At 43.9% G+C, this 72,089-nt stretch overlaps 1 protein-coding gene across 1 annotated transcript; it reads left to right on the top strand.

The window, feature by feature from the left end:
• Positions 1 to 14,612: 14,612 nt before the first annotated feature.
• Positions 14,613 to 34,704, top strand: INO80C (INO80 complex subunit C). Its single transcript, XM_045527609.1, has 5 exons — positions 14,613 to 14,887; positions 24,501 to 24,611; positions 25,713 to 25,824; positions 26,791 to 26,858; positions 34,352 to 34,704. The coding sequence occupies exons 1-5, from the start codon at positions 14,732 to 14,734 to the stop codon at positions 34,481 to 34,483; spliced, it is 579 nt and encodes a 192-aa protein (XP_045383565.1). The 5' UTR covers positions 14,613 to 14,731; the 3' UTR covers positions 34,484 to 34,704.
• The last annotated feature ends 37,385 nt before the right edge of the window (positions 34,705 to 72,089 follow it).

The following is a 72,089-nucleotide window of genomic DNA, read 5'->3' as shown; positions in this document are numbered from 1 at the left end:
AATTCAGTGTATAAAATACAGGGTCAAGTTATGAGGAAATAACTGAGTCGTGAGGGGTGGTCTGTGCAGACAACAGACGACCATGTTGAACCTGGCTGAAGTTTATGCAGAGTGCATTCCTAGGTCGGGGAGAGGTTAACATTTCTGACACCCTGGCCTGGCAGGTGCTTGGGCCAGTTGTGGTGGGCAGGGTGGCCCGGGAGAGGCCGAGAGCTGAGCTCGTCACTGAGGCTACTGTGAGGCCACCATGATTATCTATGACACGGGAGTCCAAGACCCACCCCAAAGCCTCTGCGTATGACACACACCAGTATCCAACTACCTGTTTGCTCCCTGAACAAATAACCACCCTGTGAGAGGCGAGAAAGGGAGCACACATTTTGACTGGGACCATTTCCCTCTGCGAGACTGTCCAGATGGGACACTCTGCACTCCGAGGCATATCCCAAAGCGAGCACCCTGGTACCACAGGGAAGTGTGTGGCATCATGAGGCAGGCCTAGGTTCAAACTTGGTGACCTTAGTCAGGTGACGTGACCGAGGGAAAGCCCATGTGAGTTCTTTGTGGTGTCCCTTGAGCATCTCCTTCCAAGAGAGGGGCTGTATTTCTTTGCAGTCTGCATGAACATTACAGAGCTGGGGAGCCCCTGGCACAGCTGGGGTGCAGGTGCCAGTGGGTGGAAGGGACCCATCTGTAACAGCGGACTTTGGGCCCCACCCTAGGACTGATCTGAGGATGAATGTGGCAATGCATGTGACACGCTAGGCACAGAGCCTGGCATGTAGGACGTGCTGAGGACATAGACCTTTGGTTGAGGAATGTAGCTCAGCCAGGGTGCCCAGAAAGACCTAGAAGAATAAATAGCCTGGTCCCACTCTCTCTCACCTATCTCCCGCTGTGGTTCCTCGTTGGTGGAACCCATCTGGGTGCCAGAGGTCAAGAGAGCCCTTGATCTGTTCATCTGGTCAGCCCTTGGGCAGAAAGCAGGGGAAGGGAGAAGAAGAGCAAAGGGTAGATCTGGAAGATCATTCCTCAGATATGCATGTCTGGGATAGAGAACTGAATGAGCTCTCTCAGGTATGTAAACTACAAGGTGTTGACACCTAAAGAAAAACCACAAAATAACCTGAGTATAGGGTAAACTGAAGAGTTTGGTGCAAACTCCAAAGTACACCAATGGACTTTGAAAGCTAAGTATTATTTTATCTTGAAATAGTTTTTAACCTAATAGGAGCAAAATTTTAATCATATAAAATCCACGTGAACGTAATGTCAGTTAATCTGCCCTGTGGTGTGGGTACCCAGCGGGGCTGGAGGTGTGTGTAAAGTGAGTCCTCTTACGCTCAGGGTTGTTCGAGGCACCTGCTGTGTGTGTTCAGACTCGGGCTAACGCTTGGCCTCCAGGGATTAGGGAAGAAGGGGAAAATGATGCAGCCACCTGGTTGAGCTGGCTTTCTCTGGGCTAGAAGTGAAACTGTGATGTCTCCCCAACACCCTCACTAGGGCTGAGCAGAGTTTCCATTTTGCCTTCTCTCTCTGACCACAAGAGTTGCTGTCCTTTCTAACTCTTGATTGTCAAGACCTGGTGTGACCAATGCTGAGCCAGCCCAGGTCACAACAACAATAAAAAGATTTGGAAGGCAACAGAGGAAGGCAGGAAAAGGAAAGGAAAACCCAAATACCCAGGAGACTGGGGCCAAGGCAGGGCGGTGAGCAAATATAAAGACACATTCAAGGATATACACATGAAGAAACAAGGATCAGAAAAAGGAGGAACTGGAAAATAGGGAGGTGATACTTAGGTGATATTTTGGTGGTAAACATGCATATTTTAATAACTGCTGCTAGCTTGAGTTTGGGCCATGAGAATAAATACTCACTTGCCCTTTGAAATAGTGACCAATTCGCCAACAATGAAAATGACTTTCAACTTTAATATTTGTTTTTGAAATAAAGGCATATTTTGTCAATAATGAGTTTTAAAGATTTTTTAAAATAGCATGTCATAAAGCAAATAAAAATGTGCTTTTTTTCAAAATTTATATTCAAGCATGATGAATTCTGCCTAGGCTAGGAGTAGATAGGTGGGGAGAAATATATCTGAATTAGACCCTGGTAGATTTCTAGGCCAAGGGAATGGCTTGAGGCCTGGGCGTGGAACAGCATGGGGTAGTGGGTGTAGTCGGGGCCCAGGGAGTGAGCAGTGAGACCAAGACCAAGCCTAAGCCCAGGGGAAGCCTGGCAGTGCCCAGGCTGGAAAGATGGGCCTTGTAAAGTGTGGACAGGATACTTGCCCTCTCTACCTCATGGTACAGTGTAATGAAATGTAGGCAAAGATGCTTCAGACATTAGGAGATAGTAACTTTTTTCATGTATGCTTTTAAATGTTTCATTAAAAAATCAGGGCAGTCATTTTGCCAATAGGACAGCCAACTAACATTTAAGAGATATGAAGCTCTGACAGATAGTATGCACAATCAGGCTGGGTATGGTGGCACTCGCCTATAGTCCCAGCTACTTGGGAGGCCAAGGCAGGAAGATCATTTGAGGCCAGGAGTCTGAGACCAGCTTGGACAACATAGTCAGACTCCACCTCTACAAAAAATTTAAAAATTAGCTGAGCATAGTGGCGCACACCTGTAATCCCAGCTACTTGGGAAGCTGAGGTGGGAAGGTTGCTTGAGCCCTGGAGTTTGAGGTTGCAATAAGCTATGATAATGCAACTAGGTGACAGAGTGAGACCCTGTCTCTAAAAAAGAAAAAAAAGAAAAAGAACCAAAAAACCAAAACCAAACAAACAAAAAAACCCATGCATTTATGAGAGAAAGTTGTGTATGAAAAGATGTTCTCCCTGGTATTTGCTTTCTAGTTGAGCTGTTGCAGAATGAGTAGATGTTGGGAAATTAGAATTCTTATGTAATTTGCTATAATGACTGCCCTCAAAGCAGTCGGCTGCCTATCAGGTGCTCTCAGGCAATACAAGACAAGCAGCTTATAATCTAGTTAGAAAAATATAGAGGAACCGATGTGAAAAATAGCATAAGGTAGAATTTAACAAGGTTATGTATAGTTCTGGCTGTCAGAGGGACAGAATTTCAGAGAAAAGTCTGTGAGGTGTTGACAGGTTCTCAGGGAAGTCAGGATGAACATCGGCTGGGGCTGGGAGAACGGAGCAAATCTGAAAAGAACAAAAGAGAAAACTTGCTGTTTGACAGGTGGGGGGGAAACGATGGGTGCAGAGGGAGCAATGAGAACCAACTGCACCAAGCACGCCTGCCTGGCTGAGGGTCCTGAGTGAGGGGGCTGCAAACACCACTGAGGCATCTGGAATAGTACCCATTCTCAGAAGCCACTGGTTTCTGAAATATCTGGGTTAAATGAGAAAGAAGCTCTTTGTGAATTCAGCCCACAAGGTACCACCAGAACACTAGTCAGATACCAGCCTCATTCTTCCTTTGAGTTGGTAGGGATGATTAAAAATAATGACAATATCTACTATCAGTAAGGATGTTGATGCTAACTAACAATAGCAGTTGGAATTGTAGTTGTTGACATTTCTGAGATCATCATTATTTTTTTTTAAATAACAACCGGAGAACCTCAAAATAGCCACAAATAGTTTCACTGGTGAATTCAACCAAACACTTATGGAAGAACTAATACACAAAGTCTTAAAATTGAAGAGAAGGGAGTACTTCTGAACTCAATCTATGAGGCTGGCATTACCCTAATACCAAAACCAGACAAAGACATGACAAGAAGTGAAACTACAGACCAATATTTCTCATGAACATAGATGCAAAAATTCTTGACAAAATTATAGCAAATTAGGTTGTCTAACTCTCATGGGTACATCATCAAGTTCAGCATTGTCAATTTCTAGATTCAATTTTAATAAATCTGAATCTTTTGCCTCTGTTGATTACAAAAATTATAGCAAATCAAATCCAATATTACAAGGATAATGTATTATAACCAAGTGGGATTTAACCCAGGAATCCAGAGTTGGTTTAACGTACAAAAACCAATCTAATTTGCCATATTAATAGACTAAAAAGACAATCTACATGATGGCCTTAGCAGATACAGAATAAGCATTTGATGAAAGCCAGCCTCTGTTCCTGATTAAAAACTCTCAGCAAACTACTCCCAGTTTGCCGAGAATTCCCTTCTTCAACTTTATAAAGGACATCTACAAAAAACCCACAGCTAACATCATATTTAGTGGTCACAGGTGAATGCTCTAAGATCAGGAAGAAGATAGGGATATCTGTGCTCATCTCCTCTGTTTGACATTGCACCGGATACTCTGACCAGAGCAGACAGCAACAGAGAAGGAGCAAAGCTTTGACTGGCTCAGGCCTGACCCTGAGAAGAGGGCAGGTCCTCCAGGAACGCCTCCGATGTTCTTCAGCACACAACGGGACACTAGATACACTGCTGATGCTACCAGTATGGCCACAGTATAGCTGTGTGACCTTAAAACATCCTTTAACCTCTTGGAACCTCGGTTTCCTAAGTGACGGGATGGGTGTAATAGCAACTCATGGACAGATTTGTTGTGAAGATTAAATGAAGTAAGTACATGTGTGAAAGTGCTTGCAAACTATGACGGACCATTCCCAGCATCTAGATTTGCTGCACTCGTGTTGAGTGACGAGGGGAGCAATGAAATCCACTGAGGATGCAGCAGTGAGGTTTGGGATTTGATGAGCAAAGTGTACACTAGTTGTTCAGGAGAAGCTGGGGATCGGGCCGGAGATGTGGACTAATACCTGCTAAGGCGCGGCAGGACCAAACCCTAGAGCATGCTGGGCTGCGTCTCTTTTTCCATCAGGTGGGGCAAAGGTGGGTCATGGTAGTTAGTGGGAGGAAGTTTCCGGGGACACAAGAGCCCTGGATCAGTCTGTTAGCAGGTCCCCTCCATACTGTCTGTTCTCTTTGCTGACCATTAGAAGCTCTCTCCATCCTAAAGACTTCTGGTTCAAAGGAATGTGATCTGACAAAAAATAACCCACAGTGGGGCACCGGGGATTGGTGGTGACTCAACACTTGACCTCTTTGAGGAGCAATCTGCCTTTTAAAAGAAGTCCCAGGGTCAAGGCTGTGTCTACAGTGGCTTTCCAGGGGTTTGGAGAGGCGCTGGGGGTCCTACCCAGGAGATATTTCGGGTCATATTCTTCTGCACAGAGTCCCCTCTTCCCAGACTGAGTTGATGAGTTGCTTGCCCTGTAGCAGCGGCTGGGGGAGGGAGAGGAAGAGCCCTCATGAGAGAATGAGGTCTGAGAAGAAGCACCACGTAGGTGCTGAGCATAGGAAGAGGAAGAGCAACTGCAGTGGTTTCACAATCTACCCGTATCTGGCCCCAGGAAGACGACTCAGTGATATAAAAGCCAGCTGGTCTGGACAGCCACAGGGGATTGCCAGGAGGGCCGAGGGCTAAGAAGGATGACAGTGGGTGTGTTTGTGACACATGTGGATTGGTTAGTGTGAGTCTGTGCATTTGGGCGGGGTGGGAGGAAGCAGATTTCCTTTGCTCTCAGAATGAATACCTGATCAGGTCTTTGCTGAAAGGAGCCAGTGAAAGCATTCAAATCTTTAATTGAGGGATCACGGACCATTATGTTCCAGGTCTGGGAACAAACACTTGTCCTGCAGATCTCTGTTTCAGATTATGGGAAACTACAGTGGCTTGTTCTGGCCACCACTTGGTTTGGCAAGTCCTCCTGTTTACCTCGCATGGTTTCGAGAAGCCGTTTCACTTCTGGACATGTGACAGCTGTGTACCTGGGGGGTGGGGTGAGTTTAACTTGTGGATCCTGGGAGCTTTAACTGCAGAAAACAATAAGGGATAAAATAGTGTTTTGATGCTCTTTAGTTGTGATTTTGAAAAAATCCAGGAAAGGTGAACAACTGGCAATCACTTTAGTTCTAGCTATCATCAGTTCCCATAGCCCTAGTGGTCCAATATCTGAACCCATTTTGGGGTTTGGAGACCCCGTCCTTGTAAGAAGCTAAAAATGCCAGATCTGCATTCTCCAAGTCTCCCTTGCCGTCAGGAACTGTGCATAGGCTTGAGCATAGGCCACAAGATCTACCTACCCAATGGTCCACCTGAAACTTTCTTTTGGAGAGCTCTGTGGGAAGGAGGCTGGGAGAGGCAGCAGCATCCCACTCGCCTTGCTGAGGCATGGAGGAGGAGGTGTGTGTCACCCATGCTGGCCATAGCACTGCCTGTGCCATCAGCTCTTTTCAGACTCTGACCATTCTGCCAGCTCAGCCTTACCGTCCAGAAAAAATAACCTCATTCTGGGGCCAAGAACTCTTCTTGCAAATTTCTCTTGCTCACTTCCCATTCTTACTTCATCTGGTCAGTGTCTTTGCACCAATTCAATCTCTGCACTTAAAGCAGTGTGTCTATGGCAAACATGTGTACATCTGTCATTTAGTGTCCACCCAGAGCTGCCCTGGGCCTGTCACAGGAAGACATCAGAAAGTATGTGATGGAGGAAGCACTTCTCATGAAAATCACAAAATGAGCCAAGACTTTTATAGATGGAAGTAGTCTTATAGATCACCACTGCTTCAGAAATGAGGACTTCGTGGTCCCCCAAAATTGCATCCTTCACTTGAGGTTCCACTCATGTGTGATTTCTGCTGTATCCTACTGCCTCTCCTCTTGCTGGGGGCATTTATATTTGGCAAACATAGTTATTTTTGCATTACAAAGTTCAATGAAAAAGTCTTTGATTATATAGAACAATTGGAACTCTGATTTGCTGCTGGTGGGAAGGTAAATTATCAAGACTGTTTGGCAGTATTTACTAAACCATACTCTGTGACCCAGCCCTTCCATTCTCAGTATAACCCAACAGAAATGTGCACACCAAAAGATATGTATGCACAATGCTCAAATCAGCTTAATTCAAAAGAGCCAAAAGATCCTGGAAACAACCTCGATGTCCAGCAGAATGATGCAGTATGTTCCCACAATGGAAAACTGTACAGCAGTGACAATGAAGTACTGCTGCCTGCTACAAATATGAGTCTCACCAAAGATAAACACACAAGCATACATACAGTATGTGTATGATTACATTTCTGTAAAGTTCAGGTATAATCCCTGCTGGTAGAAGCCAGGACAGTGTCAGCCTTTGGGATTGGCAATGAGCATAAAGTCAGGGCTTTAAGGTGTGGATAATGTTCCGTTTCTTAAGCTGAATTATCAGGTGTGTTTACTTTGTAAAAATGCCTTTGGCTCTCCACTTATGATTTGTGTATTTTTTGTTTATGCGTTATGCTTTAATAAAGTGTTTCTTTTAAAAATCTGTTAACTCAGGTAAACAAAATTGGCTAGCTCATTTGGAGATAAGCAAATTGAAGCCAAAAAAAGTTACAAGACTTACCAAAAAAGAAAAAAAAAAAAAAAAAAGAAGTCATTAATCAGCCAAACTAAATCCCCCGGAGTCCACACACCAAAGCTCGAGCTTCTAGTTTCTGAACACCCACCCTGTCCCCACCAGGGCCTCATTCATGGGCATCTGTGATTATTATAGACATATTTCTAACACCTGTGGTGGTTTGTCATGTCAGTCCACAGCATATTAAAAACAGAAAATCTGTTACGTATACGGGTGTGGCATGGGAGATGTCTGAAACCAGTCCTTTAAATGAAGAAATGAAATCAGAAGGCAATAACTCAAACTGTACACTAGTGCAGCACCATTCAGCGTAAGGAAAAACGCCTTGTCTGCCTGCTCATGCTTCCTCGTATTAGAGCAGAGTATAAAAACAGACGTCAGTTCACACTGACAATCCCCAGTCTTTATAAAGAGCTCAGATCCTTAGTGTGAGTAGGTGGGGAACGAACTAGAACCTTTCAGAAAGAGCTTTGCAACAGTGTCAGGGAGTCACAAAAGTGAATGTGAGGTAAGGCAAAAGGCCAGAAGCCACCCCCCCACACACACACAAGTCCAGGGACTGGGCTCAAAAGAGCTGTGGCAGGGGCTGAGCCAGGCTGGGGGTGGGGCTCAGCCCTCCAAGAGCCCCAAGCGAACTGGGATGGAGAGCAGGGCGGCTGGACTGGGGCAGAACCCACTCAATATTCAGGAGCCCCAGTGTGAGAGGCTAAAAAGCAGACATAAAGAGCTAGGTCATAGGGCATCCTAAGTAGTTTGAGTTTTTATGGAATGAATGATTTTTCTAAAAAACTATGAGCATGTTTCATTTCTTGCTCTTCCAAGCAATGGCCAACTAACTTCCTTGGACAAGGTGGGGGATAGGGACTTCTTTGTCCCACTATCGTCTGGGTTCTCTCCAGTGCCATGCTGAGGAAGAGGACTGAGGACAGCCCTGCCTCACACCTGTCCTCAGCCCAGAATAGGTCTCCTTCCCTCGGCCATGCCCTCTGCTGTCCCCAAGGGCAGGTCACACTCTGCGAGTTGGACTGTTTGGCTCACCTACTTTGGGGCAGGAGCAGCAATGTCTTATGAGAGCGGAGGAAGGGATACCGTGGAGGAAGCCTCAGTTTCTCAGAGTCTTTCGGGGATTTCTTCATGAGCTTAGAAAATGAGCGTCTCTGAGACACCCTCTCATCTCTGTTTTATTCCATAACCAACGGTCCCCAAAGATTTTTGGATTGATATCTCCCTGTGCAAGCACGGCTGATAGAAACAAAGTGTCACATGTGAATAAAAACAAACAAAAACATGCAAGATAGCAGCAGAGTTAGGAGGCCTGATACAGGGGGGAAAATCAAAGCAGGCTGACAATTTCAGAAGGCAGGTGTTGTCACAACCTGGGGATTAGCAAATTTATAGTTTTAGGAGAGCAAAATAAGGAGAGAATCTCAGAGATGGGAAAATTATAGTAATTATAATTGTTTTCTTTCTCTATGGTATGCACAAAGAGTAAGTGTTAAAATAATAATTCATTTTAAGTAATGGGTGGGGTCTCTGTTAAGAGAGAGGGAAGGACCAATGTCCAGAGGGCGGTTCACAGAGCTGGGTAACAAAAGCCAGAAAAATGCCATCCTGGGAGCATGATCCTGCCTCTCACGATGAAAGGTAAGTACCCCACTATTTGGGAAGTCCTTTGTCAGCCTTTTGGGGCCATATTTGTAATGCTAAATTGCTGTTTACTTAACAGGCGTGGATTTAAGACGTAATCCCAGTAAGCAAAATGGCCCTTAAAACTATTTTCTCTTGTTCAGACTTTGCAAAGTAATATTACCTGTTGAGGTCAAGATTTAGAGAGATTGCGTGAGCCTTTGTGTACCAAGTATGTCTATGCAAGGAGCACGATGTCCTACTTGAGGATCGTCATTCACAGTGTAGTCGCATGCGTTAAAGGGTACTTCTGGATTTGAGCTGTGCCCAGCCTGCCCAAGCACATGTGCCACTGGGCACTGCCAGGAAACTTCTCACAGGTCCCTTCTCAGCCATCTCTCTAATGGTACCTTTAAAGAGTGGCTTTTCCAAATCTTCCCAGGACCCTTCCCAAGCCTCTACCACTCTCCTCCACCTAGCAGGCGATGTTACCTCCCCCATCACTGAGGAATCCCAGGCTAAGAGATGGAAATCTCATCGTCTTCCTGCCACTTTGACTGCATCTCTTCTGGGACCTGGCTTCCCCTCTCCCAGCCCAGCTGTAAGGGAGGCTGGAGCTCCCTGGCCCTCACTGGTGCTTCTCATCTGGTGTCTTCCTACTCAGGCTACAGCCCACTCCCCAGCCTGGGCAAGAGGGCCCGCTTCTGGCTCTGCCCTTCTGCACTGAGTGAGGGGTCTGTGGGGACAGGGAAACAGGCCCACTCAGGTCCATGCTCCCCCCTTTTAGAACATTCTCTGGGTACTGGGGACCCCAGAGTCTCCTGCTTAAATGGCCCTATGCCTCCGTGGACTTCACCCCTGGGTTCAATGTGCATACCCGAAGGCCTGAGAGGTGGTCAACGGAGGCAGTTTATGGGGGTGGAGAACAGGATGGATGAAGCCTGGATGTGTGGGTTGGGGTTTCCACACGTGTGCACACATGTCTCCTTTTGATGTCCTGAGGTGCAAGTGTCAAGTGGGAGCTCAGGGCTGGGATGGCTCTCTCCATGCTACCATATTCTGAGCAGAACTGCAAGAAATCTGAACATTCTAAATCCAACTCTGGCCCTGACTTATGAAGGTACATTTGCCAAGCTAGGAGGGTAGAACATATTTTATTTTACATTTTATTAGCTTGATTTGCACATTTAAATATCAAGGCATATGGTAGGTAGGCCTCCACTTGTATTCTTGCCCTGGATCCTGCAAATGGCAGGGTCAGGCCTATTTTCAATCACTCTCTCTCTCCAGCCTTTAAATATTTCCATGCATCTGTCAGGCGAGAAATAAGCAAGCAACTAAGTGAGCAAAGGCCCCTCCCTCCCCAGCCCCCATTGGCTCTCTCCTTGTAGATCCTGAGTATTTGTTTAAAAAATGAGGCTCTCAGCAGATTGTCACCGAGGGCTTGCAATGCTCTAAAAACAGTGATGGAGAAGAAACTATTTCTGCCCAAATGAGCTTATGACCCACAAGTATTTACCACATGATATACTTTGGACTGGGATGAAGGAAACAGGCTACTTCCAGAAGGTTCTTTAGAGGTGGTATCCCAAGAACCAGTGATGTTCTCATATTCCCGAGAGGACTGTGCCTGGTCTCTGAGGGTCTCCACCAACTCCTCATTGCAGTGGGTTTGTTTCTGGCTGCACAGCCCCATAGCTCAGAAGATGCAATGCACATCTGAGTTGGGGATTTTGAGGGTCTTGACTGCAGCAGTTTCTAGGTTTCTCTGTCATCAAGGAGTCCCATAACAACTGGAATGGCCATTTTTCATATAGTGAACATGGCATATTTCACACGAGGTATCAAGAGAAGATGAGCAGTATGTCTTCCATTCAGTGGAAGCATGATCCCAAATATCCAGTGTTTCCTGAGATTTTTGAGAGACAATAAACTAGGCACTCTATGTCTCCAATGATAGGGAACAGCTTAACAAGCACATTATTTGTTCTTGATCATTAAGTTTTAACTAGGATCAAGACTCGGGCTGAGGTTGGTTAACTGGTGCACCCCAGTCAGGGGATCAGCATTCCAGGAGGCCCCAGCAGCCTTTGTCAAAGGAAGTGTGGCACTGGCGAGGGACACAGGAGCTCCAGGTGACAGCAAGGAGGCTGAAGAGGAAGTGCCTGAGAAAGCTCACATGATAGCAGAGGTGAGACACACCCTGCAAGTTCTCAGGAATAACTGGGGAGGGGACTTAGGGGAGGCTTAGGTCCTGTCTCAACACATATGCTAGCAGAATATAGGTCATCAGTGTTAATTTATCTTTGCTAATGGATATGTAAACACCTGAGTTACATATGCAGCAAAGTGTATGGATTCCCCAGATGTGCCAACACTTGGCAGTGACTGGCACTACTGAGATGGGTGTGGAGCAGGTTTCTCCTTAGCCCAAAGCTTTTGCTCTCTTGAGTGGATGACCTCCAGTATTTCTCTCACTCTCCTTGTTGCTATCATGTGTTGATGCTTTGCCACTCAATCCCTGATGACTCTCGCAGCTGCCTACAGGAAGCTTAACTCCAGCTGAGAACACAAATATAATGTCTTTCCTTCCCTACTAGACTGGGGGCTCCCTGAGAGCAGGGACTATTTTGTTCTGTTTGTTCATATAAAAGGCAATCAATAAGCCAGGGTGCAGCAACTGCTGCCTGTAGTACCAGCTAGTCAGAGGCTGAGGCAGGAAGATCTCGAGCCCAGGAGTTTGAGTCTAACCTAGACAAAATAGTGAGACTCTGTCTCTAAAGATACCCCCAAAACCAAAAAAAGGCAATCAGTAGGTATTGGATGACTGAGGCGGATGGGAACATGGAACCAGACCAGAGGGACAGGGAACAGTGAAAACAGCATGTCAGCGAAGACAGGAAGGCTGCGTGGAAATTAGTGAGACCAGAGTAGGATGGTATTGGGAGAAAACCAGCTTCCAGGCAGGAAGAGCAATGTGTGTCAAGCGCAAGGGAGGAGGGGCACAGTTGGTTGTTGGAACTAATGCAAGTCAAAACTGAGCAGGAATGCAGGGATCTGGGGAAGAGGCAAGGCTGGAGAGACGGTAGGTCTCTGAAGACCCCTGGAACCATGGGAAGCCACTGAAGGGTTTCGAGAAGGGGATATGATCCCCAAAATGCACATTTGTATCCTCAAAGAGATCACTGCAAACCATTTGCAGTGACTGGGCTGGAGGACCAAAGGTGGAAGCAGGGAGACGACTCATAGGCAATGTGCAAGTTCAGTAGAGAGATGATGGTGGCTGGAATAGGGTTACGACATGGACGTGGATGAAGGGGAGAAGTCAAGGACGACTCCAGGTTTTTGGTTTGAACAACTGGTGGATAATGGTGGCATTTACTGAGATACGAAACATTGAAGGAGGAGCATGTTTTAGAGGAGCAGAGGGGATGATGAATTCTGTTTTTGCCATGCTGAGTGCAAGATACCTGTAAGCATCTAAGTTTATATCTAGGCAGGGAATTTTATATCTGGCTATGCATCTTTGGAGAAAGAGCCAGATAAGAAACACAAATCTGAAAGTGGTCTGCATTTAGATGGTAACTGAAGCCCCCAGAGTTGGTGAAATGGCTGGGGGTAGTATATAGACTGAGGAGAGCAAAGGGCCTTGGACCCAGCACCAAGGGATTCTCAATGTGTAAGAACTGAGCAGGAAGAGGCTGGTTCCAAACCTGGCTGATCATTGGAATCATTCGGGAAATTTTTAAAATGTGTATCTGCAGGGGGATGTGACTACCTAACCTGTATTTTGAAAAACATGTCGTAGCATTAGGAACCATTTGGTAAAAGAAGACAACTGTCAAAGGAAGGCCAATTGTTAGGAAGGAGGAAAACAAAAGGATGCTGGTGTTTCAGATACTGAGGGAAGAATTTCATATGTGCATAACATGAGGATAGGGAAGGGGAAGGGGTAGGAGGGGCCATCAGATGGCAGAAAGCTTTTCATTGGAAGTAGAATCTGAACTAAGGCAAAATGCACAGTAACTAGGCAAGGAGCTAAGCATTCCTTGGAGAGGAAATAATGGAGACAAACATATAATGACTTAGAACAATGTACATTGTTATAGAGTTATTGAACATTGAAATAGTTATTCCCTGGCTGGGACAAAAGTGTTGGGAATTAATCAAGAGACAGGGCAGAGCCCAGTTATCAAAGAGCTTATACAACAAGCTAAAACATTCTTCGGATTTTACCCTGAAGGTAAAAGGGCCCTGAAGACTGTAAGAAAGTAAGCAGTATGATTAGATTTGTGACTTAGCGCATTCTGACAGCCAGTGTGAAGGATGGTCTGGGGTCAGGGATGGATTAGGAAAAGAGGGAGGTCCAAACTTCCACCTGGAGGCTGTTACAGGGATGCAAACACGGCAGATGGGTTCATCAGGGCAGAAGCAATGAAGGAGAGAAGTGAGCTGAGGGGGTGAGGAATGGGAGGAGGGTAGGACACTAGAGAGGGTTTGCTTAGGTGACTGGCTGGTTGGAGGTGTGAATCCTTGAGATAAGGAAAGGACTAGATTTAGGTGAGGATGGGGTGGAGACGGGGTGTGGGAGAGAACATTTCAACACTGTTAGGTTATTCCAAAGGAAAAAAGGATGTCAGTAACCGTATTGCTCGTTTCCCTAACTGCTCTCTCTCACCTCTAAGTCATTCTGCAGCCTATTTCTTTCAAATATCCAGATTTATATATATGACTTTCCTGTATCAGAACACAGTAGCTTCCAACTAGTCACTTCAGGGAGTTCATTCATTTATTAATCACTTCATTAAAAAAATACTTATAAGGTACCAATGACTTGCGAGGTACTGTGACTGGGGACTGATAAGTCAACGAGACATAACCGGCCCTCCCCTCATAGAGATTACATTCTAACAGGAGCCAAAAAAGACATTAACCACCCAATTATAAACCATTTAGTAATGTCATAAAGGTTCTGAATAAGCATAGGGTAGAATGGGGCAAAGAACAAGGCGGGGGGCACTGAAATTCATAAGTAGGTTTTAAGCAGATCTGTGACTTTCCTGATATATGTATTTAACATTTTGTCTGCGTATACATTTGTAGGGGTGGGGGTGGGGGTGGGGGTGGAAGCAAAGCTTCCATGCTCAAAGGGACCTGTGACTCCTAAAGACTAAGTACCACTCTACCCTTCAAGTCCACTTGGGCACTATTTATACACAAACTTCTGCGTGGGAAGGCAGCGACCAAGAGTAAGGCTCATAGCTTGGCCATCTGTCTAGTCCACTGAGAAGACCCTACTGTTACTATTACAGACATGAAAAATGATCAACCTTCTGCTTTAATGTGAGAAAAGATAACATGATTATAAATTATAAAAAACGTAGTTATTTAAAATGATCGGGAGATGTTCTATTCCTCTACCACTGGGCATTTCCAAGCCCGTGCCCCAGGGGCCAGGTTCGGAGCGCCTAAGTAGCAAGATATAGCCGCGCTGACACCTTCCCGGCCTGACAGAATAGGATGCTCCGAGCTCCGCCTTTTAGATTGCACCAAGAGAAGTCAGAAAGCTTGGGGAGTCCAGGCCGGGTTTTCAAGCGCCAAGACGGAAGTAACAGCGAGCCGGAAGTTCCAGGGCCCGCCCTGGGAAAGAGGTGGGGGGGAACAGGAGGAAGACTAAGGGCGGGATGGCAGCTCAAATTCCAATTGTGGCCACCACTTCCACTCCCGGGATAGTCCGGAACAGCAAGAAGAGGCCGGCCAGTCCCTCCCACAACGGCAGCAGCGGCGGGGGCTATAGCTCTAGTAAGAAGAAAAAAACGTCCGCCTCTAGCTTTGCGCAGGTACGCCATCGCGCTCCTAGCCTGCCCCCGCGCGTGCGCGGAGCGGGAGGGGCGGGGCCGGGGCCGAGCGAGGGCGCGTGCGCAGGGCTGGGTGGGGCGGAGCCGAGCGAGGGCGCGTGCGCAGGGCCGGGAGGGGCGGAGCCGAGCGAGGGCGCGTGGGCAGGGCCGGGAGGGGTGCGTGCCGCCTCTGGTGCCGAGATACCTTGCTGGCGCATGGTGTAAATGAGTAGTTTTTTCCTTAGCTTGGGCACGGAGCTTTGGTTAAAGAATTCCTTGTCTTGTATAGGGAGGAGACAGAAAAGGAGGTGGGAAGGTTATTACTGACTTAGTAGAAGGGCCGCCCCTTCCCATCGAAGTCGTGTTTAGGGCGAGGCCCAGGACTTTTCTGAGTGTCATTCATAAGTGACCGTGTCTCCCCCTTGTCCATTCTACAGGCATTTACCAAGTGTCTTTGACGTGCATAGCTCCCTAATGTCCTACATGGATGCACACAAAGATGTGTTGATACATATGACTTCTCTCATCCTGAGCAAAGTGCTTTTTTGACCCTCAGTTTCCCCATCCTAAAGTGGGTTTGGGCCAGATGCAGTGGCTCACACCGGTAATCCCAGCACTTTTCGGAGGATTGCCTGCAGCCAGGAGTTCTAGACCAGCCTGGGCAACAGAGCGAGACCCTGTCTCTACAGGAAATAAATAAATAAATAAATAAAGTGGGTTTGGTCTTTCCTCATGGGGGTTTTAAGGGATATGAAATAATGTTTGTAAATCACTGATCTCAGCGCTTGGCTCAGGCGTCAGGGCATCTGGGCAATCTAGGCTCCACAATTCCAGCAAAGGATTTTCAGCAGAGTGGCTTGATTAGATTAGTGTTTTCTCTGGCTCCTGCATTTTATTCAAAGCAATAAAAGAGTGTAGATGGAGTGTGTTACGTTGTGCTCCTCAGCATATGGTGTGGTATCATTCACCCAGCCAGCAGCTGTTCTAGAATATTAACTACCTGTCCTTTCTTCCATAGGTAATTGGTAGTGTTTTTTTTTCCTTTGTAGTACTTTATTGAGTACTACAGTACTCAATTACATACGGTACAATGCACAAATCTTAAGAATAACATATGTATACACGTATGGCCATCACCCAGATAGAACATTTCTAAGAGTCCAGAAAATTCCCTGGGGACCCTTTCTTGTCAGTACTCTCTTACCTCCCTGACAGAGGAAACTACTGTTCTGCCATCTCTCACAATAGATTGACTTTGTCTGGTTTCAAACATAACGTGAGTTATCACACAGAACATGCTCTTTTGTGTCTGTCTGGGTCCCTTTTTAAAACAATGTTTTTGAGAGTCATTCATTCAGTATATCTGATGCATTGTGTAAACATACCATACCTGATAGACATTAGAGTTGTTTACAGATTTTGGCTGTATGCATAAGCTGCTCTGAACATTCTTATACAAGTAGTAGACATACGCTTTCATTTCTCTTGGGTAGTAGTGGAATTGCTGGGTCAGAGGTAGGCACACACGTTTAACTCAGAAACTATTAAACAGTATTTCCCAAAGTGGTGGTACTATTTTTGCATTCTCACCAGCAAAGTATGAGAGTTCCAGTTGCTCTATATCCTGAACAATATATAGCATTGTCAGTCTTTTTAAATTTTAGCCATTCTGTTGAGTGTATAGTAGTAGCTCATTGTTTTAATTTGTTTCTTGGATGGCTAATGATATCAGTCACCTTTTTGTATGGTTATTGACCAATCCAAAATCTTTTGTGAAGTGCCTGATGATTTTTTCTAATAAAGCTTTTTAAAATTATTGATTTGTAGGAGTTCTTTATTCTTGATTGGAGTCCTTTGCCAGATAAATGCATTTGAGTACTTTCTCCCAGTATGCAAATGGTATGTTTTGATATCCAGTTGTTTCAGGACCAAGGAATATAGTCTGTACATATTGGGAGGGACCACTGTTTTGACCCCAAAGGTGACATTGATCAATTCCCCCTACAACAAGCTTCAGAGAGTGGCCAGACGCCTTCAGCAGGCTGGAAATTCCTAATCAATATGATGGCAGTCACAACTCTGATGGCCTCAGGGGTCTCGCTGAGGGGAAGGCTGCCTAGATGCTCCCTTGGGGTCTTCTTTATGTGAGCCTCTGGAGAGGCTAGAAGAACAGGACATTTCCTGAAATAGTGAGTTCTTTTTTCTCTTCTTGTCTTAAACCCAGCTGGTGTTTAGCTAAAGATGTGTAACAGCCAGTTACCCCATTTCCACCCTTATGAGAAAGGAAAAAACTTGGCTTCTGTCTCCGGGAAGGAGTCTTAGGTTTTTCGTCTTGCTCTAATCCTTCCACCCTGGCCCCCTGTTCCACAGCAAATGCAGGCATTAGCACAGTACTGCCCTGAGGGCTGCCTGGAATCTTCCTGAGGTGACTCTCATCTGTGTCCCTTGCTTAGCTTTCCTGTTCTGTTTCAGTTCAGTTCAATCAGCAAGAATTTATTACACTATGTTTCTGTCATGTCCCCAGCAATATATTTAAGACATTTCAAAGGGTTATAGCTTGTCCCCACTCTACCAAAAATCTCCCAGGAGGAGATGATGATGTACATACATTGTATTAGTTTTCTATTGCTGCCATTACAAATTACCACAAATTTAGTGACTGAAATAACACCCATTTATTAGTTCATGATTCTGTAGGTCAGAAATCTCGGTATAACGTGACTGGTACTCTGCTTAGGGTACCACAGAGCTGAAATCACTGTGCTGGCTGGGCTGAAGACTCTGGGGAAAAATTTGAGTTCAGGCTCGTTCAGGCTATTGGCAGAATTCTGTTCTTCTGGGGTGGTAGGCCTGTGGGTCCCTGTCTGCCAGACCCTACGCATGTCCCTTGCCACATGGCCCTGTCCATCTTCTGAGCTGGCTGTGGAGAATATCCCTTGTGTCCAGTCCTTCTCATGCTTCAGATATCTCAGACTTCTCTTATTGCTGACCTCTGGACTCAGATTTAAAGGATTTATGTGGCCAGGCATGGTGGCTCATGCCTATAATCCCAGCACTTTGGGAGGCTAAGGTAGGAGGATTTCTGGGAGTTCTAGACCAGCCTGGGCAAAATAGTGAGACTCCCATCTCTACAAAAAGATAAAAAAATTAGCCAGATGTGGTGGCATGCATCTATAGTCCTACTATGCCTATAGCTTACTCAGGAGGCTGAAGCAGGAAGATCACTTGAGCCCAAGAGTTTGAGGTTATATAACAGAGTAGTCACCCCTTCTGCCATAGGTATGGAAGGGAAATATTGACATTGGGGAATATGTAACAGAGGGAATGGCCTGAAAAAACTGCAAAAATATTTTCTGTCTCTTTAAAACATCCTCCACTCCTTGAGAATTAAAACCTACATCCCTGCCTCAGGCCAGTGGTTGGGAGGGGCAGGGTAAGTCTTTTGTTCTTTGTGCTACAGGAGGTGGCTGGCTCAGCCCAGACTGGTGGAGGGAGGTCCTGGGTGGGGGTCAAGGGATTGTCTTCAGCAGAGATGGTATGATCAGAATCACCAGCTGTAGTTGAATAGCAATTGCCTGAAGCTGAGAACCCAGCCTTTAAAAGGTCTGTATTTGTGCTTATTATTATTAGGACGATGGCATTTCAGACAAGAGTCTCCATCCTCCTCCTTTGCCGACAGAGTAATAAACTTCTCTTTCCTTCTCCTCAAACCACTTGTTCCTTTTTTTCTGATGCAGCCTCAGGGACAAGTGCCTTGAGCTTTCGGTAACAGTTACAGTGAGCTATGATTGCACCACTGCATTCCAGCCTGGGCAATAGAGCAAGACACCATCTCTAAAAAAAAAAAAAAAAAAAGGCACTATGGACTATGTGATTAGGGCAGGCCCACCTGGATAATTGCCTGTGTTTAAGGTCAGTTGATTTGAGACCTTAATTACATCTGCAAACCCCTTCACAGCTGTACCTAAATTAGTGTTGGCTTGAATAACTGGGAGAAGGTGTGTGTACGCCAGAGGTGGGGAACTTTGGTGGGGGAGTGTCTTGAAATTCTACCTATCACACATACAAAACAATCAGAAAGACATAGTAATTTCTAACCTTGAGCCAAAGCTAATTATAGGTATTGTCTCATGTTGGTGCCCTATTGTGGCAGGACACATGGAGATGAGTACTCAGTGTGGTGATGGTAGTCAAAGGAGAGGTGGGGAGGCAGAGGAACTCGAGGTTGACTTTGAGGGTTGGTGGCTTTATATGGGAAAGCATCCCAGGCTCAGAGCTGTACACGTGTAAAATTAATGCAGATTTCCCAAGGTTTCATCAGTGGGGATGTAAGTGTTTTTCTACAAATGATTGTATTTCTTGAGTTAGAAGAGATTTTATAGATCTTTTACCACCTGTTTTCCTACTTCAGTAATTTCAGCTATATTGTTTCTTAAAGAAAAGAAAAGCATGTAAAACTTTCATGGACTTTTAAAATTTACAAAGGGTATTTACATAGAACATTAGAGTGCTTTTCAAGATTGTTGAAAATAACTGATATAATGAGTTCTTAAGGTGAGTTTTACTTTCCAGAAATATACATGCTGTTTCTAAAGTAAAATTGAGTGCATAGTTGAAATTTAAGGATGCTTAGAAATTTAAATGTTTAGAATTCCTCAGGAGTTGAAGAGAATATTTTTGATCTAAAAGTATTCTTAGGAAAGTATTTATAGAAGTCTCTTTTCTTTTTTTTTTTTTTTTTTTGAGACAGGGTCTCTCTGTTGTCCAGGCTGGAATACAGTAGCACAATCATAGCTCACAGCAACCTCAAACTCTTGGGCTCAAGTGATCATCCCCCTCAGCCTCCTGAGTATCTGGGACTACAGGCACACATCATCATACCTGGCTAATTTTTTATTTTATTTTTTGTAGAGATGGGGTCTTGCTATGTTGCCCAGGCTGGTCTCAAACTCCTGGCCCCAAGCAATCCTCCCCCCTTAGCCTCCCTAAGTGCTGGAATTATATGCATAAGCCACCATGCCTGGCCTGGAAGTCTCCTTTATATCAGTCTTAGGAAATAGTATAGTATTAAATGGTTTAAAAGTACAAAAACAATTTAGTTTTATTATTCCATCAAGATGGATCTTTAGTTCAGCAGAAATTACTATTAAGTGTTTATGCACACTAAATTGTACAAATTATCTTAGAATTATAATTCTATGTGTGGCTTTGTATTTTCAGTGTAACTGGTGTAAGTATTGATTAATAAAGTCATGAAAGTGCAGTCCTCCATTCATTCTGGTTGTGTTACTTTGAAAGGGTTAATGTTGAGTTGGTGGGTAGATAACTATACTAAAGTAAAAGAAATAATGATTATCAATGAATTAATACTTATTGAGTATTTACTATATGTGCCAGGCACTATTCTAAGCACTTTCTAGGTACTATGTCATTTAATCCTCCAAACAACCTCTGTGAGTTGTTATTTTCATTTTACAGATAAAAAGACTGAAGGCAGAGAGAGGTTAAGTAACTCACCCAAAGTCACACAGCTAAGTGGTAGAGGCAGCATTCAAACTCAAGGAGGCTGTCCAGAGTCTGCATTCTTTTTTCTTAACTGCCTCTCTTGATATCACTCTATCAATTTCTGCATTGGAAAATGTACTAATTAGATCAGTGATATAAATAAATTCATGGTGCAGATAAATGCTTTTTGGGGGGATTCTACTGGATCTATATAGGACAATTTAGACTTTTCAAATGCCAATTAAAGTTGTTAAAATTTACTGAGAAACCAAATTAATCTGTAGACTGAGAGTTACTTGATAGACTTTTGATTTGTGATGATTAATAAGCAGTTAATAAAACATCTAAAGTTGAGAGGCAGCAGTTGCCTCTCTAGAAAGATAGTGCAGAGTGGAGGTGAGAATAGAATCTTCAATAACTGGAGGCAACCAGAGAATGCTGGACTAATTTGGTTTATTCATTCAAGAAAATACTCATTCTGCCCCAACTTCTGCAAAAAAAAATTATGTTAATCTTAAGTCTTAAAAGCTATTCTTTTCTATTTTTAAAGTTACTTTTTTCCATTTTTAAAGCAGACATAAAAAGTCACCCACGCTCCTTCCCCAATAACTACTATAATTTGTGTTTTTTAGATGTAGATATAATTTTTCATAATTGTATTTGGTGCATAACATTGTGTACCCTGTTTTTTATTTAGGATTATTTTCTGAACATTTTTCTACGTTGATAATCTTCTCAATTAGACTTTAAAAAGTCTAATCGACTTTTATGACTAATTGACTGCATGATGTTCCAAGGAAGAAAGTGTTATAATTAATTTATTTTATTGAATATTTAGGTCGATTTTAATGAATATTTAGGTTGCCTCTTGCATTTTTGCTGTTTTGAGTAACCCTATAGTAACTCTGCAGTTTTCACTACAGTCAGCTATTTGAATCTAGAATACTATTTAGATAGATTTAACTTGGCATTTGAGTTTTCAGGGATAAGACAAAAGACGTTTTTCTCCTTTCTTTGTAACCACAGAGAGAATGCTCAAATTATCCTTAAGTCTGAGTCAGAGTCGAGCAGGCTGCTGCCTGGAGAAATGAAGCCGTTTATTTGGGCTTCACAGTTGGGCAGAGACCGGCTGGGACCCCAGGCCTTGCTGACTGCGGTCTGTTAGCGACAGACATGTGCTTCTTTAGTAGCAGGTTGGGTTTCTGTTCTCTGGGACTTAAATCAGCTGTCTCAGTGCTGCAAAGAGGGGAAAGCCCTTAGCTAGGCATTTCTTCTCTCCTCTTCTTCAGGGTGTTCATTTCTCAGAGTGGGACAGTTCAGTGTCTTGGTGTTAATAGGAATATGGGAACTAGACATCATTTTAAATTTTATTTTATTGCATCCCGAGCCTTACAGACTTGATCTTCTCTTTGACTAAATAGAGGTGTCTCCCTCTCATCCTGACATTGGTAGACACAGGGGTCTCAGCGGGGCTGATGCCAGGGGAAAGGAAGAAGGAGGGTGTAGTAACATGGGGGAGGGGGCGGGGGACAGGAAAGAAAAGCAGAAAAGCAGTTCTGGCCTAGGTGGGAGTGTCTGGTTAGTGAGGGGAGGGAGCCCTCCGCCATTTCAGAGGCAGGAGGCAGCTCTGGAATTGGGGGTGGCTCAGCTCATGTCAAGGTGACTTCCTTTCTTTGCTTGACCTCTCAGTGGGCATCTGGCCCTGCTGACAAGGGAAGAGCAGAGGACAGAGAGAGAAGCCAGCAGGAGGGATCCGTTTTGAAAATCAGCACTTCAGCTCATCCCTTTCATTCTCTTCTGGACTCTTCTCTAGCTGGCTGCCTGCCTTGGCTGCCACAGACTCTTGACTCTCTTCAGACCACCTCCCCTTGCTCTAAGCAGATGCGCTTGTCCCATGGCCTTTCTCCCCGGCAGAACTTGACTGTCCAACCCCCGCTGACTTGCCGAGGTACCTGCTTTCCTGAGTGGCCTCTGGGGAAGCCCCACCTGCCCGAATGTCACTGAGGCTCCTCTGTCTGGCGGTGCCCTCGCAGCTCTCCCGGGGGCCTTGGAGCTGAAAGCCAATGTCAAAAGAATCGCTGTATTCCTTTCCTTTCAAAGGGCACACAGCATCTTTGAGCTTCCCCACTGGGAATCAGTGAAGAGGAATAAATTGAAAGGAAGAAATACGGTCTTTGAGCATTTCTGGAGTGGAAGAAAAAGCTAACTCCACTGCCCGGGGACAGGGCCCTGGGAGCTGGGCAGGTCTGTGGACGTTCTGTCATCGTTGTCAGAGGCCTTGGGGCTGGCTTTAGCCTTTCCCTGTAGTATCTCCTCTCTGCTTCTTTAGCAGTTTAGTTTGGTTTTTTCTCCCAGATGGAAACAGTGTTGTATGAGAAGTCATATTCTTTATGAAAAACTCAGACAATAAAGTAGAAACTTAAAGCATATCTGGCCCCAGGAAATCTCTTTCATATTCTGCCTGTTTTCCCTGGACTAGACTCTTGAGTTGTTCCCAGCCGTGTTGGTTTTTCTCTTTTGATGTGATGCCAGCTGGGTAGTTCTTAGGGTTGTTTATCTCTCTCTCTCTCTCATTTAATTTAGGCCACTCTGCAGGCCAGCCTCCCCAACTGTCCCCGGGCAGGAGTAACCTTGTGGCACAGCCCCCTGAACTGTTGTTAGATTCCTTGAGAGAATGGCCTCCTTCCATCTTCTGACAGTGGTGGCTGTCCTGGGACCTGCCCACCTCGTGTTCCCTCCAGCCGGGAGGCCTGGGCTTTCTCCTTTGCCCTGCACCTCAGCTCAGGGCTTTCTCCTTAGCCCCTATACCTCAGCCTCTTGAGCAAAGTCACAGCCTCAGGCTCATTTGCTGTCTTGACAGCTGGGTGTGCCCCAGGGGAGAGCACTGTATTTTTTTTTTAAATCCTCTAAATATTTCAGTGTGAATTTGCTAAAACCAAAGGCACTCTCTTACCTGCAACTGTTAGGAAACCCGGTGGATGGGGGTGGGTGAGGGGAGAGTGTGAACAGAGGAGAGGGAGCCCAGGCCCGTGTGCAGAGGCCTGGAGAGCAGTCTGGGAAGGTGTTTGAAGAGAGACCATTCTGAATTTTATCAAATCAGCGAATGGACTTTGATGCAACACTGACACTTCATGTACAGACCTTATCTGGTCCAAGACCCAACCCAGGGTCACACGTTGTATTTAGTTGTCACACCGTTTTAGTCTCCTGTAATTCGGCACAGTTCTTCCATCTTTTTCTTTCATGACCTTGATACTGTTGAAGAGTACCAGCCACTTATTTTATAGAATGTTCCTCAATTTGAGCCCCTCTGACATTTCCTCAAGATTTGGGTTATACATTTTTGGCAAGATTGGGAAGTGATGCTGCCTTGTCCTCAAGGCATCGCATTGTGGCACACGATGGCAGTGTGGCCTGTTACTGATGGTGTTAGCTTTGGGCACTTCATAAGGTGGTGTCTGCCAGGTTTCTCCATGGCACAGTTATTCGTTCTCTGTTTGTATTGAAATGTCTTGTGGGAGATACTTTGAGACTATGTAAATATCCCATTTGTCTTCATACTTTTGCCAACCACTTTAATGTGCATTGATGGCTTTTGTCTGAAACAGTTATGATTGTGATGGTTGCCAAAGGGTGATTTTTCTAATTCAAATCTTCATTTCTTCTACATTTATTAATTAGAATCCTACTGTGAGGTGGAACTTTATCTTCTTTCCCATTCATTTATTCATTTTAAAAAATTTTTTCAATTTTTATTTTTTTTTCCAGAGATGGGGTCTCACTATGTTGCCCAGGCTAGAGTACAGTAGCTGTTCACAGGTGCCATCATAGTGCATTGTAGCCTCGAACTCCTGGGCTTAAGCAATCCTCCCACCTCAGCCTCCCAAGTAGCTGGGACTACAGGACATTTATTCATTTTTAAAAATCAGTATTCATATCATGGGTTCTTATTTTATTCTATGGGTTATAATCTATTACTAGCTATATTCATTCATTCTTTCGTGAATTTATTCATTTGGAATAGCAAATAGCATCTTATGTCTGTGGAGAGCAGAGGAGAGGATCTCAGCTAGAAGAAACTAACTTCAGACTGTTCTTATTACGTTTTAAGGGTATCGGCATAGATGCCATGAGTGAGAATAAAATGGTGCCCTCTGAGTTTAGCACCGGACCTATGGAAAAAGCTGCCAAGCCTCTGCCATTTAAGGATCCCAACTTTGTGGTAAGCATCTAAGATATTAGATAAATAAAAAGCCAAACAACCACACCTTGGCCTCTGCTCTTGCTGGGCCTGTGGCCGAGGTGGCACTGGCATCTTCTCCCTTGGTCCAAGTTGCCGCCTTGTCCCCGTGGGCTGTCATGGGAGGGATGGGGCTGGAGAAGGGTCTTTTCTGCTGATCTCACCGTGTGCCAGCCCTCAAGGATTTGGGGTCCTTTGTGGAATTCACTAAAGGATACTCTCTTGAAGGTGGGGTCATTTCCATGATGACTGTTCCCCTTTGCCTTTTCTCTGGTCTTGCATAAATTTCAGGTGAGGCTTGACATGTTTAACTAAAAGAAGAGTGCTTCCTCATGAGTTTAAGTAAATCTAAGCTGTTATGCTGTGAAGTGGAAATAGGATACTGTTCCTTTCATTCTTGAGAGATATAACAAATTATAGCAATTCAAATTATACCATTAAAAGCATATTTTTTATGAATCAGTTTTGGGACTACAATATTGGAGTGTCTGTAACAGATTTTGGTATTCTTTCCCACTTTATTCTGTCATCTTTGTAGGGAAAAAAAAAGAAAAAACAAGATTTCCAGAAGGCTTGCCATGCCCTGGCTGGGGCTTACCCAGCTTTCCCCAGATCCTCAGTAATTTGCAAGGCAGAAACTTACCCTCAGAAGGGGGTTTAGGGCGGCAGTCATGAGTTTAAATCTGACTGTGTAGTAAATTTGCTTATTTTAAAGTGATGAGAAATTTGTGAGTGAATTCTACAAAGTTAGACCCAAAAAAGGATTTGGTTTTTTATGTACGTGTAAAAAAGTAGCTTTTTATTTCTACTCCAGCACTAACTCACTCCAGGGTTTTGACAGTCCAAACTCTTTGTGTGTGTGTGTGTGTGTGTGTGTGTGTGTGTGTGTGTGTGTGTGTGTGTGTGTGTTTTAACTAGGATTAACGTGTACAGTGAAATACTTTTTAAAAATGTCTCAGGGGTACAAATGATTGCTGACAGAACGAGAGGTACATTTACACTTGTGATTAAGCATAAATGTCAGATTCTCAAATGGCAGTCTCCATTGATTTTTGTTTCTTCTAATCCGTGTTTTAATTCAAGCACTCTGGCCATGGTGGTGCGGTAGCTGGCAAGAAGAACAGAACCTGGAAGAACCTGAAACAAATTCTCGCTTCCGAAAGGGCATTGCCGTGGCAACTGAACGATCCGAACTGTGAGCTGTCTAGAGCCTCCCATGTGTTTATAGTGTTCAGACTAGGGACTTTCTTACAACAAACCCACATTATTTTATTGTGTTTGCCTTATTATAGGAAACAATGTTTAGCTTGAGAATTTTATAGTGGCAATAATCCTGGGATATTATGTATCTGTTTTCTCATAACTGTATCTGTATTGAACCTGTTTGTTTCTGTTATCTTGGATGTGTGATTTTAAGTGTCATTGTTAACATTTCAGACGGGGGAAATAGCTCTTGATAGGATAATATTGGTGTTTCTATTAGCCAAACGTCTTATTTGAAAATCTACTTTTAAAATTTGTTTCCAGGAACAAGTATATTGCCAGATTTAGGAAGGTTCCTGAGAGCAAGCTTAAAGGCCAACTGTTTTATTCTCTGAGCCAGTGTTTTGCAGAGTAAATGCTTTATGCTTTGCTATGTTCAAATTTATATAAAACACTTTGTATTTTCTATTCAAATTCATTGGAAAGTCCAGGTTCAAAGTTCCCTTAGTCCCTTGTCTCACTGTACTTTCATGGGGGTGACTCAGATGGGGGTGACTCAGCTGGGTGACAAGTGAGCTAGTCAGTCGTCTGGGTGTGGACATGGCAGTGTCTGGATGCACAGATCTAATTGGTTTCATCACCGTCAGCCCACGTTGCATGAGACTGTGAAAATAGCTTGTGGGCAGATGAGCTTTCCGGTGGCTCTGTTAGAATATGGGGTCCCTGGTGACAGGGCAGGGCTAGATTTGGAGCCTGCACTTGGTCTATGACGTACTACTGCGTTATTTCTAGGACTCCTCCCCTGTGTCTCTGGTTAATCTCCAGAGAAGTCTGTGAGTACTTAATCTCAAAGGAAAATTTCAGGAATATTATCAAACATGATTTTAGGGAAAAAGAGAAAGGACTTGAATGTTTTAAGGCCAGTTTAGTTATATTTTTCTTTTTCTTTTTTCCCCAGACTTTAGTATTGATGCTCCTCCATCCTTTAAACCAGCCAAGAAGTATTCTGATGTTTCAGGTCTTCTTGTGAGTATATCTCTATATCTTGCAACATTAAGTTGAAAAGAAGATTTCTAATTAGACGGTGTTGAACATGAGCCACGCTAGTCCTGCCAGGAGCCCGTATACAATGAATGTGTTTGTGTGGCGTGTCCATGCTGCACACCGGTGGGTCCACGTGGGCAGCCTGGGTGGACGATTGCACCAGAAAGCAGGAGACCCGAGTTTCACTTCCTTTTCCTCTGCTAGTTAACTATTAATATATGAGATAACATGAAACCAACTACGTATTTCTTTCTTTATTGCTGAAGTTTTAAAAACCTGTGTTTTAGATGATGATTGTACTTAAAAAAAACAATATTTAAACTTCTCTAAATATGTATAAAGAGGCATTTTGGCCAAAGGTAGTGACTTATTTTTAACCATCACACTCCTTTCCCAAATGAAATCTTTTACAGAATCCAACACATAAAAAACCTGGAGCCACCTGCCCACTGTGGTCCTGGGTGGATCTGATCCTCTGTCCCCTGCCCCACTACCCACCACCACAGTTACCCTCAAGTGCTTCTGGGGAGCACGGTTTGGAAACTACTGGTGTAGCTGGACGAGTGGGAAGTAGACAAGTTCCTGAAGCTCCGGAACCTCAGAGCACCCCGTTTCCTTCTTTGCAGAATGTGGATACGGTGCAGAACCTGTTAAGACACTTTGAACTCAGCTCTTTAATTCTTTTTTCATCTCCAGTAATTTTGGAAGATGGACTTTTCCTCATAACTATAGAATAATGAAGCATACCACTTTTTAAACTCATATATACATCATTTAGCTACTTTACTCCAACTTCTGTAACGAACTGACCAAATTAGTTATATGCAGTGCATTAAACAAAGGAGACTTGCCTCCTTTGTCATTATGTAATATCCGTCTTTACCACTGAGAACATTCATTGTTCTGAAGTCTGCTCTGAAATTAATACAACTACCCCAGCTTCCTTTTTGTTCATGTGTATATGGTATATCTTTCTTGACCTTTTTACTTTTAAATTACCTATATCTTTATATTTAGAGTGACTTTGTTGTTGAAAGCATATTATTGGGTCATGCTCTGACTTTTAACTGTGGTCTTAGGTTATTCACATTTAAAGTGATTGTTGATATGATTGGACTTAAATCTACCATCTTGCTCATTATTTTCATTTCTTCCATTTGTGTTTGTTTATTCCTCTTTTTCTGCCCTCAGGATTTAATTGAGCATTTTCAAGGAGACTATTTTTTGAATAGTTTTAGATTTAGGGAAAAATTGAGAAGATAGTACAGAGAGTTCCCATATAACCTAAACTTAGTTTCTGCTATTATTAACATCTGTGGTATATTTATTACAATTAATGAACCAATAATGATATAGATTATTAACTAAAGTCCATAGTTTGTTCAGATTGCCTTAGTTTTTACCTAATGCCCTCTTTTCTGTTCCAGGATCTCATTCAAGATACCGTGTCACATTTAGTCATCATGTCTCCTTAGGCTCCTCTTAGCTGTGCCAGTTTCTTAGATTTTCCTTGTTTTTGATGATCTTGACAGTTTCAAGGAGTACTGGTCAGGTATTTTGTAGGATGTTCCACTATTGGAATTCATCTCATGTTTTTCTCATGATAAGACTGGAGTTAATTGAACATTTACAAATTTTATTTATTTTCCTATTGTTTATACCTCTTTTTAAAAAATTTGAATGGTTGCCCTCATGTTTACAATGTACATTTTAAAATAATCTGGTTCTATATTCATTTATTAAAAAAAATTTTCTTTTTTGGGGGGACCACATGAAAGTTAAAAAAATTTTTTTAACAAGGATTCTCAGAGAACAGCTGAGTCTATTTTCAAATAGTGAACCACTTCATATGTAGTGTGAGGGTCTTATAATAGTCAGTTTCCAATTCTAGTCTCCCATTCTTTGTTGTCATATTGTTTACTTTTATATATACTATAAACACAAAATACATTGCTATTAGTTTGTGCTTCAGACAGCTATCTTTTAGAACAATAAAAATAAGAATAAATGAATTTTCTTTTACATTCATTTTATTCTATTTCCAGCTGTTTTCATTTTTTTGTGTACATCCAGGTTGCAATCTGATATCATATTCTTTCTACTGGAAGAACTTCCTTTGCATTTCTTATAGAGTAGATCTGCTGCTAATAAATCCCTTCATTTCTTTGTTTTAGCTGAAAAAGCCTTTATTTCTCCTTCATTTTTGAATGATATTTTTAATGAATATAAAAGTCTGGGTTGATGGTTTTTTCTTGCATCACTTTAAAGATGTCACTGTTTAAATGTTGTCTTTTTGCTTCCATGGTTTCTGATGGGAAGTTTAGTATAATTCTTACCTTTGTTACTCTCTACAAATGTTTCCTTTTTATTTGACTGCCTTTAAGATTGTCTCTTTGTATTTTATTTTCAGCAGTTTGAATAGGACTCTAGGTATTTTTCTGGTATTTATCCACTTGATGTTCCCTGAGTTTCTTTGGATTGGGATTGGGTTTGGTGCCTGTCAAGAATTTTGAAAAATTCTTGGCCATCATTTCTTCAAATATTTCTTTTGCTCTGTCTCTCTTCTTCTGAGATTCCAATTATGTTTGTGTTAAACCATTTAATAGTATCCCATAACTCTTGGATGCTCCATTCTATTTTTGTTTTTTAACTCTTATTTCTTTTGGTTCAGTTTGGGTGGTTTCTATTGATGTGTCTTCAAGTTCTTTCCTTATTGTAATGAGTATACCAATGAACCCACTGGAAGCATTCTGCATCTCTAGTGCTGTTTTTTAATTTCTAGCTTTTCCATTTGATTATTATAGTTTCTATGTCTCTAATATAATAACTTTCTAGTCTTGCGTGTTGTCTCACCTTTAACTCCTTTAACGTATTAATTGTAGTTATTTTAACTTTCCTGTCTGATAATTTCCAATGTCATATTCTGGTCTGGTTCTGGTGATTTCCTTGTCTTTTAAGACTATTTAGTCATTTATATACATATATATATACACACACACATATATGTATATGTATATATTTTTTTAAGTCCTCGAACATATTTATAATAGCTGCTTTAAAGTGGTTATCTGCTATTTCCAACATTAGGTTCATCTTGGCCAGTTTCTATTGACTCCTTTTTTCTTAACCATGGGTCACATTTTCCTGTTTCTTTGCATATCTACTAGTTTTTTATTGTGTACTGGACATTGTGGATGACACTTGGTAAAAATTCAAGATTCTGTTCTTTCTGTGAAGAGTATTGATTTTTTTTTTCCTATAGGTGGCTAAATTACTGACTGATTACCTTGAATGGGTGTAGGCTTGATTTTATACTTTGTTAGGACAGGTCTGTGGAAAGCCTAAGATGTTTCCCAAACTCCTTTAACTTAGTTGCGCTTAACCTCTAAGCTCTTTATCCTCTGCCAATCCTATTGAAGTTTGATGTTAGGCTTTGTTTTGGTGGGAATAGAATAGGCCTTACTCAGGGGCATGGTTTTTACTCCTAAGCTGTGGCCTTTCTGGTGTCTTAGCTGGGTGCCTGAAGTGTTATAGAGATCTCTCCACCTTGGCCGGGCTAGAACTTCAGCAATTCCCAGCGCTGCTCAGCAAGATTTGTGTAGTCTTGCCCAGCCCATGGTTCTGGACTCACGGGGAATCCCAAGCAAGCACTTTGCCCCACTGCCAGTGCAGCACCCTCTTCTGGTGCTCAGCGGTGCAGATTCGAGCTACTTTAGTAGCCCCTGACTCTGGTCTCTGCCTCCCCAGCTGAGTGGGTCCGCTGCGGTCTGCTCGAGCTCCAGCTCCCTGCCCCGTGGGCAGGAAATGGTCACCGGCAGACCGAGTTGGGGTGATCACCAGGCTTACCTTGTGAGCCTCTCTTCTCTCAGGCATTGCAGTCTTGTGCTACCTCTTGTCTATTGCCTGAAAATAGTTGCCTCGTATATTCGACCCATTTTAATAATTGTTTATGGTAAGAGAACTAATCTGGCACCAGTTATTCTGTTTTGGCCCAAAGTGGAAATCTCTCCCTGTGTCATTTTGAGCTTGTGGAAACCATGGTTTATGGCCAGACTTGGACGGTGGCTCCTTAGAGTGTCAACTGTTTCCTCACCATTGCAGGCAGTTCATCTGCTACTACAATGGTTTTCACACTTTAGGAGGCATGAGAATCATTTTGGGAAACATTATTCCAGGCCCTTTTATGCCATCACCAAAGGACTTGTCATGGTATAAATATATGACCTAAAACCTCTTACCCACTGCATGTAAGAATTAAGAAATTCTGAATGTACAAGGAACTCCACCAAATCATTGAAGGACAATCCCATAGAAGAATCAGCATAAAGGATATGAATAGGCAATTACAAGAGAGAAAATGTAGATGGCCAATAAATGAGTATTTAACCTCACTGGTAAGTAAGAAAAAGACTCATCAAACAGAGAAGAAATTAAGATGTTTGATTATACATTTTGGCATCAACATAGGGAAATAAATATCTTCATACATTGCTATTTTGAGGTGGGAATGTACATTGGCACAGCTTCTTTGGAAGACAATTTGGCACTATCTATTGAGACAAAAAAAGCAAAAGCCTATGGCCCAGCAATTTGCCTTGTAGGCAGCTCCCTAGAGAAATAGTGTGCATGAAGAACTTCATGCAGAAATGCCTATGAGAGACTGTGTTAGCAAAGCGCTGGAAGCAACATAAAGGTCTATTACTGGAGGTATTTTCCTAATATTCTGTGAGCTCAATGCATATATAACAACATGGATAGACTCCTAAGATACATTGTTGATTGAAAGATGCAAAGTAGTATAAATAGCATGGTGCCACGTAAATAAGAATTGACACACCCTCACAAAAAAAAAAAAAACTGGGTAATTTCTCTGGTGTGTTTATATTTGTGTGTAAGGGTATACATTAAAAAAGTCTGGAAGGATGCCCACCTAGCAGTGGTTTCCTCAGGGGAAGGCAAAGGACTTCTGGATGATAGATGGGAGTAAAGGGAGATTTTAGTCTGATCTGTGATGTTTTCTTTTAATTTTTTTTTTTTTAGAGGAGAACATGTTCATCTGCTACCTGTATAATTTAAAGTTACATAATTAGAAAGTAAAGCCCAGCTGATGTTTACACTGACACACACCTGTTCCCAGCCAGCCACGGGACTGTGCTTGGGCTTGGCAGGAGGGCATGCAGGGTCACACCTGTGTTCAGCCCTCCTTGCAAAGCCGGGGAAGTGCGGTGACTCTGGGTGAGATGGGCGAGCTGTGAATACCGCCTGCCACCCCACAGCAGGGGGGACTGACGCTGTTTGCTGACTGCCCTCTGGGAACACAGCTTTAGCTTGTTTCTTCTGGGCTCGAGGGATGAAATCCAGAGGAGGGTGGGCTGTAGGCATGAAGTTCTTTTCAACTCTGGGGTGTCACTTGGCATCCCCGCTTCTGTCCAGAATACTGGATGCTGGCCCCTGGGCCAGGTCCAGTCTGTCCAAGTTTTTGTTGGTAACCTTTCTGTTGGTGCCCTGGGATCTCTGTATTCTGCCTTGTTTATCCAGCAGCCTTCTTGGCAGTGAAGTCTGAACTCGGGCGGGCCGGCTCAGCCCAGTTTGGTGGTGGGAGGGAGGCGGCCACAGAGATGGAGCCAGGCTGAGGCCGGTTCATACATGGAGGCCAGAAAATCCAAGCCAGACGCACATGCCCGCGCTCTGCTCGGAACTGCAGGGCAGCCTCCCCTGCCAGCTGGTTGATCTAACTTCCTCACGGCCAGGAGCCCTCAAAAGAGACATGTCACTGTTTTTCTAAGTAAGCCTTTCCTTCCAACACCTTAAAGGAAACGTGGTACAGAAAGGTAACATCTAGATCACACCAAAGGATCAGAGTTTTATTTTATGTAGAGCTTTAACTGATCCTAGCTTTTAAGGAATAATCCCATTTTCCCAACACAGCAGTTAAATACATTAGGGAGATCCTCAGTGGTAAAACTGAAGGCTTTTTGGAGCATGAGAAAACTATGACTAAGTTCCCTTCAGCTTGTTGCTTCTTTATTGTGACTGGCCTCCCTTATTAAACCACAGAATTACCGTGCGTCTCGCTCCACACAAAGATGATCAGCCTTACGGTAGACAATCCGCACTTGAATAAGTGTTATCTGTCTAGACTTTAATGGCATCTTTTATAATTTTTTTAAAGGAGCTCAGAATGACTCACCCTCATGCTTTCTGTTTCAAACTCTGTAGCAGCCGTGTGCTTTGAGGAATATAGTAAGTGAATTATTTTTCTCCCCTTTGCACGTGGGAAAAACAGAGACCAAAAGAGAATTTTGGTATGTCTTGGAAACAGGTTCTCTTTTCTGGGTTGGTCCCAATCGTCTGTTTGTTTGTTCATTCATTTATTCATTCGTTCGTCATTCTTTGCACAAACCCCGACTGAAGGCCCACTGTGCACTCCATGTTGCCCTGGGAGCCAGTCTGCTACGATAAGCAAACCACAGGGTTCCTGTCTCACGGAGCCTCCCAGCCTAGAGTCATGAAGATAAGGAACTGCTAAGCGACAGAGATAAGCATTCCACTAGCAGAGATCTGTGGTGCAGTGAAAGTGGAGGAGGGTCCTGAGCTCCTGTGGGGGCACAGATAGGCTTCCCTGGGGCAGTGGCTCTGGGGCTGAGTCCTGAAGAATGAGCAGGTGATTACTGAGCAGAGTGGGCCAGGGTTGGGGCCCCTGCCCAGGAAAGGGCAGATGGCGCACGACAAGAGGGAGAGACTTAGAGGGCGAGGTAGTTGGAACCAGGGAGTGGGGATGTGTGACCAAGGAGGAGGCTCAGGAGGAAGGAGGGCCCAGAGCTGAGGAGCCACCGAGGACTTGGGCCTTTGTCCCAAGAGCAGAGGAGCCATTTTGAGAGGTTTTATGCTGAGGAATGCACGATCAGAATTGCTAGTTCCCAGGTGACCCTGGCTGCGGTTGCAGGAGGGCAGTCCTTTCCAGCCGGAAGGGTGGGGGTGGGTGGCCAGTGCTGCACTGCAGCGTGGCCCAGGGAGGCGTGGAAGTGGCATGGCGGGGGCAGCAGAAGAGCTGGAGAGGAGTGCACTGGAGGTGAGAGGGTGCAGGGGAGAGGGGTGCGTGCCCACTGTGCTCAGGGTCAGCTCCTGCCTTGAGGAACACAGACCTGGAGCGCTTGTTGGAAGGAGGCAGGAGGGATGACGACCATCATGAATTCAGTCTTGGGCCTGTTGCTTGCAGCCCTTGAGGTGCCAAGAAGAGTCCTAGAGTCTAGTGGTTGATCCTGTTCCTCCCGTCCATACCCTGACGTGTGTCTCAAGTCTGAGGAGGTGCAAGTCTGTGCCACCCTGAGCGATGTAGTGTTCTTGGTGACAGAAAAAGACATAATGAAGATATATTTCACTTTCAGTAAAATAGAAACAAAATGTTCAAATTTGCACTTGAACTTAAAATATCACCACCACTCTGCCCTTCCCTGTGCCTGTTTCCCACCCAGGCCAATTACACGGACCCTCAGAGCAAACTGCGGTTCAGCACCATCGAAGAGTTCTCCTACATTCGGAGGCTGCCATCCGACGTCGTCACCGGCTACCTGGCCCTGAGGAAGGCCACAAGCATCGTTCCCTGAGCCTGAGAAATGGAGATGAAGTGGAAAACTATTTCAAAGGCAGACTTTGGACTCGCGATTTTGTTTCGTGGAAATAAACTCATTCTGCCGTCATTCTGAAAATGCCAGTGCTGTGCCTTGGAAAGAATGTTTGGCTTTAATTTAAGGGTTTTTTTTTTCCCCCCTATGTTTTCTCTCCAAGTGTGATATTTCCTGTTGAATTAAATTATACTTCAGTTGTCGCTTCGAATAAAGTTGTTTGACAAGAAAATAGGATAAAACTCAACTTTTAATTTAACCCAAGTAAGTCCTTGAATTTTTGTTTCAAAGTTGTGAACTCTCATTTAACACATTTGATTGAAGACTCTACATTGAATCCATTATTCCTGATCCTGGTGTCTCCCTTTTTTGAGCATGTTAGTCTTTTCTCTGGTCAGAATGCTGGGAAGAGGTCCACAATTGGGTCCGGGGAAGAAAGAGCTGAGTAACTTGTACTGCCCCACCGGGTCAGTCCTCACCTGTGTCTCGGCCTCCAAACCACCCTCCCCGCATCTTTGGGAGTGTGGGTCCCAACACGGGCACTCTCTGTGCACAAGAAGGGCTTTTGTCTTGGTACAGGAGGCTGCCCCTTTGGCTGCAGCCTGCTCCGGAAAGATATGGTGTCCATCCTCCGAGAAAAGGAAGCATTTCCTTGGGCCAGGAAAAAGAGAGTGTGGAGATGAGCCCTGGGCCTCTCTGAGCCCTCTTCCCACCTTCCTCTAGGGAGGACAGTGGAACCAGGCCCTGGGGCTTCTGGGCCAGAGCTGGCCCTGCTGTGGGGGAGTAGGCACCCAGGTGCCCTTTCCTGCTGGGGAAAGCCCCTCCCGCAACCCTCTCCAGGCTCAGAGAAAAGAAAAACAAAGCGAGTCAGCTGGGGAGCAGCTGGGCAGGTGGCAGCTGCCCGGAACATGGCTCCCTTCCTCCAGGTCACATTCCCAATGACGAGTAGTGAGGGCGGGAGAGGGGCTGTCTAGCCTCCCCTTCCCTGTGACAAGGGGCCTGAGGGGGTGGCCAGGAGAGGTGGGGGACCTCTCCTAAGCCCACAGTCACCTAGCAAGCACCAGAGTCACCTGGGGGCTAGTTGTGACAGATTGGGTGCTGTGCCCCCGAGTGTCTGATCCAGTGGGTGGTCTGGGGTGGGGCCCAAGAATTTGCATGTCTAAAAAATGATGCTTTGAAGTCAACTGTTCTGGGGAAATCCAAGGACTCTGGAAGACTGGAGGCTGCTGCTTGCTTCCCACCCTCACTCCTGCACTTCCCACCCTCACTCCTGCATTCCCACCCTCACTCCTGCACTTCCCACCCTCACTCCTGCACTTCCCACCCTCACTCCTGCATTCCCACCCTCACTCCTGCACTTCCTGCCAGCAGTCAGCCTAGGAAAAGCTCAGCTTCCCTTTCAGTAGAAACCAGGAGTAACGGAGCCAAGGAGCCTTCCTGCTTCACTTCACCGTCTATTATACAAGGAAAACTTGGGGCAGGCCCACTTCTTTTCCATGATGGCCCCCAATTGGGCAGTGTCCTGAAATCATTTCTAACATTGATGCTGGGCGCCACCTCGGAGCTACCTATTCAGACCCTCCAGGGTCAGGGGTAGGGGCAGGGTCCCTGATTAAAGCCCTGCCCTGCACACGTCCACCCAGGAGGGCCCACAGACTTGCTCCCGCAGACCTCAGGGTTTCTGGGTGTGTGTTCCATGAACCCTCTGTCAGTGTCACCCGGAGACCTGCTAAAATGCAGGTTCCTGGGCTATACCCTAGACCTTCTGACCGACTCAGGGAAGTGGGGCCTAGGAAGCTGCATTTGACACATATTCCCTTGTGATCATGATGCACGCAGGGCTGTGAGAACTGCCGCCTTCCATGGGCAGAAGGGAAGCTTGTGTGCCGAATCCCTCACTCCCTTCTTTCCTGTTCCGCTGCCGGGCTTTCCTTGCTGACTTCTTTTCCCTGGAGAGCTGTGAGTTCTGAACGTCAGGCTGTTTCTCACCGTGGGCCCCAGACGTCCACAATGGACCAAAACAAGAGAGCGAGCAAAGTTCACCTGTATTTACAGCCACATGCCTGCCACTCCCCATCGCTGGCATCACCGCCTGAGCTCCGTCTCCCCAAGGTCCCTGGAAAAATTGTCTTCCGTAGTTTCAGAACAGGCAGGTCATGGATCTGGTGCCCAAATTGCTCTCACTGTCTTGCTGTAGCCCAGTGGTTCTCAGCCCGGGCTGCACATTGGAATCACCTGTGTGTGAGGTCAGGTGGTGGGGGCTGGAGGGTGGAAAGGTGAGGGAGGTTTAAAACTACCCAGAGATTCGGATTCAACTAGCCTGAGCAGGGGCCTGGACATAGTGTTTTTTCTACTCCCCAGATGAGTCTATGAATGAGTCAGTGTCGCTATAACCATGGAGGGAGTATTTCATGTAGGGTACGTTTTCTTATTCCCAGATCAGCTGGCTCTTTCCAGCCCAGGGCCATGGACAATTTGCAAGGGAGTTCCTTGGAGGTGTTGTGTGCATGTGTGTGTATATTTAGGATTCCTTTTTATACGACATCCCATGCTGCAGTTGAAACATAAATGTCATTGCAAATTCCTCCTTCTTCTGTCTCTACCCCCATTCTCAATCAGCCCCCAAGTTTACTGTTCCTCCTCTCTCACATCATCCTCTTCCTCTTCTACTTGGCCCTGCCCCAACCCAACTTCAGAAGCTTCCTGTCTGGATACTTTTGTTGTCCTTCTAACTTCTCTTTCCAACACTCTTATCTCTTCCCCTCCACTTTCCACTCTGCTGTCAGAAGGCCTTGCCACGACGTGGAATGGCTTTGTCCATCTCGGCATGTCTACTGGTCATTTGTCTCTGATAACCTGTGCAATTCTGGCACTTGCCAGTAGGGTCCAAAGGGTAAAGTCAGCCCCTTAAAAGGAAACACAGTTTGCTGGATTTGAGAAATCAGGTTTCTTCTTAAGACCAATCTGAGGTCCAATCTACTCTGATTGGAGTTAGACTCTTTCTCCATATCTGATACTTATCTTGACTTTAAGAGGAGGGGAGCAATCTAGTATTGGGCAGAGTTTAGAACCCCCTGTAATGTTGAAGATACACTTTCCAGAGCCAGGGGACAGTCTTGTCGGTGAGGGGGACCCATTTGCCCCTATCTCCCAAGTTCAAGCATGCATCCATCCAAATTTTGAATCTGTTTTGTAATTGATTTGGCACCTGGTAGAGGGCCAAAAGTGTTTTCAATGAAAAATCTCTAATTTTTGAGTCCATGGTCATTGGAAAGAGATATCAGACATTTGATGCTGTTTCCAGTGACCGTAACTGTGAGTTGGAAGTGTTTAAAATTAGTGAAAATAAAAGGTAAGGAAAGAAAAAAATGGAGTATAGAACTTGACCTATTATCAAATAAGACCGATATCTTGGGGAGAGATTGCAAATGATATTCTCTTACAAATGCATGAAACAATTAGTGTTATTTAAAATAATTTTCTGTCTGATGGGAACATATGGCCTTCTGTGGATCCTGATTCAAACAGAAAAAAAAACCAAAATATTTTTGAGGCAACTTGGAATTTGGTATATTTTGATTGTTGATGATATTTAGGAATTCTTACAAGTAGTTGGGATGATGGTATTGTACTGTTAAAAGAAAGGGTTCATATTTTTAGAGACACATACTGAAATATTTATGGATGGAATGAAATGGTATCTTGGATTTGCTTCAGGATAATATGGGAGAGAGGAAGTAGATGAGAATAGTGTTGAAACAAGATTGGCCATGAGTCAAGTATTGTTGAGGCTGAATGATAAGTACGTAGAGATTCATTATACTATTGTACTTTTGGTAGGTGTTTGAATTTTTCCATCATAAAAAGATTTTTTTAAAGAATATGACATTTTTATTATTAAAAATTGTGATGAAATTTTACCTAAAATTGGTGATCTGTATTAAGTTCGAACTGGCTTGTGGATGTTAAAGTTTTGAGAAATGCTGCCTGAATAGTATGATGTCTTTAATAGAGGAAACACCCCATTCCTAAAGCATTTCACAGAGACTAGGTTAGAAGAAAAGAACCACAGGCAGGTGAAGCTGTCCTTTAGACATATTTAATAGAGGTCTTCACTGTGTGTTCTGTGTTGTCCAGAGGGCTGTTGGAGTGTAAGAGTATTTCCTCTGCAGAGGGGAGTAGATGTGGGAGCCAAGAGACCAAAGACATCGCTTTGACTTTCTCGTAGGATATAAATAAATCCTACTAGAGAGGGTCTGGGTTGTATTACAATGACTGACCACAGCTTGAGAAAATACCTGTTGATATAATTCCTGATAGAATCGACAATATTTATTCATCTACACAGAAAAGGAATTTAGATCTTCAAAGATCTGTGCACATGGGGAAACTGGATTCAAGGAATTGCTTTCACTGAATTGCTGGGTTTATGCTTTTGTGCCCATATTAAGGAATTGCATTGAAAGAGGTATGGAGACACAGCTTTACAAATATACTTATTGCATCCATTGCAGAAATGCCCCCCAGGGACTCTTCACTGTCCCACAGGGCGAGCTTTCCGGTTCAGCACTCAGAAACTGAGCCTGGTAGCCTGGGTTTGAATCTCATTTCTACAGTAGACTAACTCTGTAGTCTTGGGCAAGTTTCTAACTTACTCATGAATTCTTAGTTTCCTTATCTGTAAAATGAGCATCCAAATGGCATCCAAGCTCTGTGATTGTCAAGATCAAATGAGAAGATGTTGGAAGAACATTTAACTCAGTCCCCTGCTGTATGGACTGTGACCACCCACCTCCCTCTGGTATGTGCATTAAAAGGGTGTCTTTTCCTGGCCTGCAACTTCTGCTTGATTCTTTTTCAGATTTCTTTGACTCCTAGGACTCCTAGATCCAAATTTGCAGCCCACTTGTGGCAACTGAACAACATCCTATGATAGACATTTCCATATGCTCATCTTATTGCTGGCTCTATAAACTATTTTTCTTCTCTTCTTTGTTGCTTATCTCGTTAATTTATTTCTCCTTTATTCTGTGTGTTTTAATAAGCTAGCTCAACTTTTTTATGGGGCAAGGCAAGGAGTAAATAACTAGCTAAATAAAAAAGGAAAGGATCTGTGATCGAGGCCAGGAGGGAGAGAGGGGGTGAGGGAGTTGTGGGGGTGAACAGCAGAGGACTCTGGTAGATGAGCTCCCCCAGAATGAACAAGGGTGAGAAGGATCCAATAAAAACCACCCATTAGACCTCTTAAAGAGCATTACTGCTTTATGCCCTCTTTGGTATTCACCGTGTGGTAATGCCATTGTTTACTTCCTGTGTAATAGCGAGCCTCAAAGCCCTAAAAACTTAAAGGGGGCTAGTTGTGTACTTGTTGTGATGACCAGGTTGAGTGGGAAAATGAGTTCGCTGCAGACACAGAACTCTTGGATCCAGCCTGGTTTTCTTCCATGATTCAGCGGCCTCTGTCCACTGGTACTTCTGTTCCAACAGCAGACAAAGCCTTTCCTGGGAAGAGTCAGTGTTTTCCTGGCCTACAGGATGCTGACTGCTGACAGGTGCACAGTGTGCACCAAACACACCACTCTCCACTCGGGCTCAGGAAGATGAGTCACATCCACCAGCCCTGGTGGCTCAGAGCCTTGGATCTTTCCAGTGTGAGGGCAGGAGGGCATGGCCTGGGGTTTTGCAATGTGGAATATTGCCTGGGCTTCCTCCAGGGATCCAGCCAAGGCCTTGGTGACTGATATCTCCCCTAAAAACAACTGGAGAGGAAATTGCTTACTAGAGATAAAGATGAGTGTCTGTTCTTTTCAAAGAAAAATATCAACAAAAACATCAGACTTTGAAAATAAGAGGACCCAAAAACATACATTTGTACAATTCCCCCAAACTCCTTGCTGGAAGGAGTTGTCTGGAAGGTTTTGTAAAGAAACAGTAACCGAAGGATTTGTGCCCACTCGTTACCATTTTCTCTGAAATTCAATGCTGCCACTTCTTTGCTTATGAAGTGGCAGAGAGCCAACAGCTTTTGGCTCAGCCTCAGAGGCAAACATGGCTACAGGAGCCAAGGAGAAAGAAAGGCAAGACAGAACCCTCTAAGAATGGAACGTGCAAGTGGGGACTTCTGGGTGCACGACGGCTCCTGGAGCAAAGGCAAGGCCTGGTGTAGCACTGCCTGGGCCGGGGCCCTTCTCAGAGAAACTGCGGTTAAACAGTGTGGACAGAAAACTGATGTCGTTGACCTACAGTGAAGTTCATCTTTCATTTATAAGAAGCTTTTATTTATTTTTCTTCTTTATGTTTCTTCTCTATTTTAAGGAAATACAAAGTTTAAAAAGCCCAATATATAAAAAGTCAGATTTAGACATGAAAAAAACACGTATGGCATGTTGCTAAGTCAACAACAACAACAAAAATCACAAAACTGTAGACAAACCCCATTTTTGTAGTAAAAAAAAAAAAAAAAAAACTCGGACAGAAAGGATGTGAAATGGTTCGTGCCAAGGAGTTAATAGTTGTCTCTCCTTTGGAGAAAGGAGTGGATTTGGGATAGGAGTGATCAAGAAGGGGAACTTAAACTTTTCACTCTGAATTTTTGGAATTTTTGCAAAGAGCACATAGTAATTTATCTTTAAAAGATAAATAATTTATAATTTATCTTTAAAAGACTCAGTTTAGGAGCTCTGGGTTGGGAGGATTACTGATGCCTTCCAGGGGAATTCGGGAAAACTCCTTGAGGTTGGACCATCCTTCCCCTGCTGTCTCAGTTGATAAGGAAGCCCAGCCCCGCTCCATCAGGACACGGGGCCTCTCTGGCCCTTCCTCATAGTGCAAGGACTGTACCTAATGGAATACAAAGCACCTCATGTGCATTATTTCCATCTAATGCCCACAACAACCCTGCGAGGTAGGCGTAGAACCCGAAGTTCAAGAGTGAAACTGAAGACAGGGCAGGCTGTGAGCCAGGCCCCTCCATCCACCATCCACGCCCAGGACGCCTTCTCAGCCCCTGCTTCCTCTGGCAGGAGAAGGTTGGCTTGGAGTTCCCCGAGGAGTGTGCGGAGAAGCATAGGGACCCCACCTGGATGTACATGAGAAGTGCATCCTTCCATGTTGCATTCTGGAATGGTTTGATGTGTCAACTTGGCTAGGCTACGATACACATATGTGTGGTCACACACGGCTGGATGTTGCTGTCGGGTGTTTTCAGATGAGATTAACATTTAAACCAGTAGACTTTGAGTAAAGCAATTACCCTCCATAGTGTGGGGGAGCCTCATCCAAACAGTTAAAGGCCTTAAGGGATAAAAACCTGAGGTCCCCCGAAGCAGAGGGAATTCTGCCTGCAGGCTGCCCGTGGACTTGTGTCTTCCCTGGGTCTCCAGCCTGCCCGCCTGCCCTGCAGTTTTCAGACCTGCCAGCCCCTGCCATCTCTCGAGCCAATTCCTTAAGATAAACCTCTCTCTCTACACATGCACATCCTATTGGCTCTGTTCCTCTGGAGCAGCCTGACCAATACAACTTTCTTCGAAGGAAAAGATTTAATTTAAACTATCTTTCATCGGCATTACCACGCCTCGCAGTGAGCCTTACACATCTTATGTGCTTCGTAAATATTTGAGTGCAAACCAACAGTGAGACTAGAAATGCCGAATGGCTTGCCAGATGTGATATTTATTGAAACTATTGTTGTGTTCCCTGATGAGTCATTGAAAGGAAAGGAAGAGAAATTGTCTCGATGAAATCAGAGGGGTGAAGAGCGTGGGGAGTGATGAGTGGTGAGGTGCCATCCGTTTCTGAAGGTTCCGTGACCCTTCATCATTCGGGAAACTCTAGTGGTCTTTTTTTTTTTTTTTTTTTTTTGAGACAGAGTCTCACTCTGTTGCCCGGCCTAGAGTGAGTGCCGTGGTGTCAGCCTAGCTCACAGCAACCTCAGACTCCTGGGCTCAAGCGATCCTTCTGCCTCAGCCTCCGGAATAGCTGGGACTACAGGCATGCGCCACCATGCCTGGCTAATTTTTTCTATATATATTTTTAGTTGGCCAGATAATTTCTTTCTATTTTTAGTAGAGACGGGGGTCTCGCCCTTGCTCAGGCTGGTCTCGAACTCCTGACCTCGAGTAATCCAACCGCCTTGGCCTCCCAGAGTGCTAGGATTACAGGCCTGAGCCACTGCGCCCGGCCAGGTTTTTTGTCTTTTTAATCAGAGTGAGTGGGGACTGGGAGAGCCAGAAGGAGAACTCTAGGACAGGCGACATGGGCTTCTCTCCCACAGTCCCCACAATCTGCCGTGAGCCTCTTGCTGTGCAGATCCTTCCTTAGGGAGGGGACTGATCCCATTCTGTCCCTAGTCACAAACACGTATTGCCCATGTTCATGAGCCCGGCCCTGCGCTGTTCCCTCAGGACTTCCTCAGCACCCTCGGAGGCAGGCATTATTGTTTCTGTGTTAACCATGAGGGAAACTGAGGCTTGGCAATGTTGGGTTGTCTGCCCAAGCTGCACAGGAGTCATGGTCTGAGCTTGTCCTGAGGCCGCTGGGGAAGGGCAGGTATCTGGGAGGACGTGCCCCGCCTTCTTAGGGATCCCTTCACTGAGCCTCACTGCTTTTTGAAGAGCAGATCGTGACGAAGGGATTGAGACTTTGTATCCTCAGAATCCTATCCCGGGTGTGGAAGAGTGCTTCTTAATCCCCACTAAAACATCCTGCCTAATGCCTCCTTCTTAAAGAACTTGTGTCCAACACAACATTTTATTTCCTACAATGTGGCAAGCTCATTCTCTGTCCCTTTTCACTTGGAGGGCTCCCTTTTCCCTCACACTTAGCTCAACAGTCGCCTCCTCCAGAAGCTGCCTGGTCCCCTCCCCTGCCCCGCGCCACCCGTGAGTGTTCCCATGAAACCTCAGCAGTCCCCCCACTCCACGGTGCTTGCCTTTCATGGTCACCAGGCTGAGACCCTCAAGGGCAGGGAACCTGACACTCAGCAGCGTCTGGCCCAAGGTAGTGCTCCTTAAATATTTGTTGACTAAACCACAGAGAGCAGTTAACAGCTGTGTGATAGCATAAGTTAGTAAACTAGTGAATATTTCCTTTTTACAGGGGAAAGTGACTAGAAATTACTAATCATCTTGCATGACACATAATGCAGACTCAATGTTTATAGAATAGTGGGTGGTTCTGAAAAGCCGAGTGCTGAGCTCAGAATAAATACTCGCTGGCCTGCTGTGGGGATGCTAGGCAGTGTCATTATCACTTTCAGGCAAAAACCGCCAACGGCCATGTAGTGAATGTTTTCAATGTTAAGTTTTCCTCCCATAAATTTCCCAAAACCATTGGTATTCCTTAGTGCTTATCTAGAATCCAGTTATTAGCACAACATTTAGCCCCAAATTATGTATTGTGGGTACGTTAAACTTGAAATTCAGTATGACATGATTGCAGGGGTCTGCCACTTATTCCAGATAAATCAGATCCAGCTGGTCTCCAAATTCCTGGTCAAGTCAACAAATGCAAAATCACTTGGTTTGCCTGTTGGACATCACTGTGATCGTTCACTTTTCATTCATGCATCTGCTCACGTGGGGGACGCCGAGAAGCCGCCTGCCATGGCAGGGACCCGCGCCAAAGGGGTGGGCAGCGGGTGTGCAGGGGCTGAACCAAAAAGGCCAGGCAGACTTTTGACCAAGATGGTGTTTGAACAGTCAAGGAAAACTAGGCAAAGAGATGTGCACCAAATAACGTTGCAGTTAGGAGTGAGGCCCACGGGGATGGGGTAGGCTAGATTTTGAGAAGGACGCAGAAAAAGAAAGGGAATAATTTAAGGATGGAAAATTTTCTTTGGATAACAAAGTTTTATTCCATGTAGGCAATAACAATACATCTGTAGTGTTTGGGGATAATGAAAGAACAATCGAACGATGGAATGGACGGTGCCTGGTCCGTAGGCCAAGCTGAGGCAGCCGTGGCCTGGGGCAGTGACTCAGGCCGGAGGAATACGGCTCAGGCTGCCTGCAGCTGCGATAAGGAGGACAGGATGGGGCTCCACAGAGGACATCCTGGAGAGCCTGGGGACTTTCCATGTGGGAGCACACGTGGAAACCCGAAGCCCGAGAGGACTGTGGCCTGCGTGCCAGGCAGAGTCCTTGAGTGTGAGCAGAAAGGGAATACTGAAAATGCTGTCCCCCCATCAGCGAGGCACAGTGGGGTTTGGGGAGGGGACATGGCCAATGTCTACTGAGCTGCACAGACGGCTTCATTCCTGACCCACCTGGCTGCTGCCTTCTGAGGCTCTGCAGCCCATGAGCTGTGCTGAGCCCTTTCCAGGCCAGCCCGGGGTGTGCCCAGGCCCTGCAGCTCCTAACCCGTGGGTTCAATCTCAGGCACGTTTCTCCTCCAGCTCGGTTTGTGCCGTATCTGTGTCATGCTTATGCCTCGTTTTACTTCGGTTGTTCCCTTAAATGGGCTCTCATTTTAAATAGAACCTCTGCTTCCCAAGCAAATACCCACGTTCATAAATGAGTCCCACCTGAACCACCACCGCTGCCACCACCCACAGGATTCCTGGGCTTCCTTGCAGCATAGTCAAAAGCCTTCGTGGGTGTCCACTCTCCAGGCACTGGGTGGGACCAGGCAGCAGGGCACTTCGTCCCCCTTGGAAACAATCTCCTTCGCTCAGCACTGTAGGTCACTGTGGCTTCCCAGGAGGCACATGGTGTGGTCTCTGCCTAGTCAGGTTTCTCCCCCTTTTCCATGTCTGACTCTGGAGCTCGAGCCCCTCTCCCTACAGCTCTCCCACACGTGCTGGGAACTGGGGTCTGGCCCACCCTTCAGGGAGCTCTGTACTCCCCCAGTGAGGTCAAAACTCATCCTGTTAACACCAACAGTGATCAATCACTTTGGTAGCATGTATCCTTGATAGGACATGATGAGAATGGCATTTCACCTCTGTGGTCTTCTTCCCCAAACCCAATAAGCCCGGTCTAACTATGAGGAAAACATCAGACAAATCCCAACAGAGAGCCATTCTATAAAATACCTGACTACTACTCCTTAAAACTGACAAGCTCATCAAAAATAAGGAAAGTTTGGGAAGCTGTCACAACCAAGAGGAGCCTAAAAAGACACAACAAATATATGTGATATGGTGTCCTAGATGGGGGCGTGGAACAGAAAAAGCACATAAAGCAAAAACTAAGGAAATCTGAATCAACTATGGACTTTAGTCAATAATAACACTGGCTCATTACTTCTAACAAATGTACCACACTAATGCTAGAATATTAATATTAGGGAGCACTGGGTGTTGAGGATATGAGAACTCTCTGTAGAATCTTTACAACGTTTCCATAAATTTGAAACTGTTCAAAAATGTAAAGTGTATTTAAAAAAATAATAATAAAAGGTTAAAAGCCCTACAACCTACAACTCCCAGTGGAGCAGCAGCTGCTCGGTCAGAGATCATGGAAGAAAATCTTACTCCTGAATCCTAAATGCTGCCTTTCAAACTATAGGCACCATCAAGTAAGTATCAACTAGTTGCTAAGTGAGAACTCATCCATGTTAGCCTTTTTCACTGCTATTTTAAATATCATTACACAATCTACAAGAACTATTATTAATATGTACATGGTTTGTCTCAGTTTGGCTTATTTCTGTTTCAGCAGTTAACGTTACTTAGTAGGACTTGAAAAGAAGAAATTGTTGTCAAAATTGTTTCTACTTTAAGCAATAGTATTATTTGCAGATCTTCCCTCAAAAGAATTTTTGGAAATGACTCAGAATGCCCACTCACTCCATCACATTCTGCCCCGTAGGAATCGTGGTAACGAAGCAGTGATTCCCAGCGATAGGTGCGCTAAACCCAAACCAAGCAGATTCCACAGCTCACTGTACCCATGCAAAGCCCACCCCGTTCTTTCCTGCAGTCATTTGTGAGGTTATAAATATATGTTACTCTGATTTTTATCCATCATGCATTACTTGTGCCGCTGTTGTTTTATGGGGAAAGGGAGGATTGAGGAGAGATGTTATAAAAGGGAAATTTGGGAAGATGCTTTTCTTGTTCTCAGTAGAAATATCTCAAATATAACATTAGTGTCTTGATTTTCCTACTTGTGGCACATAAGACATTATATAATACCATCCAAGTTATGAAAGACTTTCTATAGAAAGAAATAAATGGAAAAAAAAAAAACCAAGCTGGCAAATGTCTTTGAAAAACTGAAATATACACCACGAACCCTGTCACGCAGGCCTGGCCAACGCTGCAATCCCAGCATCTCCCCCTGCTGTTTTACCCACCATCTCTCTAGTGCTCTTGTGTCTTGGGCTTCTTCACATCTCAGTGCTGGCCCCTGTTTTCTACCTTTTGCCAGCTTCTTCCTGGTTTCACGTTCTTCCCTTTCCATCACCTGTGTATGAGTCAGCCCAGAACACCTGCCCCAAGAGGGCCGGGGGCAGGGAGATGTCAGCATGACCTTTATTGAGTCCCTGAGAACCCACTCCATAGTCAAGTGCTCCTCATGGTTTGTCTCAGTAAGTTAGCAACGGTTTGGGCATTTTAAAAGGAAACAAAGATTACAGGGTTCCCCACACCATCAGTCCATCAAAAAAGGTGCAGAGCAACTGAGTGACTTCAATATCTCAAAACTCATTTCTGAGGATGGCTCCCACTCAGAGCAATGGCTTGATGAGATTAATCTCTTTGGGCTGTTTCCTCGTTCTCCCTTGAGTGATAACGAGTGAATCTATCTATAGATCCCCAAGTTAAGCAAAATCCAACTGGCCTGCTCATACTTGGAGGTTCTGATGCTGTTCGCCTCCATGAAAGAAAACCTCAGGTTTCCCAGAGCCTTCAGCGGCTCCAGGTTCTGGCTCCAGGACTGGCTCTATTATTTCTTTTTTCTTTTTCGGTTATCAGATTTTTTAAAAATAATTTTTCTTTCAAAATATTAGAGAGTATAAGTGTTCTTGTTACATGAATGAATTATATAATGCTGAAGTCAGGGCTTTAAGTGTGCTCTTAACCAGAATAGTATAAATTGTACCCAATAGGCAAGTTTTTATCTCCTACTGCTCTCTCTCACCCTCCCCCCTTAAAAATTTATTTACACACAGTAGTAGTCGCTTTTTTGGTGTACATTTCTAAGTTATGTAGTTTTTTTTTTTGAAAAATTGAGGTATAATTTACATACAGTAAAAAGCCTTTTAAGGTGTACAATTTAGTGCATTTTCAGTATACTCACAAGATTGCACAACAATCACCACTATCTTACTTTACAACAGTTCCATAATACCCATAAAGAAACCCCATATCCATTAGTAGTTTCCATTTCCCCTTCCTCCTAGCTCCTGCCAACCACTAAGCAGCTTTCTGTCTCTATGAACTTACCTATTCTGGACATTGTACATAAATGGGATCATATGTGACTTTTTGCATCTGGCTTCTTTTGCTTAGCATAATGTTTCGTTTTTATGGCTGAATGATATTCCATTGTGTGGATACATCATATTTTGTTTACCCATTCATCCATCTATGGACACTTGAGTTTCTTCTACCTTTTGGCTATTGTGAATAGTGTTTTGTAGTTTCCAGTGTACAAGTCTTTTGCCTCCTTGGCAAATTTATTCCCAAGCATGTTATTCTTTTTGATGCTATTATCGTGGAATTGTTTTCTTAATTTCATTTGCAGATCATGCATAACTACCACCATATACGTGATTTCAACACCCCAAAGTATTCCCTCAATCTGAATTCTTTGTAGTCAAGTGGTATTTTTTATAGTTTAATTTTCCAATTGTGTGTTGCTAGTGTATAGAAATACAATCAATATTTGTATATTCACCTTGTATCCTGAGACCTTGTAAATTCACTTATTAGTTCTAGACAGTTTTAATTCTTTCTTTCCAGTGTGTAGGCCTATTATTTCTTTTTTTGCCCTATTGTGCCTCTCAATAGTGATCTCCAGTACAGTGTTGAATAAAAGTGGCGAGAGTGTACATTCTTGCTTTGTTTTCCATCTTAAGGTGAAACTTTGAATATTTCATTATCATGTAAGCTATAGGTTTTTTTTTAAATGCCCTTTATTAGGTTGAGGAAGTTCTCCTCTATTCTTAGTGTGCTGAGAGTTTGTATCATGAAGAGGTATTGAATTTTGTCAAATGTTGTGTCTGCCTCTATTGAGATGGCTATGATTTTTCTCTTTTATTCTGATAATGTGATGAATTATATTGATTGATTGATGTTGAAATAATAAAACAACCCTGAATTCCTGGGGAAAACTCCACTTAGTCATGTTGTACTACCCTTTTTTAAAAAATACTGGGTTCAATTAGATAATATTTTGTTAAGAATTTTTGTGTCTATATTCATGAGGGTTATTGGTCTGTGGTTTTCTTTCCTTATAATGTCTTTGTCTAGTTTTACTATTAGGGTTATATTGGCCAAAAATTTTAAAATTTAGGAAATAGTTTCCTCCTCTTCTATTTTCTGAAACAGTTTATGCACAGTTGGCATAATTTCTTCATTGCAAGCTTGATAGAATTTACCAGTAAAAATGTTTGTGACTAAAGTTTCCTTTACAATTGATTGCATATTTAATTTTTAAAATCAATATGAGACCTTCAGATTTCTATTTCTTCCCATGTCAGTTTTGATAAGTTGTGTTTTTTAAGGTGTCATGTATTTGTTTAACATAGTTGCTGTGTCAGCATTCATTTTAGGCCTGTTATAAGTTGTTTGAAACCCATTTGTACCTTATTACCTTTGGCCTAATTAAAACTTCCCCTCCATGTATGGTTGTTTGTGATATAGCCCACTTGTTCTTCATCCCACTGACCCCAAATCCAATACACCTCACAGCTGCTGACCATGATAACACCTAATTATCAACATAGAAGTCATGTAAATGAGTTTCTCTCTTTGAATATGTTTTCTTTAAACTAGCTAATCCCCCTAGGAAAGCCTAAGAGATAATAGCCATGGACCTTAATAAAGTCATAATCCCAGAGGTCCTCTCCCCCCACACCTGCTGTTTGGGCTCCCTGCTACCTCTAGACTCCCTGTCATCTTCTTGTGGGCATCCCTAACCTCTCTGGGACCTGTAAGTAATAAATTCATTCTGTTTCATGCATGTTGGTTTTACTTCTTCATTGTGTCTCACCTGATTCACACACCCAAACTTAACTTTCCCCCAGTCAGGACTCTTCTAGAGAGTGGCTATTCAAGAGAGAGACCTCAAGGCCAAATTAGAAAGAAACCATAACAATAAAAATCACAGCACAAGGAGTTTGCCTCTATTATCTAAATTGTCAATATCTTTTAGCCTAAAATCCTGTATTTAACCTTTCTCTTGCCTGCAGGATTGGTAGTGATGGCCTCCTTTTATCCCTGATGTTTGGAATTTGTGTTTTCTCTCTTGTTAACTTGCTCAATATAGTCTTATTTTCTATCAACCTTAAGGATTTTCTTTAGCATTTCTTATAGTGTGAATCTGTTGGAGATGACTCTTTCCTTTTGCTTACCAAAAAATGTCTTTTTTTGCCTTGATTTTTAAAAGATATTTTGGTAGATTATAGATTCTAGGTTATAAATGTTTTTCTTTTAATACTTTAAAGATTTTGTTCCACTGTCTTTGGGCTTTCATTTTTTCTGATGCTATGTCAGCTTTAATTTTGTATGTATAAATTGTGTTCCCTCCCCCCTTTGGCTCCTTTAAAGATTTGTGTGTGTGTGTGTGTCTGTGTGTCAGGGTCTCACTCTGTCACCCCGGCTAGAGTACAGTAGTGTTACCATAGCTCACTGCAACCTCCAACTCCTGGGCTCAAGTGATCCTCCTGCCTCAGCCTCCTGAGTGGCTGGGACTACAGGTGCATGCTACCACACCATGCTAATTTTTTGTATTTTTAGTAGAGATGAGATCTCACTCTTGCTCAAGCTGGTCTCAAACTCCTGTGCTCAAGCAATCCTCCTGCCTCAGCCTCCCAGAGTACTACTAGCATTATAGGTATGAGCCCCTGAACCTGGCCAAAGATTTTTTATATAACTTTGGTTTTCAGCATTTTTACTACAAAGTGCCTGGGTGTGATTTTCTCTATGTTTACTATGCTTCTGACTTTCTCACCTTCTTGAGTCTGTGGGTTTTTATAAGCTAACTATTATTAAAAGCTTGACTGCCTCCCACCCACACAGTCTTCCTCTATGGAAGGCCTGCTCTTCTAGCTACCTATAGCAGACTAGGTGCTCACCTTAGCTGGGGCTTTTGACTCAACCATGATCAGCTGAGGCTTTTAACTCAACCATGATCAGCTGGGGCTTCTGACTCAACCAGGATCAGCTGAGGCTTTTAACTCAACCATGATCAGCTGGGGCTTTTGACTCAACCAGGATCAGCTGGGGCTTTTGACTCAACCATGATCAGCTGGGGCTTTTGACTCGCCCACAAGGGGCTCATTCCTACCTGAAATTCAGGTAATCAGGGCTTCTTTGCATCTACCACTCATTTACTGAATAGAAAGGAATGATTTTTATTTCCACTATATTTATCTTGTTACCAAATGGTGAAAGCCTTTTGCATTCTCCTTCATCCTAACCCTGAAGCAGAATTCAGGGTGTTTTCTTACTGTCCTCATTCTGTACACATGGAGGGGTTGTATTTTTTTCCTTATAAAAGTTAGGTGTGGCTGTATGATTTGACTAACCAACAAAATGTGAAGGGCATGAAGTATGCTCCTTCTAGGCAGAATATTTAGGCCTTATAAGTGTGATTGGGTACCACCACTTCTCTCTGTGTGGTCAGCTGAATAATGACCCCCAAAGATATCCCCATCTTAATCCCTAGAACTTGTGAATATGTTACCTTACATGGCAAAAAGCATGTTGCAGATGTGATTAAGTTAAGAATATTGAGGTAGGGAGATCATCCTGCATTATCCAAGTGGACCCAGCATCATTACAAGGATCCTTATAAGAGAGAAGCCGAAGGGTCAGAATGAGAGAAGATGTGACCTTGGAGGCAGAGGTTGGAGAAGGAGAGAGATTTGAAGATGCTACATTGCCAGCTCTGAAGATGGAGGAAGGAGTCATGAGCTGAGGAATGCGGGTCGCTTCTAGAAGGTGGAAAAGACAAGGAAACCGGTTCTCCCCTAGAGCCTCCAGAAGGAAGCAGCCCTACCAACACCTTGATTTTAGCTCAACAAGACCCATTTCAGACTTCGACCTCCAGAACTATAAGATAATAAATTTGTGCTATTTTAAGCCACTAAGTTTGTGGTACTTTGTTACGGCAGCAATGGGAAACTGATACACTCTGTCATGACCACGGCAATGCACCTGGTGGGAAAGGCTCTTTCAGCTTGCATTCCTGAATGCAGGTGACACATAGCAAAGCAGAGTACCCAACTAACTGCAATGGAGATAAAGTATGAGTAGAAAATAAGGCTTTTTTTTTTTTTAAGCAACTGAGATTTTGCAGGTGTTTGCTTTTACAGCACAGCTACATGTTAGTGCAAATATCATCAAATAACATTAAAGAATTTTAGTCATCCAACTTTGCTTTAGGACTTGAAATAATTTTCAGGGGGGGCCTGAACCCTTTTTCAGGTCCTAGAAGTGATGATTCTTGCATGACTCTAAGAAATGGTTTAGAGCTAGTTCAGCAAGTTGGTTCCAGAGTACCACAGGGGATACACACAGAGATTTATGATGTTCTGCACCTTCTCTTGGGGAGAGGACGGTCTACTTGGAGGGAGAAATTCTGGAGGCATGAAGCCGAGGTAGCAATAGATGGTGTGGATTGAAGAGTACGTCAGAGGACTTTGGTAACAGTGAAGAAGAGTTACTATGGGGAAAAAACTTGTTGAGAAAATATAGCCTCTTTTAATCAGTGTATAGAACACCCTTGACTTAAGTAACTCCATATTATAAAAAGACTCCATCTTGCATTTCAAAAGGCATCACACCAACAGGGACCAGGTGTTTAGAGATATCTAGGTGAACCAGATAAAGGCGAAACCCTTTACTGTCAGTCCTCATCAGAGGACTCAAGGCCCACAAAAAGAGCCATCTGTATAGATACCATCTTGCTGTCACTTGTGATCAGCACCTGGCATCTTCTGCCAAAGGCTCTGCCCAAGCCAAGGACTCTGCCTTGCAAGATGTTGACAACTGTCCAGATCAGCCCAGGGCACTCTTCTTGTTCAAATCACTGTCCTCAGACTGGTTCGTTAACACTTCTTCCTATCCCCTTTTCTCTTGATGTTAAATGTTACTGTGTTTGATGTGGAAATTTTAATCTATAACATTTAGATATTGGTTCAATGTACTACTACATATGGTTTGCAATGCTGACTGACTCGTGCAGTGGCTTGAGCCTGTGTGCCCGCGGCTCTGACTACCGAGTGAATCCCTCCTTGGGAGCTCCACTTGGCTCGTGGCTTTTGTGATTGAAAGAGCATCAACCAAAGTCTGACATTGTGGAGAGACACAAATGTGTGTGGACATGGTTATGTCTGACATTGTGCCACTCACGACAATCAGTAATGAGTTTTGTTGAACATCGCTCTTCAGCAGGGCAGAGACCTGCCATCTTCATTTTACTTTCTTGAGAACTAGTCAAATGACAAAAACAAAAACTAAGCTACAAGCATAGGCTTCTACAAGCAGGATGCTTCAGGGTCTCCCCTGGAGCCAGGACCCGTGTAACCCTATATCTCCTTTGCTTAGCTGTGAAAAAGAGCAACACGTGTTCTCAAAGAGCATTCCAAACACATTATGATTCTACAGTATTGTAATCAGGGCTTTGCAGCTTGCAGAAAGATAAAAAAAAATTCCCTTGCACCAGATCCCAAGGCAGGGAAGACTGCGTTACATTTTTAGAGATTTCTCTTAGCATCATGGGAAACTAGTCCTCAAAAGGATTTAATGAATCATCGAATCTAATGCCCTGTGAGGGCCAGAGGGAAAACTATGGGGGTGGGAGTGTCTCTTCTAGTTTCTGAAGTGTTTGATTTTAAGGGCTGGACTGAGCTGGGAGACCTTTCCAGGAGTGGGGAGGAAAGCAGCTGTGTACCTAGAGGAAGAGTGTGAATCCTGGCCGTTGGGGAATGACAGATAAAGCAGAGACAAGAGAGGAGTCCCCTGGGGGAGAGGAAGGCAAAGAGTCCTCAGGACCCATAGGTAGAAGCAAGAATCCAGTCCAGAGACTGACTTTGGGTGGGCCCATTGTCATAAAGCCTGTCTCCAACAAAGCGCTGGCCACATGGCCTGGGGCTGGCCTGGGGCTCGGACAACTGGGGGGTGAGGGCACTGCTTGAAGATGACGTGGAAAAGGAGCCTGATCCAGGGCCCATGTGGGCATTTCATTCTTCCTTGTTGGCACCATGGACCCTCACTTACCTGCCTCAGGACCTTTGCACTGGCTCTTCTTTCCACTTGGAAGGCTGTTACCCCAAATGTCCTTTGGCTCACTCCTGCTCTTCTTTTTCCCTCGTATGTCACCTCCCCCAGGAAGCCTTCTGTGACCACAGCTGTACCTACACTGCTACTGCCCATTCTCCTTTTTCCTTTTCTGTCTTTTCTTCTTCTGTGGCACCTCTCTACCCTTCCAGCACACAGTGTGATTTTTTTCTTTACTCTGTTGGTGGCTCATTGTCTGTCTCCTCCTACTGAAGTGCAAGCTCCATGGGGCAGGGACTCTCTGCTTTGCACACTGATGGTCTCTACACTGTACCTGCCTGGCACAGCCCGCGGCTCCACAGGTACCTGTTGAATGGACCAGAGGCACATTTCCGATATTATCCTGTGGACAGCAGCACATTCCACGGCCAGTTTCGGTGACTGAGGGGCTAGTGTACATCATATAACTCAAATTAGAGCTGCCAATACTACATCACAGAATCCTGACACCTATTTGTGGCCTCCAGCTCAATCATTTTTATCTTATTTCAAAATGTTATGACTTTTTCCAAAGGCCTGAGTCTTCTTGGCTCCCTCCTGCCAGGGGTGGAAGCAGACATCCCACATCCACGGCTGGGACAGCTGGCTGCAGAGGAGTCGGGTTGTCACCGCCACCCCACGGGTGAGGTTCACAAGTCTCTGTTTAAGCTTCTTCTTGGGTTGTCCCTCTCAGAGGGACAGGAGAGAAAGGAGATCAATGTTACAGCACCCTCCTCCCCACCGTCACCACACGCACTTACACACATGTGTACGGAGAGCCCTGGGCTCTGGGGACATGCTGCTCAGACATCTGCCACAGTGAGTGTCACCTGCCTCAGCTCCCCAAGTCTCCTTGTAAAAGGACAGGTGTTGTGGCTCCTGTCCGATCCACACCCAGGGGCATTGTCCTGGGCCAGGGCTACAGGCCTTTGGGAATAGTTGGACCCAAGGCACTGAAACTCGCCATCAATTTAGGACAAGTTTCTAGTCTCCCAGGGACATAACCAATTTCTGGAAAGACTCAACCTTTGTTGAGTTTGGCCACAACCCTTGTCCCCAACACACACACACACACACACACACACCTCGTGTCCTCTTTCCTGGGGCAGGTGGCTCTCCCTGTAGTCTGTGACAGCTGCCAAGTTGACTGAGCTGCCCTGCACTGCTGGGCCACATTCTGGTTTGCTCTTCATTCAGCAGCAGCAAGGGCAGCTGGCCTCTAATTTTGGTCACTAGACACGTGATGGCTCTTTCGGAGTCTAGGTGTAGAGACAAACACCAGGGAGGCACAGTGCCAGTGAGAGAGATGGCAGCTGGGCTGCCAACCCAGGGGTGGGCTTCCCGTGGTGCCATGAAAAAGTGAGGAGACTAATCTCCTCTTCCTTCTGCCTCCTGAGACTTCTCCCTCCACTTTGCAGAAGTCCACATGTGGGGTCTCATGCAAATGCCACAGTAAACACTGGTTTACTGTATTATTCCCCTTGCACAGGTGAGAGAAGGGGAGAGAGGATGTCCAGCCTTCTCAAATGCAGGCCAGTGGGCTGTCCGCGGTACAGCCATGGTCCACCCCTCCTTCCTGTCCAGCTCTCAAGACTGAGGGCCGGCACACAGCTCCTGCATTTGCACGTCAGCCTTGATAGCCCTGGAGATTGTAGCTCCATTTCGAAGGAACTTGTATAATGTAACATCCCACATTCTTGGCTGAGCATTTGCCAGGGCAGGGGCACTCAAGGTGCTCTGATCCTCTATGGCCCCAGCGCCCGCCCTGAGCAGTGGACCATCACTCTATGTGGTTCGTGAGCAGATCTTAACCAAATGCTCACCTGGGAATCCCTGGTCTTCTTCCAATTAGGGAAGTGGAACACCATTTCCTAGGGGCCTGCTATGGACTGAATTGTGTCCCCTCAAATTCATATGTTGAAGCTCTAAGCCCCCAATGTGACTGTATCTGGAGTTAGGGCCTCTAAAGAGGTAATTAAGGTTAAGTGAGGTCATGGGGTGTGGTACTGAGCTGATGGGATTAGTGTCCTTATAAGCAGAGACACCAGAGAGCTTGTTCTCTCTCTCACCCTGTCTCTCTCCCTCTCTGTCTCTTGCCTCCATGGGCAGGCAGTGAGGAAAGGATATATAAGAACAAAGGGAGAAGGCAGCCGTCTGCAAGCCAGGAAGAGAGCCCTCACTAGAAACTGAATTGGCCAGAACCTTCACCTTGGACTTTCATGGCTGTTTACTGCACGGAGCCTGCAGCTCTGTCCGCACTACAGAGGCTGATGCTTCTGGGCTGAGGCCTCATGGGTTTGGCTAGTTAGTTTAACTGGTTTAGCGTAGGGTCAAGGAGAAGGGGAAAGAAAAGGAAGGATAAAGTTGGGGAGATAAAAGCATAGGGAAGAAAAGTGGGGGACAGGATCAAAGCACAGAGGCCTTCCAATCCCACAGCGCCAGGCTAGCAGGGGACAGGGACACCTGCACACGGTGATATCCACGCTATCGCTCTGGTCTCTGGTTTCCTCTTGGCATGATGAGACATGCAAGCTCCCAGCATTCAGAGCCCCCCCGCTCTGCACACCCACCACACTGATCCACACTAGGGGTCCTTACTCCCGGGCCAGGTGGTAGACAGGAAGCATGTTTATGGAGACAAAGCCTTCTAGAGCCTTGACTCATTTTAGGTTGTTTGTTAATTTTTTTTTCAGCCCAGTGTGTTTTTTAAAAAGCAGCACAATAGTCAGGCTGACGTCATCCGGCGTTAGTGGAAACGCCATAAACATTTCCATTTTGAGTCAGGGCCAAAGTGTTACTTTATGATATGATTTAATTATCTCTTCCAGCATTCACCTAATCAGTACAAATGTCAAGCAAATGGTCAAAGTGAAAGAAACCAATATATTAAGAAATAAACAAATTTATGGCAATAATAATAACCACTGCCCCCGTGCCCCCACCAGGCTAAGTACATAAGGTTCTGGATCTCTTCCAGGGGATTCCACAGAGCCCAGGAATGTTTTTGCCATTCACTTACACAGCTGAGCTGGCCGGTTGCTGTGACAGGGAGCTTTGTTTATTTGGTTTTCACTTTTCAGCATGAAATACTGTCCTGTCTTGAGTCCCCTGCCTCTGGGGCTCTCTGAATGCTCCTAACTAGAACCTTTCTGCTCATTTGCAAAAAGACTCAGTCCCCTGGGACTGGTGGGTGCCTGCAGGCACGGCTCGGGGGAAGGGGTCTGCTTGGACTGCAGATCCGCTTGGTCAGCTCATAAACTGGGAGAGTTTCTGAGCTAAAACTTTCCTGCAGTGTTAAGTGTTATTTAGAATAGCCCTAATTTGGCTTTTGAACTCAGTGTGTTTTTCTCGTAAACCCAGTGGGCTGCTTCGTCTGGGGGGTTCATGCACAGGCTCTGTCTTGTCATCATCACCACATTACATAGGCTGTGGGCACATTGGCCTCCACGCGCCCTAGGGATCCCAGCAAGCTTGTCCCTGACAGAGGACGCTGGTCAGACTGTCCGCATCACTGCTCCTAAAAGGGAAGCCGGGTAAAGGCATCCGATGTTTGTGAGCTGGGGAGATTACAGTTCAAAATAGAATGGCCGGAGCTTCTTCGAAAAGTAAATATGCAACTAAATAGGTGACCCAGCAATTGTGCTCTTGGCCATTTATCCCAGAGAAATGAAAACGTGTGTTCACACTAAAACCTACACACGGATTTTCATAGCAGCTTTATTTGTAACAGCCCTCAACTGGAAACAATCTAGCTGTCCTTCAATAGGAGAACGGTAAACAAACTGGTACATCTGTTTCACGAAATGCTCCCCAGCAATAAAAGAACCAACTATCGATACATACAATGACCTGATGGAGCTCCAGAGAATTATTCTGAATGAAAAGTCCATTCCCAATGGTTACATATTACATGGTTTTTATACAATATCCTTAAAATGACAAAGCCATAGAAATGGAGAAGAGATGAGGGGTTAGCAGGGGTTATGGAGGGGAAGTGTGTGGATGCAGAAGGGTAACTTGGGGATCATTGCAGTGATGGTAATGCCCGGGATCTTGAGTGTATCAATGCTAATATTCTGGTTACGCCATTGTACGTAGTTTACAAGATGTTGCCATTGGGAGAAACTGGGCAAAGGGTACAGGAACCTTTCTGTATCTTACAACTACATGTGAATCTATAGTTATCTCACAATAAAAACTTTAATTTTTAAAAATAGGGTGTCCAGGGTGGATGCACTGAGCTAAGACTTGCAAGAGGTGAAGGTGGCAGCCATGAATTATTCAGGGAGGCAGTGTCCCCAGTAAGGTCCCCACTGCAGAAGAGCCCCTGCCTTCTCGGGGGCACCACAGGCTCAGTGTGGTGAGCACAGGAGACACATCAGAGGGGTAGCTGGGCCCGAGGAGGCACGGTAAGCTCCTGGCTTTCACTCTCCGTGGTCTGAGAAGCCACAGATGGTTCTGAGCAGCAGAGTGACATGGGCCAGCTTCAGTTCTAACGGACTTCTCTGGCTGCTGAGTGGAGATGAGACGTTGTGGGCCAAAGCGGATACAGCCGGCATAGCTGTTACCCTCAAGCAGCTCACCATGACAAGCGGGCAGACCAATAAGACCATGGGCATTAACAGTGAATGTTATGGAACAAGCAAAGACTAGGCTGGGAGATGCAGGTGGGGAGGGAAAGAAGGAGCCGGTTCAGAGAATTCCCAGCAGAGGGAATAGTCGGTGCAAATGGGGGCAAGAGGAAAGACGAGATCCAGAGATACAGTCACTTGCCACCATCACCACCATTCAGCTGTCCCTGCTTGGCCTCTCCCAAGGACAGTGCTTTGCATCCAGGGCACTGGCCTCACACTCCTCCCATGTCTCTCACACAGAGCCACAGAGGCAGGCCTGGCTAGTGCTTCTCTGGTGCTCAGGGACAGCTGTGACTTCACAGTGAGCACAAATTATACTTTACTTTGAGTGTAAGAAATCGTGGGAAATACAAAATCCAAGTCTATTACACATGTCTGCTCCCCAGAGCCTCAAACCCACACGCGGCAGGGCCTCGTGGCCCAGGAGAAGACATGGCAGGGGGGCTAGCGTCCCAGGGAGCAGGCGCAGGATCCGTGAGGCCTGCTATCTTGGAGATGTAAAAGTAAAAGACGGAATGAACAAACTTTGACAAAATATGCACACCATGTTTATCTGATTCTAGGACTGCTCTAACAAAGTGCCACCAACCGCGTGGCTTAAAATGACATAAATTTGTTCTCTCACAGTTCTGGAGGGTAGAAGTCCAAAATCAAGGTATTGTCGGGGCATGCCATCCCTAAAATCTCTAGGAGGGGTGGGTACTTCCTTGCTTCTCCCAGTCTGGGACAGCCCCAGGCATTCCTTGGCTTGTAAAAGGAATCTCTGCCTCCATTTTCACACGCTGGCCTCCCTCTGTGTCTGTGTCTCAGTGTCATCACATCATCTTCCTTCTTCTTATAAGGACACCAGTCATACTGGATAAGAGCCCACCCTGATGACCTCATTTTAACTATATCCGAATAAGGTCACATTCTGAGGCACTGGGGATTAGGACTTCAGTAGGTCCTTTTGGGGAACACAATTCCGCCTATAACCATGCCCTGCCAGGACACAAACAGCGTCGAGACAGGACTGGGCAGCTTTTGCTCTGCAGGATCAAGTTGCAAGTTTTGCACCAGAGAAGCCATTCTGAGCTCATGGCCACACCCCGGGTCTGCTGACTCTGAGTCACTCCCACTAATACCTTTCAAAACAGGCTTCAGTTTGAGTGCTTCTGTTATTGATTTTGTGTAAAAATTATTTTTATGACCTAAAAGCCAGGGCAGTGCCTTATGGTCATGCAGGCCTAAATGACAGGCCCTCACCCCTTGGCCACCACACCTTCTGGTTGGGAAGTAAGTGGGGGTAGATAAGGCCAGACTGGATCATGGAAGACCCAGGAAGCCAGCAGAACTTGGACTGGCTTGAGGAGGCAGTAGGGAGCCACTGAGGTCCCCAACAGGGGGGTGGTATGGGAAACAGCATCTCCCAGGGCTAGGCAGGGCAGGAGGAAGGTGATAAATCAGGAGGCATCTGGAAGTGAGGTGGAGGTGAAAGCATCAGGAATTGGGAATCAAGATGAAGGTACAAACAAAGTGTCTGATGCTCTCAGACTTGGGGCTTTGGGGAGACACAGGTGAACCTCTTTGGGAGACAGTGAGACTTAGGGAAAGAAGTGTTGATCAGTGTTGTAAACCAGAGCATGCAAGAAAAAACAAGGAAGGAGAGCTTCAAGTAGAAGCGGAAGCTTAATGGCTTCGGACTTCACCCGGGAACAAGTGTGTGGTGGTTCTTGTAGGAAAGTTGTCTTCTCCAGGTGACCTCTTCACCCTCTACAGAGATGGCTCTTTGCCCTGCTTCCAAGGTCCTAGAGGCCTCAGTCTCCCCAGGTGACCATATCGCCACAGAGGCCAGGGCTGATGTCCTCCTGATGCTGCAGCCCCTCTTCCCATGTCCTTGTTAGAACCAGGGGCCAAAGGAGTGGGCTGGAAAGCAGAGAGGACTGGAAAGGACCCAGGAGAAGTGGTCTGGCCAAGAGCTTGACATGGGCACAGTCCGGGCCCTCTGGCAGACACCTACGTTCTCCTGGTGCCACAGACATTACAGCTGAATCCATTTAAAAGAGGATGGCAAATATATAAATCATGACCTCAAAATTCCCTTGACCTCTCACAGGACACCAGGGAAATATTTGTATTATGCCTCAACAACAACCAGGGTCAAGAATAAATTTGGGATTCTTTAATTTAGACTCCAGGTCACTCCTACGAGTGTTGCTAAATTCAATGCTTGAAAAAATTTCCTGCTGTGACAATATGAGACTCTTGGTATGCAGATAAATAGATTTTTTTAAAATCAAAGGCTTGAGATCTTAAGAATTACCTCAAAATGCCCTTTGAAAAAGCTTTTCTGTTTCTGATCATAAAATGTCAAAGCCACAGTATTATGGACTGTACTTTTTCTAAATTTAGCTGTACTTATTAGTACTCACTCATATCTAAATTAATAGGATATCATGCTTAAAATCATGAAATGCATTTCTTTGGAAATATACTGTAGGTGGATGAGACCTCCAGTAATGAAGGAGTGAAGACACCAACAAATTCTCTCCCCTCTAAACAACTATAAAACTGGATAGAATTGTCAAAAATGATCATCTCAGAGCTCTGGAAATTCACCACAGGCATACAACCAATTGAGAAATTTATATTCACAAAAAACTATGGAGATTCAGGTAAAAACAGTGGGAAGATATGGTGTTCTTAGTGAGACTGCTTCCACTGTCCAGCCCAGCCCAGTCAGCGTGGTTGTTCTACCAGGACAGGACTGGCCTTCACTTGATTCAGAGTGAAGAGTAGAAACATCCAGCAGCAAGTGAAAAAAGCTTACAGATCTCCTAGCATGAAGTTGCAATCCTGGTTGGGATGAGCAGTATTGGACTAGCCAAAAATATAACAGGAAGATCTTGGAAATGAGTTATCATTGAAGGCTGATAAGCATTCCACATATCCTTCACTGTCTGGGAGCCTGCACATATATTAGAAGACCCAGAGGGCCTAATGTTAAAGTAACAGCTGGGGGAGAGTTGAAAACTGCCCCAAATTTAGATATATTTCCCCAATTCAAACACAGATCTACCACTAGCAGAGTATGGTGTTTGAACACAACTGCTGACTGATCACTGAGTGACCATTAAGCTATATAGACACAGAAACGACCCATAAAAGCCAACCCCTCTACCCCGCAAAATACAAATAAATTAAAAAAAAACTGAGCAGAGATATCAGCAGATGCACACTGCAGGGTGACAGATTCTGCAGATCAAGTCTGAGTAAGTTAATAAACAAATATAAAGCAGCAACAAGCAAGACTCTGAGAGGATAAAAAGAAAAGTGAATTCAGAGTTGTTATATTATCTAAAATATCTAATTTTTGGCTGGGTGTGGTGGCTCACACCTGTAATCCTAGCACTCTAGGAGGCCAAGGTGAAAGGATTGCCTGAGCCTAGGAGTTTGAGGTTGCCGTAAGCTAGACTGACACCATGGCACTCTAGCCCGAGTGACAGAGCGAGACTTTGTAAAAAATAAATAAATAAAATAAAACATCTAATTTTTAACAAAAATTTATGAGTCATGCAAAAAAAAAAAAAAAACAGGAAAATGCGATCCATACTGGGGGAAAAAAAGTCAATGGAAGCTGTCTTTGAGCGTCCCAGATGTTGGATATAACAGACAAATACTTCAAAGCTGCTATTTTAAATATGTGCAGAAACTGAAGAAAACCATGTTTAAAGAATTTAAGGAAAATATTATGAAAATGACTCAACAAGTAAGAATATCAATAAAGAAATAGAGTTTTTTAAAAGAACCAAATGGAAATTCTAGCATTGAAAAATATAATAAAAAAATAAAAAATTGATTATATGGGAGCAGAGGTAGATCTGAGATATCAGAAGAAAGAATTAGTGAATTTGAAGACAGATAGAATGTTATCCAATCTGAAGAACAAAGAGGAAAAATATTGAATAATATTGAACAAAGTCTCAGAGACCTGTGGGACAATGTCATACCAACTGTGTTATGAGAGTTTTAGAATGAGAGGAGAGAGAAAAGGGGCAAGAGCAAAAAATTGAAGAAATAATGACTTAAAACTTCCCAAATTTGGTGAAAAACATTAATCTACAGGGTCCAAGAATCCCAATGAACCCCAAGTAGGAAAAAAACACAGAGAAATCTTCACTTAGTCATATTAAACCATTGAAAGCAAAAAGCAAAGAGAAAATCTTGAAAGCAGGAAGAGAAATACTAATTGTCTATGCCAGAACAACAATACAAATAATGGCTAAATTCTCATAAGTAACAACAGAAACCAGAAGGCAGTGGAATGACATCATTAAAGTGCTGAAAGAAAATGTTAGCAGCCCAGAATGCTATATCCAGCAAAATTATCCTTCAAAAATAAAAGTGAAATAAAGACATTCTCAGATAAACAAAGACTGATATAATGTATTATTAATGAACTGCCTTATAAAAAATACTAAAGGGAATCCTTTAAGATGAATGAAAATTATTCTAGTCGATAATCTGAATCCACAAGAGGAAATGAAGGAGACTAGAAATGCTAAACATATGGGTAAGTATAAAAGACTTAAGGAATATACATTCTTCTTTTCTTCTATTATTTCTTTAAATGGCATAATATTATATAAATCAGCTATATATTTGGGGTTTATAACATATATAAATGTAGTAATATATGACACAATTAGCACAAAAGTGAGGGGAGGGGAGCAAGGAAATGGAGCAATATTGGAACAAAGTTGCTGTGTTTTACTGGATTAAGTGATATGTTAAAATGTATATTGTGATGCCTAGAGCAAATGTTAAGACAGTAACTCAAAAGTATAGCTTAAAATCAACCAAGGAATTAAATTACTATACAAAAGTATTTACTTAACACAAGGAAGGAAATAAAGGAGGAACAGAGGAAACAAAAAAGATATGGAAAACAAATAGCATAATGACATATATAAATGTAACCATATCAATAATTACATTAATTGTGAATTGAATAAATATTCCAGTCAAAATCGCAGATTCTCAGACTAGATAAAAAAGCAAATTCAACTATATATTGTCTAGAAGATACAGATTTTCAATTCACAAAATACAAACAGGTTGAAAGCCAAAGGATGTCTGCTCTCACCTCTCTTATTCATCATAATACTGGAAGTTCTGGTCAGTCCAAGAAAACAAGAAAGATCATCAAATGTATTGGATACAGATTTGAAAAGAAAAAGCAAAACTTTTTGAAAATTCACTGATAGCATGATCCAATATGTAGAAAATCTTTCTACATATATACACAGTATACATACATACATACACACATAACACATGCTGGTACTAAGTTTGTCAATGTCTCAGGATAAAAGATCAATATAGAAAATCAATTTTTGCTGGGCATGGTGGCTCATGCTTGTAATCCCAGTGACTCCAGAGGCTAAGGCAGGAGGGTTGCTTGAGGCCAGGAGTTCAAGACCAGCGTGGATAACATAGCGAGACCTTGTCTCTAAAAAATAAATAAATAAATTTTTCCTATATACTCACAATGAACAGTCCAAATATGAGATTAGGAAAATCCCACTCACAATAGATGCATGCAAAAGAATAAAATACCTATGAGTAAATTTAACTTAAGAAAGGTAAGACTTGAACACTAAAAAGTATAAAACATCACAAGAGAAATTAAAGATCTAAGTAAATGGACACACATTCTGTTTTCATGGATTGAAAGACATTTATTAACATGGCAGCTATCCCCAAATTGACTTATAGATTCAATAGAATCCCTATCAAAATCTCAGTAAAGTTTCTTTTAGAAATTGATAATCCAATCCTAAATGTATATGAAATGCAAAGGACCTAGAATAGCCAAAGCAATTTTTTAAAAGAAGAACAAAATTGTAGGATTCACACTATCTGATCTCAAAAGTTACTACAAAGCCACAGTAATCAAGACAATGAGGTATTGGCATAAAGATAGACATATAGATCAATGGAACCGAATTAAGAGTTCAAAAATAAATCCTTAGATTGATTTTCACAAAGGTGCCAAGGTAGTTCAGCTGAGAAAGAGTGGTCCTCAACAAATGTTGCTAGGACAATTGGATATCCATATGCAGAAAAGTGAACTCAAACCCATACCTCACAACATACACAAAAAGTAACCCAAAGGAATCATAGACTTAAAAATAAAGGTAAAAACTATGAAACTTCTAGGAGAAACATTGTAGAAAATCTTTGTGGCCTTGGATTGGGTAAAGAGCTCTCAGGTATGGTATGAAAAGCACAGTATGTTACCAAAAGAAGAAATTAATTGACTTCATCAAAATTACAAAAACTTATGCTCTTCATTCTTTTTTTTTTTTCTTTCTTTCTTTTTTTTTTTTTTTTGAGACAGAGTCTCACTCTGTTGCCTAGGCTAGAGTGCCATGGCGTCAAGCTCACAGCAACCTCAAACTCCTGGGCTTAAGCAATCCTTCTGTCTCAGCCTCCTGAGTAGCTGGGACTACAGGCATGTGCTACCATGCCCAGCTAATGTTTTTCTATATATATAATTTTAGCTGTCCAGATCATTTCCTTCTATTTTTAGTAGAGACGGGGTCTCACTCTTGCTCTCAGGCTGGTCTCGAACTCCTGACCTCGAGCTATCCTCTGGCCTCGGCCTCCCAGAGTGCTAGGATTACAGGCGTGAGCCACCGCGCCTGGCCAGCTTATGCTCTTCAAAAGATGCCATTAAGAAAATACAAAGACAAACCACAGACTGTGAGACCATATTTGCAGTTCTACGTCTGATAGAGGATTTGTATCTAGAATATATAAAGAACATGTACAATTTAATGATAGAGAGTCAAAGAACTTAAGTTTAAAATGAGCAAAAGATTTCTATAGATATTTCACCAAAAAAGATAGTCAATGACTAATAAACACATGAACACATATGTCTACATGAAGACTTGTATAGCCGGACACTGGGAACCACCTTTGCCAGTGGAAGGAGTTGAAGGTTGAATGTCCTGCTGAGCTTGAATGAATCTGCACTACACAGATTAAATCTATCATTAGTGGTCAGTAACGATGGTAAGAACAACACTATTATATAATCTATTTATTCCTAGTGACTATAGCATTCTGTCCCAGTATAGGCTCTGCCCAGTGAAGGCACATTGATGTCACCATGTTATCTGAGCCTCACTCACCCAGTAGATAAAATTATTCCCAAGACTGGCCTCCCATGACCACTTACCCTCAACCCCTGGGGTCACCTAGTCACCTCCTCACCTCCCTCCCTTAGCAACAATATCCCAGGTGGCAATGGCCCAGCTACCTAGCCTGTCTTTCCAAATAAGGTGCATCTTTCTTGGTTAAGACTGACTGAGTACTCCTACTTTTCTAGTCTCTGTCTCTTTGAAACAAAAAGATATGTCCTGTGACCTTGACATGTCTTATAAGCAGATGAAAGGAGAGAGAAATGAGAACATTTACTATGACTGAGCTCCATCGCCAGGACTTGTAAAAATCAATGCAAAACCATGGTAGCCGAGGAGGAGGGAGAAATGCGGTTTCCTGAGCTTTGCTGAAAAGAAGGAATTTCTCTCATGGGGCAACTTGCTTGGAAATAGAAGGAGCTGATATTTAGACATGTGATTCTCATTACCAGCTACATCCTTTCAGACAGGAGGCAGAAATAATTGGATCCATTTCTATTTTAATTATAACTCTTTGGCTTTAAAGAAATTGCCAGTGGAAATCTGCAAGCCACCACAAACGCCATTTCAAATTCCCCAGATTTTAATGTGGGCTGGATGTCCTTCTGCAGGGCTGAGGCTCCCACCACAATTGACGCTTGTTGTCATAGACCTAAAGCTTTCCCCAAACAAAGATGAACTGATCTTTCTTTCTCTCTAGCTCCCTTACTTCTCTCCCTCTTCTTCTCCTTCTTTCCCTCCCTCTCTCATTCAGTTTTTCCTTTTGAAGTAAGGAGAGAGAATTTGTATATTTTGTCAACCCTTACCCCCACAAAAAATAGGAGAGAATGAAGACTTTTGTGACAAATGACAGTAGAGCTCAGAGTGCTTCTTTTGTGTAGAGCTCAGAGTGCTTCTTTTGTGTTCTCCCCCTGGTGCCCAGCATGGTTACCCAACCTTTCTAGAGTCCCAGACTCAGGAATAGTTATGAGTCCTGAGAAGTGCTTGAAACTGGAGGACAGGCTCCTAGCAAAGTCTCACAGCACAACCAACACCGTGAAACCTCTGGGGTTAAACCCCATTGGAGCCATTTCTGCTCACGTTCTTCCTATCAGTCTCTGTCTTAAAGATCTTCTTGGCAGAATTGAAAGGGAACCCCAGCAAGATAATACCATCCAGTGCCAAAAGTAGGGGATGCGGTGCCCACATCCCTGAGGGAAGGAACCTGGTAGGAGTCTGAGGTCCCTATGCCAGTCCTCTGACAATGGCCCCACAGACGGTTGGTGGCGTGTTGAATGCATCCTGCTCAGAGCAAAGGCTGCACTAGTCTTTCTTTTGAAGCTGAGCAAATAAATGTAGAAGCATAATCCATGCTCTTGCCATAGTTTATCTAAGTTAACATTCAGATTAAAAAGTTATGTATGTTCCAGTGTTTTGCTTGCTCTAAGTCTTACTCAAATTCACTAAATAATTCAACAATTTAAAAAAATCATTTTAGTATGGAAGTAGAACAGTGTTTATTTATTTGATGGGTTGGTTGCTTTATGCACATATGCAAATAAAAGCATGATGCATACATGGACACACATACACACACATAAACACACACACACACACACACACACCCTCTAAGAAATACGAAAGCAAAGCATTGCTGTTTAATTAAACTAAACACGACGGTTGCACCACAATAATAATACAATTTTGGAATACAGAAAATATATGAGTTAGAAACCCCGAAGTGTTAGTATTTGGAAGTGTTTTCCAAATTAACCTCACAATCAAGAGGCGTTAGCAACGAACGATAAGCAAGCAGGCAGCAAGTGTAGATGTGTGAGTGTGCAGGCGTCAGCCGTGTCTGGCAATCAGCTCTCTTAGAACAAGGAAGGCTTGGAGATAAACCCGTGTTTACAAAAAGGCAGTTCATGCCTAGAAACGATGCCCCAGAGACAGATGTGCGTCAACCAACCACAAGTGTTTTTGTTCTTGTTTTGTTTTCTAGTTTTTCTCTCTTCCACACATTCCCTAATAAATCTGACCAAACTAAGTTTGACATTTTCTAATGTTTCAAAAGAGGGAATAAACAGAAGTCATAAAACACCTTGCCCAACAATACATTTTCTTGGGTTTTTGTTTTTGTTCAGAAGAGGCATGGTTCACATCCAAGTCAATGTGGCCTTTCGTACTCTGCCACAGAGAGGGGACACTGGGGACTCTGCTGTCGCCCTGATGGCTGTTCTCTCTCTGAGCCCCAGCAAAGGCTCACCAGCAGTGAGTGCCAGGTGCCTTATCGGATGGGCCAAAGGCTTGTTGTCATCACTGATATACATTTCTGTGATTTTTAAAAGTTACACAGTGACTTTTCCCATCATTGAGGGCCCATTTCACATAATGAATCTGTGTTCAGAGAGAAAAAGGAAGGGGATTACATCCATCCTTCCCCAAACAAACTCTGAACACAGCCTAGACTGGTAAATCATGCAAAAGAGTTTCTCAGTTTTCCTTGTATCTTTCTTGTGAGGATTTCATATCTCTTTTCTTCATGATAGGGACACTGGAGGACTTTCCTCCAAAGCTTCTTAGGCAGAACTCGAACCCCTTTTTCTCTTGGTTTTCCAGCTCCTGTTGTTATTTTCCTTCCCCTAGCTCCTACCCACAACCACATGCCTAAAACCTATGGATAAGTTACTGAGGAGGTGGCTGTGGGAAAGGTGTTCATGTCCTAATCCCTGGAACCTGTGACTATGTTAGGTTATATGGCAAAGCAGAATTGAAGCTGCAGATAAAATTAAGGTTGCTAGAGCTGACCTTAAAATAGGGAGATTATCTTGGATTATCCAAGTGGACAAAATGTAATATTAAGGGTCCTTAAAAATAGAAGAGGAAGGCAGAAGAGAGAGTCATAAAGGAATAGATCACTCCAAAAACAAATGATCAGAGAGATGCAACATTGCTGGCTTTGAAGATGAAGGAAGGGCTGTGGGCCGAGGACTGTGGGCAGCCTCTAGCAACTGGGAAAAGCAGGGAAGTAGACTTTCCCCTCGAGCCTGCAGAAAGGAAGCAGGTGTGCTGACACTTATATGTTAGCCTGCTGAGACTGATATTGAACTTATGGTCTCCAAAACTGTAAGATAATAAATTTGTGCTGTTTTAAGTCACTAAACATGTGGTTTTTTGTTACAGTAGCAAAAGCAAGCTAATACAGGATCAAACACTGCACTTCTAGTCTCTCTCCTCTAATATTGCCATGTAGCCTCATGCCTGATGGCCCACCTCAAATCATTAGTAATTTTGTTAGGTGTGATAGCGCCATAGGAATAATTTTTTAAACAATAATGTCCTTATCTGATGGAAATGCACACTCAAATATTTATAGGTGAAATTACATGGTATCTGGGATTTGCTTTAAAATATGCCCATGGAAAAAACCAAGTTGTGACGAGAGAGATGAAACCAGACCATTATTGACAATTGTTGAAGCCGGATGATGGGTACATGGAGCTCGTTGTGTTATTCTCTCTACATTTTATGCATGTTTGAATATTTCCATAATATAAAGTTGAGAAACATGTAGATGGATCATTTAAAATGTCTACCTTCATAGGTAGTTATTTTATTCTATGTACGCTAAAGAAGCTTGCCTTCATTTTACTTCAATTGTTTTTATTTACAGTTTAGTTCATGAAACTCTTTTTTTTTTGAGACAGAGTCTCACTCTGTTGTCCAGGCTAGAGTGCCGTGGTGTCAGCCTAGCTCACAGCAACCTCAGACTCCTGGGCTCAAGCGATCCTCCTGCCCCAGCCTCCTGAGTAGCTGGGACTACAGGCATGTGCCACCATGCCTGGCTAATTTTTTCTGTATATATTTTTAAGTGTCCATATAATTTCTTTCTATTTTTAGTAGAGATGGGATCTCACTCTTGCTCATGAAACTCTTATATTATTAACCCCACCTATGCTGGAGAGGCTGGCCATGACTCTGGGTTCTTGATTTTGACCAGCATCCTGAGATGTTGAGAGACAGGAAAATATTAAACCTAATGCACACAATAGTTGCAGTGTTACCGTCTTCCTCTGCTGGCTGAAAAGGTTCTGGGGTCTTCAATAGTTGGCAGAGGAAGAATAGGAGCGATGTAGTGCTGGGGGCAGGAGGACAGGCCATCCTCAGGACCTGACGCCCGTCAGGTCATCCCTGGTACCCTTCCACTCTCTTATTCAGGACTTGGTTTGGTCTTCAAGCTTCAACAGAATTTCATCAATTTTAAAATCCACATTTTAATATCTATAAAGTAGGGATGCATCTTATAATCTGTTGAGGGTTAGGGTTGAGACATGAGAACCCCAGGAGTAGGACATGACTTTGCCAAAGAGCAACCTGTGGACATGCCAGTTCACTGAGCAAAAGCTGCTCGACCTTGAGGAAGACATTCCACCGATCAGGGATGTCTGCAAATGGATCCCGCCTTGAAGCCTGAGGGCTACAGCCTGGAAGTCTGCAAAGGGACCTGGGCTTGTAATCCAAAGGCTGAGAGAATGATCAAAGGATATCAGCACAGCAGATAAGAGCAGTTTGCTATTCTAAGCCTGAGGCAATGTTCCTATCTCCCTCCTGAGTTCTTGTCTCAGTAAATGAGGAACTAGACAAAGTAGAAAGAAGTATGTGGTCTCTTTGTTCCCATTTAGATTATACACTTTAGTGCTAACACATGAGCTTTTCAGGTGAAATCATTGTAATCGATAACATGAAAAAGAATAAAAACGGGTGCTAGACTTCAGTCAGTACCACCTGGCTCATGGGAATGCTGGTGGTACCCTGACCTCCTCACACCCTTTCACCTTATTTTTGTGTCCGTGTCTTTGTCTCTTCCATCTCTTGCAAGGCACACTGCCTGGGGACCTGGTTATATCGGGGGTGTCACGAACCCCCAATAATAATCTGTGGCATCTGACTGGATGATATATTGTGTATGTTCCTGCTTCTTGCACCCAGTATCTTGCTCCTGCCCAGGATTGTGTATGTCAGGAGCACCTCAATTTGTTGACAGTTCTTTGGCATTTTTTTTTTTTTTTCTGAGACAGAGTCTCACTCTGTTGCCCAAGCTACAGTGCCATGGCGTCAGCCTAACTCACAGCAACCTCAAACTCCCGGGTTTAAGCAATCCTTCTGCCTCAGCCTCTCGAGTAGCTGGGACTACAGGCATGCGCCACCATGCCTGGCTGATTTTTTCTATATATTTTTAGTTGTCCAGATGACTTCTTTCTATTTTTTTTAGTAGAGATGGGGTCTCACCCTTGCTCAGGCTGGTCTTGAACTCCTGAGCTCAAACGATCCACCCGCCTCGGCCTCCCAGAATGCTAGGATTACAGGCGTGAGCCACTGCGCCTGGCTGGTTCTTTGACATTTGTATAAGGTTCCATGGTAGTTTATATTGCTGCCGTAATAAATTACCACATGCTTCATGGCTTAAGCAACACAAATATGTTCTCTTACAGTTCTGGAAGTCAGAAGTCCTATATGGGTCTCACCGAACTAAAATCAAGGTGTCAGCAGGCTGTATTCCTCTTTGAAGGTTCTAGAGGAGAATTCATTTCCTGCTCATTTGGGTTGTTGACAGAATTCAGTTCTTTGGGTTGTAGGACTGAGGTCCCCATTTTCCTGCTGGCTGTGAGCTAAGGGTTGTTGTCAGCTTCTATAGGTTGTCACATTCCTTGGCTTGAGGCCCTCTTCCTCTAAGCCACCAATAGTGGGTTGAATTTTTCTCACACTTTCAATTTCTCCTTTTTCTTTCATCTCCTCTCTCTGACCTAGCTAGAAAAGGATCTCTACTTTAAAAGACTCATGTGATTAGATTGCACCCACTCATATAAAACACGATAATTTTAACATCTAAAGGTCCATACCTTAATCACACCTGCAAAGTCCCTTTTACAATGTAATGTAACATATTCACAGGTTCCGGGTTTAGGGCATGGATATCTTTGAGATGACCACTATTCTGCCTGCTATAGGCTCCTTTATATATATACCCACAGGATCAGGAAAGCTGAGTAAAACCACGTCTGCTTCGTCTTGTGAACAGACTTTGGCCAGGTGGACACATGAGCAGTTGTACTGGGCATAGCTGGGACTGATGAATTTCCTGGGAGACTTCATGAAAAATAGAAGTCCTCTAGTACTTGTTTGAGCTTGGTGAGAGAGAGAGTAGAAATCTTCATTGACTTCAGAAAAATAGAGAAACTGGCTGAAACCACATTTTTTCACTTGCAAAGCAAGCTTGTGTAGACACACATGTACTTGTGCACTGTTCAGCATGATGTTTTTCTATCACTTGTTCCCCAAAGACCCACCTCCTGCAG

This window comes from Lemur catta, chromosome 16, assembly GCF_020740605.2.
Source record: "Lemur catta isolate mLemCat1 chromosome 16, mLemCat1.pri, whole genome shotgun sequence".
Taxonomy (NCBI): Eukaryota; Metazoa; Chordata; class Mammalia; order Primates; family Lemuridae; genus Lemur; species Lemur catta.
Note: the sequence above shows the minus strand (reverse complement) of the source record. Positions and strands in the feature narration are given on the sequence as shown.

Coding starts and splice junctions, on each gene's coding strand:
- INO80C (XM_045527609.1), top strand. CDS start 14,732: ATGGCAGCTCAAATTCCAATTGTGGCCACCACTTCCACTCCCGGGATA. Junction 24,612..25,712: donor TTAAGGATCCCAACTTTGTG/GTAAGCATCTAA, acceptor TTTTAATTCAAG/CACTCTGGCCATGGTGGTGC. Junction 25,825..26,790: donor GCAACTGAACGATCCGAACT/GTGAGCTGTCTA, acceptor TTTTTTCCCCAG/ACTTTAGTATTGATGCTCCT.